At 37.9% G+C, this 72,089-nt stretch overlaps 6 protein-coding genes, 1 long non-coding RNA gene and 1 other non-coding gene across 11 annotated transcripts in view; 6 read left to right on the top strand and 2 right to left on the bottom strand.

Moving 5' to 3' along the window:
- The window catches only part of LOC112168996 (TMV resistance protein N), a 5,735-nt gene extending 4,137 nt beyond the window's left edge, over positions 1-1,598 (top strand). For 3 of the 4 annotated variants that reach the window (XM_040509190.1, XM_040509189.1, XM_040509188.1), the window contains exons 5-6: positions 1-534; positions 637-1,597. The exon at positions 1-534 is cut by the window's left edge. In XM_040509190.1, the coding sequence (XP_040365124.1) occupies positions 1-534; positions 637-1,287 (1,185 nt within the window). In that variant the 3' untranslated portion in view covers positions 1,288-1,597. Of the gene's footprint in view, positions 535-636 lie in introns of all 4 variants that reach the window. The other variant, XM_024305935.2, reaches the window with a different exon arrangement.
- Positions 1,599-2,776: 1,178 nt separating this feature from the next.
- On the top strand, positions 2,777-4,786 carry LOC112171036 (TMV resistance protein N-like). Its single transcript, XM_024308279.1, has 3 exons — positions 2,777-2,862; positions 3,724-4,196; positions 4,293-4,786. The coding sequence occupies exons 1-3, from the start codon at positions 2,777-2,779 to the stop codon at positions 4,784-4,786; spliced, it is 1,053 nt and encodes a 350-aa protein (XP_024164047.1).
- Positions 4,787-23,868: 19,082 nt separating this feature from the next.
- LOC112171035 lies at positions 23,869-26,115 on the bottom strand. Its single transcript, XM_024308278.1, has 5 exons — positions 26,078-26,115; positions 25,337-25,973; positions 24,996-25,209; positions 24,105-24,392; positions 23,869-23,981 (listed from the first exon to the last, which is right to left on the bottom strand). The coding sequence occupies exons 1-5, from the start codon at positions 26,113-26,115 to the stop codon at positions 23,869-23,871; spliced, it is 1,290 nt and encodes a 429-aa protein (XP_024164046.1).
- A 7,122-nt stretch (positions 26,116-33,237) lies between these two features.
- Positions 33,238-33,311, top strand: TRNAE-CUC. The gene has a single exon. It is a non-coding gene; the product is annotated as a tRNA-Glu (tRNA).
- A 4,004-nt stretch (positions 33,312-37,315) lies between these two features.
- On the top strand, positions 37,316-39,159 carry LOC112171034 (disease resistance protein RPV1-like). The gene is made up of 4 exons (XM_024308277.1): positions 37,316-37,497; positions 38,001-38,244; positions 38,683-38,861; positions 38,955-39,159. Exons 1-4 carry the CDS (start codon positions 37,316-37,318, stop codon positions 39,157-39,159), a joined length of 810 nt encoding a protein of 269 aa, XP_024164045.1.
- A 10,903-nt stretch (positions 39,160-50,062) lies between these two features.
- On the top strand, positions 50,063-52,191 carry LOC112171032 (cyclic nucleotide-gated ion channel 1). The gene is made up of 5 exons (XM_024308276.1): positions 50,063-50,283; positions 50,384-50,498; positions 50,601-50,880; positions 51,327-51,793; positions 52,177-52,191. The coding sequence occupies exons 1-5, from the start codon at positions 50,063-50,065 to the stop codon at positions 52,189-52,191; spliced, it is 1,098 nt and encodes a 365-aa protein (XP_024164044.1).
- Positions 52,192-56,907: 4,716 nt separating this feature from the next.
- LOC121049698 lies at positions 56,908-58,826 on the bottom strand. Its single transcript, XR_005801089.1, has 3 exons — positions 58,550-58,826; positions 58,047-58,111; positions 56,908-57,100 (listed from the first exon to the last, which is right to left on the bottom strand). It is a non-coding gene; the product is annotated as an uncharacterized LOC121049698 (long non-coding RNA).
- Positions 58,827-68,226: 9,400 nt separating this feature from the next.
- On the top strand, positions 68,227-68,798 carry LOC112171031 (serine/threonine-protein phosphatase 7 long form homolog). The gene is made up of 2 exons (XM_024308275.1): positions 68,227-68,232; positions 68,370-68,798. Exons 1-2 carry the CDS (start codon positions 68,227-68,229, stop codon positions 68,796-68,798), a joined length of 435 nt encoding a protein of 144 aa, XP_024164043.1.
- The last annotated feature ends 3,291 nt before the right edge of the window (positions 68,799-72,089 follow it).

Below are 72,089 nucleotides of genomic sequence, written 5' to 3'. Positions count from 1 at the left end.
TGTCAAAACCTCACGAGTCTTCCTAGCAGTATTTATGAGTTGCAACATCTTGATCATCTTGGTCTTAACCACTCTCCGAAACTGATCACTCTTCCAAGTAAGGCAACCTCAGAAGTTTCATCTAGTGCAGAATCACTTCCTTTGGCGCTCACCTATTTATCTTTTGAAGGGTGCAATTTATTATCAGACATTGATTTATCTGTTGGTCTTCATTGCGTGTCCACGCTAAAGAATCTTGATTTATCAGAAAGCAGTTTTGTTAGTCTTCCCAAGGGCATTAGCAAATTTGTCAACTTGAAGTCACTTAAATTGTGCGGTTGCAAGAGGCTTCGAGCGATTTTAGAACTTCCACCATTTACAAGGTTCATAGAAGTGGCTGATTGCATATCATTGGAAGCATTTTCACTGTTGTCAGAGATACTGGAGAATAAAGACACACAACTTGTTTATAAGATGGACTTGTCTAATTGTCATAGACTTATTGATAATTTGGGCTTGGACGTGGCAAAAATCGCAAATGTATTACTGAATGAGGTGTTTCTCTGCTCTCCTCTCTCTGTCTCACCCACTATCTACATCTTATTGTTAATAGGATGGCGCATGATATAATTACCTTTACCATGTTTTATGTTACAGGTGGAGTACTCTTTGTTTGAGGTTTTACTTCCAGGAAATAAAGTTCCACAGTGGTTTAACTATCATAAGGATATCTGCGTTGTTGTTGATGAAGATCAAAGGGATCCAATATGCGAAATATTGATTGAAATCCCTCAACATTTCATATCATTGGCTGAAGGATTGACTCTATGTGCTGTTTTTGAAATCACAGAAAAGTTTAGTGGTTATTGTAATTTTGGCACGATGGTTGAGATTAATGAACTTTCCGTGAAATTTTATGATGATTGTGTTTTCCAATCAAGGGAGGTAGAGTCAGCTCATGTGTGGCTAAAGTATATTCCATTTGATCTTGACATCAAGTCGAAGTTGAATGCAGAGAGGCCATCAATGCCTTGTATGTTTCGAGTTGTCTTTCACCAAAAGCTTGGCAAAGGGTTGCTGTATAAAAGCTGCGGGGTTTACCTGGCTGGTATGCCACGGGATGGTGGCGATCAAGATGAAGATGATGATAATGATCGTCATCATGAGCAAGAGCAATCAATTTCCTTGTCCATTGAAGCAACAAATCATCCAAATGACAGCCGCAATTATGAAGATGAAGATGATGACGAGTTGTGTAGCTGCTTTATCTGGACGCGCTTCTTGACCTGCTGCTCCCCAGAAAGTTAGGAAAACTATACTCATGGACAGTCGGGGTTTCAGCACCAGAAGGTTAAATATGGTCTGTTGGATTAATATCCTTTGATAATGGTGCATTGTTTCCAGTAATGTTGGCCGAGAACAAGATGAGAAACATTTCAAATTCCTTGATGAATACACAGGCACTCCCACCCTGAGACACTGCTTGAAATGGTGCAGGGTGTTGTTTAGGGTGAGTTGTCAAGTACTCAAGTCAAATAAATGTAACATGTTCTGACATGATTATATTTGTGGTATGCAATTTATAGAAAACTCACTCATCAGTTTTTGATAGATCTGTTTAGCTTTTTTCTTTTTCCTCTCTTTTTTGCGATAAGAAGTCATTGCTGTCCTTGCACCTCACACAGGGAAGCACTTGCCTGCATGCACCGATGGTTTTATTTACAAACTTGTTCTGATTAAAGATCCCCATGCATGCATGTGCTTTGCATCAGGGGTTTTTAGGGGTGAGGGTAGACCTGTAAATGGACTGGATTTTAATCTAGACCCGCTCCAAATCCATGGCTATTGGACGGGTTTGGATCGAAAATTTTGATCCGTTGATCCGTTAATAATCCGAATCCGTTAACCCGTTTATTTAACGGATCAAATACGGATTTAGGTCGATCCGATCCGTTAATGATCCGGCCTGTTTTCGTAATAATAAAATATTATTTTATATTAATATATTATTATTTAAAAAATATATATATAAAATATAAAATATGAAGAATTTCTAATACAATTTTTTTGCAGAAATCTAAGGAACAGTTCATCACCCAAGATTCCAAGAAACATTAAGAATTGTGATAATGTAATTCTACTTTGATGATACTTTTCATGTTGTTTTAATATTTTATTAATATTTTATGAGTTATCATGATATAAATTTAATATTACTATTTAAAATTTTAAAACTTTAAAATATTTGAAATTATAAACGGGTCGGATTAGCGGATCGGGTATCCGTTAATCCGACGGATATGGATTTGGATCGAATTTTTTTTTAAGTAAACGGGTTTGGATTTAGGTTGATCCGATCCAAATCCGGTCCATTTACAGGTCTAGATGAGAGGTGAATGGTTTGTGTCGGGATGTTCAATGTGCACTGAACCTCCAAATGCAAATGTTCTACCATGAGCAGTGAATGGTAGGTGTCGGCATGTTCAACATTAGCTGTGCTATATTCCAATATTCATACTTTTTGAGGTTGTTCAGTCATTTGCCAATATAATATTGCAAGCAAACTATTTGGCTTCTACGAAACAAAGGTGCCTCTTCTGCTTTCATCTTACATCCATGGACACACGACATCTTTCTCTGAGCGGTGAGGAATGATATTTCATCCAGTGGCTTTGAGCGGTGAGGAATGATATTTCATCCAGTGGCTTAAATAAGACCGAAAAACCACATCAGAGACTCAACGTGGTGCTTGGATGAACTCGTTAAGGTTTATCATTGCAATGGATCAAAGGAACAAATGGTGAGGCCAATTTCCTACAAGGTGGATTCTGCAGAGACACGATACCAGAAAGGCAGTTATGGACTTATGGTGAAGCATGAAAGGTGAGAAGAGGAAGGGAATCACTTACAATATCCTCAAATTTGTCTGGCTGGCACTACAAAGGAGGGGGAGTAAGCATTTTTCTAACAATGTTATGTTTCTCTCCGTGACACTAGTAACAAACCAATGCAAATAAAGACTGGCAAAAGCTTAGTAAGTTCATAGATGCAATACACGTACTTGTTACCTACAGAACAAGAAAGGGCCAACAACTTGGACAAGAAAACAAACCAGGCGTCCAAGACTCCAGGGTTAAAAATATCTCAGGACTAACTCTTACGGAGCCCACCAGCTGAGATTAGCATAAAGTTGATTTAGCTAACCTGATTTTTTGAAAGGTTAACTAACCTGATTTAAATAATGTGATCGTCGTCAGATTATAACAAAACAAAAAGTACAGGACAAGAAAATGGGGCCAAATAAGAGATTATAACAAAACAAAGAGTACAGGAAATGGGGCGAAATAAGATTGCAACATCTATGAAGACTTGACGTTGGACGAAAAGTTCTTCATGAATCCAAGTACCATTTCCAATTCCCAAAGTTTGAAGAATTCTCCAACTAAATGGTAAAATTACATGATACCTAATCAAATAATATAGGTTATAAATTATAATGTTATATGAACTTTCAAGCTTGGGAAATATTGTGTTACAGTTTAGTTACAACAGTAAAAGCACTTAATTATGATAGTTACAATACTAAAACCACTTATTATGAAAGGGGTTTCAAATGTTACGACCTAAATGGCTGGTTATATTTTGCGTACTTCAAATTTCCCTCGTCATCTCAATGCTTTTGTTTTTGTTCTTCAAGCAAGTTTTGATCTCCAACGGTAGTTAAATGTGCTATTAAACTGATAGGTACGAGTACAGATTTATGAACAACCTTGTTGAGGAGATCTCAGTTCAGCTGCTAAACCAAACGTATTTGAATGTGGCCAAGTATCCTGTTGGAATTGAGTCTCGTGTACAAGATATTTATCAGCTGTTAAGTATTGGCACAACTGGCCGCTGTGTAGCAGGATTGCAGGAATATGGGGAGCTGCTGGAATTGGAAAAACGACAATTGCGAAAGCTGTTTATAATTCAATTGGCCAAAGGTTTCAAGGTAGATGTTTCTTGGAAAATGTTGGAGAGAAGTCACTGTCAAATGAAGGCCTACTCCATCTACAAGAGACTACTTTCTGAGACTCTAGGAGGCACAAACCTGAAGGTCAACAATGTTCATAAAGGGATGAATTTTATAAAACAAAGGTTGAGCCATAAAAGGGTTCTCTTGATTCTTGATGATGTGCATGAACTGGATTGGTCGAGCAACTTAGCTGGAGCTACAGGTTTGTTTGGTGATGGCAGTAGAATCATCATAACCACAAAAGATAAGGGTTGCTAACTCGTAATGGAATTAAGTTGATAGATGAAGTCAACATTAGATTACCACCAAGCTCTTGAACTCTTCAGTTGGCATGTCTTTGATACTAATGAACCTCCCGTAGAATATGTTGCACTCGCAAGGCGTGCAATAGACTATGTTGAATGCCTTCCACTAGCTCTGAAAGTTTTTGGTACTTACTTGGGTAATCTAGACACCATAGACCGTTGGCAAACTATATTAGATAGTTACAAAAGTGCTCCTTATGAGATTAAAAAACCATTCAGAATATGTTATGATGCATTGGAAGAAGAGGAGAAGCAAGTTTTTCTTGATATTGCATGTTTCTTCAACGGTAAGGAAAATGACTTTCTGAAAGAACTAATAAAAGATGATGAGCTCGATTTTCCTGAGGATTATATTGAAGTATTGATACAAAAGGCTTTCATTAGTCTTGATCATCATAATAGGATTTGGATGCATAATTTGCTCGAACAGATGGGTAAACAGATAGCTCGACAAGAACCGCTCACAGAGCCTGGAGAACATGCATAGCAGACTATGGTTTCATACGGATGTGTATCGCGTTCTTACAGAAAATACAATGAGTACCTAGACTATATATTTCTGCATGCAATTCAACAAGGAAAAGGTTATTGACATACTTTCTTATTAAAATACTGTAGATCGAAAAAAGGATCTTTTTTTTTTCAAAACAGTTACATTAGTTCAAGTTTGTTGTAAATATTTGTGGATAACCATGCAAATAGTTGTTGAGTAATCTTTGCCAATCACTACTGATTAGTGATTGATATATAGGTTATAATTGTAGGAGTGATTGAATTGTAATTAAGCATTACTTTTTTGTGTACACCATGTAGTACTATATAAGGCTCCCCATGGTGAGATGAATAACACATATTCTATTCTCTACGTTTAAACTCACTCTCTCTCTCTCTCTCTCTCAAATTCTTTCACTATTGTTTTACAACACGTTATCAGCACAAATAGTTCTACCATTGAGACCAGGGGCGGAACCAGGATTTGAAACCGGGGGGGTGTCCAGATATAAAACATGAGATATAAAGAATAATAATGTTAATTTTAGGAAATCCGACGCACATTATTAAATTTCATAATAATAAAACAATTGAACAAATTAGACATCGATGATAATTTATTACAAAATATCTAAACCTAAGCAACATTTTCTATACTTCTTATTATAAATTGAGTAATTAATACACATTAAGTATTGTTAGTTTTAAATTATTTCTTTATTTTTTTCTCTACTTGTTGCTGCCATTGATTGAGGGGGGGAGGGGGGTCCAGTATTGAATTAAGGCAAGTCTTATATAGTTTTATGAGGCATATGTAGTTAATTAAGTGAAGATTAGATAAATGGGGGGTCCGGACCCCTTCATGATATAAGGTAGTTCCGCCCCTGATTGAGACAAGATTGAGGATCGTTAACCAAATCTGTAAGATTGTGAATCGCCAACAAAAGAAGGATGATCGTTCAACTTGCTATTCCAAATCACTATCTTGCATGTGAAAGATTCATCTATTCTGCATCGAGTAATGTTTTCTAAATTCTAATTTTAGATCATGTTTTTCAAGCCTTGATTATATGAACAAATCTCCTATGATGCATGAACCCCCAAATTTTTATTAATTTATTTGGTTGATACATATATATCTGTCATATAAATTTGTTCATGTTTTGAGATTGAACAAGGAAAATATGACATCACAAATCATCGGAGCAGCCGGTAGCCGCCGGAATTAGCCACTGCCACCTGCCTGGTAGTGCAGACATGAAGGTGCATGGATCAGCAGCTTCAAGCTCACTATCATGTCTTTCCTGACATCCAAACTCAGGAGCATGCATGCATTCTAGAAGTAACGTGCGTAACCATTAAGGTATGACTATTAATTTGGTTGTTTATACCAGACATTACAGCTATACAATAATCGTCAAAATTATGTCCATTATAATTCATTATGCTAGAAGCATTATGGGCTGAATTATTGCATGAATTATGATAGAAGAATTATGGGCTTAATTTTTTGTTACACAAATTTGAATTATGCCATTATAATTCCTTATGCTAGAAGCATTAGAGCATCTCCAATAGTATTTGCTATAAACATAGCTAAACATTGCTAAAAGTTAAATATAGCTATCCAATTTGAGAGTTGTCCTCCAGCAAGGATAGTTATTCTTGAGTTAATTTAAAATTAAAAAAAAAAGATAACTAAAACAACAGCTACCTACAACGTCTGTTCTATAAAAAAAAAGATGTATATTCATGTTCAATCATCTTCCATCTTCAACTTCACTTTCAATACAGATAATTTCTTTCTTTAACTATGACTCGTTTTTTACATGATATGATGATGAACGACGAATCCTCTGATGACAAGGATGAAGCAATTATGCTTGCTCTTGTTGAACAATCAATGAAGGAAGACAAATCCCGCCGCCGACGCGGTTCTGTTGAAGGTAATTCTCATCTGCTATTTGAATGCCTCCCGTCTAGTATATCTATCAATAATTGATTATATTCTATCATACATATAGTATATCTATCAATAATTGATTATATTCTATCAATTGAATATGTATGATCTGGTATTTGATTAATTCGATTCCTTAGTTGGTTCCCAATGCATCCCACATGACTACCCCACACTTCCCAAAGAATCAATGCAACTTTCCATTTAGTTTAGCGGTGGGATTGAGTGGTGGTGATTGAGGAACGGAGAGAGGACCATGATTGTAATATATAACAACAAATGTGGTTTTGAGCTGATCTCATGATTTAAACAGATAACAATAGAGCAAAACATTCATTCCATAAGATGATAAGCAAACACGAGACTATCTGTTGTGATTGGCTGAGATGTGTGAGTTCGCTAACGTGCGCTGACCTTTTACATATTCAAACACAATCAGAACAAACACAATTACACACACACCACCTAACTTCTCAATTCCAAACAAACAAACACTGTAACATAACTTCAGTAAGATGAGTTCAATTTAATAATCCTTATGAATGCAAGATTTATTTTTCAATCAATTGACAACATAACAGAACATCTAGCACGTGTAACATAAGATAGAGGAATCAGATAAGATAAAGTCTTACCAGTCTATGAAGAACTGAGATCTCTAATGGCAGATATCGCCAATTGTTCAGATGCCCTTCGAAAACTACACGCAAAATTTACAAATTCATAATTCATCTTAAATAGAGAAAGAGAGAACTCAAGAGCCCAAAAATTAGAACGTTGGAACTCAAAAATTGGAACGTTGGAACTGAAGAATTGGAACGTTGAAGATTTTACGTGAAGTTATTTTCTCTCTCCTCTCTAGCTATATTTAGCTAGAGTTTTTAGCTAAGCCTAAATTTAACTTTTAAATAGGTATTCTGTAGGAGATAAAACTTATCCCAAAATTTGTTAAATTTCAAATTTTTTTTAAAATATGTATTCTGTTAGAGATGCCCTTATAAGCTTTTATTAAGCAATTATTACATAAACGTTATGCCTAAAGCATTTACCCAATTTATTACCTATATGAAATGCCATAAGCATTAATGGAATTTGAACCCATTTCCTTAGGTACATAACTGCTGCATTAATTTATTTATGTTATGATTTAATAACATATATTGAGTTTAGTTATGTTATAATTGTGAATATTAAATGAGGCTGAGTCAGAAGCTCAGATCAAGCCCAAAGTCAACAACAACAGACCCAAGACAGAAGCTCAGGCCCAAGCTACAAGGCCAGAACAGAAGCTTGCCACGTGTTGCCATGACAAAGGTTATGAATCTTCTCAAACTAGGCTTATCCAGTTGGATGTGATGTCTAGATAAGGTTCAGATGAGGCTGTGTACTTAAGTGAGTCTCGCTCCACCTAAACCTCATCCTTCCTTACTTGGTCGTATTCAATTGGAGTTATCGAAAGGGTTGAGTAATAACTTTTCATTCCTTGGCAGACCAACCTGAGCCCTGCATGCCCACTCTCCCTCCGCATGACCTAACAGCCCGGCAGGCCTCACATACTCTTTGACTAGTGCATGAAAGCCTAGGTCACGAGCTCGCATACTAAGCCCTGTAGGCTTCACTATCAAGTACACTCTTTCTTTGGTCCAGTAGAACCAAAATAAAAGGAAAAATGATTTGATATTGTAAATAGATTCACCATATCTAATATGTGTAATTAATTGCCAGAAGTATTTATTCACATAATTTTGTGATAATTAATCTGTTATATTACTAGCATGCAATTAACATCTCAATTGATTTGTGATTTCCATTTTTCCAATTTGTGAGATATTATTACAATTTGCTCTATTCAATATCATTATGTTAATTGTCTAAATTTTCGCACTAGAATATATGTGTAAAAAATGCAGGTACCTAATGAACTAGATGTTCTAAATGAACCAGTAGTTCATACATATATCGAACTTGTAGTTTCAATAATGCCATTTAAGAAACTTGAAGTTTCCTTCATAAATTCACCACACATGATAAAACCAGTAAATTTTACATGTCTAATCCAATTTTTTATACCATGTTATAGAACCTGAAGTTCTTATTAGTTGCTTATGGACGATATTACCCAAAACACTAAGATTATTTGTTCATTTCCTGTAAGAAATATCAAATCTCAACAAGCTTGACTTTGGTGCGTTGGAGGTTTCCAGAAGAAACTATCTAAAGTTGCCACTAGAATTAGCATGATCTTTGCTATCAATGTGGAGGAATTGACTACTGGTCTCGAAGCACACGTTGTAAATGAGTATCACGCCAGTTGCGGAACTCGAGACTAACTTTATCGAAGGATCAATCCCTATGGAAACCACACTAGAGATTATGGACTTCCAGGCAAGATGGTCTCGCAAATGTTCAGGGATATTCAATAATCCTTAACTCATCGCACTTGCATCCCCTTCTGAATAAGGATTAATGACACACTATGCCAAGCTTACTAGTTAGGAATATTTACAACTAGACCATCATATGCAAAGACTAGTACATACGTACACCACCATTTTTCCGCACAGAAGGCAAGAGAAATTTGTGGACATATCCAACCACCATGCAGACCAGTTAAATATTAATGGTTTTGGTTGATGTATCGACAAAGTGATCACATGTTACACTATTGTCCACAAGAAAACGCTGCTTTTGCTAAACTCTCACCCAGATCACGAAATTTAGGGTTTACCACTCGGATTATCCCATAAAGTCCATAAGACTTGATAATGCCAAAGAGTTTACATCGAAGTCTTTCGATGATTATTGAATATCCCTTGGGATTGATGCTGAACATATAGTTCCCTATATTCACACCCAAGATGATCTCGCAAATAGAATCTTGGTAATGCGCACCAAGCTTCTAATTTCTGCATGGGGCTATGCAATCTTGCATGCAGCTATGTTAGTCCCATTGAGGCTCACTGCTACCCAAGCTTACTCTACGTTACAACTGGTGACTGGGTACGAACTTGATGTTTCGCTTTTACGCGCATTTGGGTATGCAGTCCTTGTGCCAATTGTGCCGTCACAACGCACAAAATTGGGTCCTCAACAAAGAATGGGCATACATGTCGATTATGAGTCTCATCCATTATGTGCTCTTTAGAGCTCTTGACAAGCGATCTCTTTACCGCTAGATTTGTTGATTGTCACTTTGATGAGACAATCTTCCCGCCTTTAGGGGGAGATAAGAACGTCACCGTTCCTGAACATTGTGAATTAACATGAAATGCCCCCACTATGTCTCATCATAGTCCCTGAACCCCACGAAAATACTGAAGTGAGGATAATTCTAGATCTATAGAGTATATAATACAATATGCCAGACACTTTCTCTGATCTAGCTAAAGTGACGAGATCATATATACATGCTGCAAATGTGCCTGCAAGGATAGACGTCCATGTAGGATGTGTCGTCCCAGATGGACGAGGTACGACCATGGCGGCTAACCAGTCATATGTTCCTACCCAGAAGCGAGGTAGACCATTAGGTTCAAAGGATTCTTATCCCCAGAAGAGGGTAAACTTGGCACAAACGAATCCTCTTGACATCGCAATCTCAAACCAATTCATCTCACGAGATAAATCCAGATTATGGGTGCGTCCTAGAAGAGACCATGTTGGGGGACGCTCCAACATTTGAACCCACTCCCAAGAATAGAGAAGTCTCGGTAAATTTAGTGAGGTTTGGAATTGGAATGAGATTATCATCGATGATATGTTTGTATTTACGGTGGCCACCGAAACTATAAAGCGATGACCTCGAACCTTACTCTGTTGATGAATGTCAAAGAGATGACTGGCTAAAAAGGAAATAAGCAATGCAGCTCGAATTAGATTCCTTGACAAAGAGAAAGGTGTTTGGGCCTGTTGTTGCTACACCTCCCCTTGTTCAACATGTAGGATTTAAATGGGTATTTGTAAGGAAGCGTAATGAGAAAAACAAGATTGTGATACACAAAGCTCGTCTACTGGCGCAAGAATTTTCTCAACGCCCTGTGATTGATTACGAGGAGACGTATTCTCCCGTAATGGACGTCATAACGTTCCGTTACCTTATCAGTTTGGTAGTTTTCGAAAAACTGAATATGCAGCTTATGAATGTGGTCATAGCTTATCTCTATGGGGATCACGATACAGAGATATACATAAAAGTTCCTGAAGGACTTAATATACCTGATGCAAATAGTTCTAGACCACGAAACACGTTTTCCATTGGTTTTGAGGCGTTCACTTTATAGATTGAAACAATCTAGACATATGTGGTATAACCGTCTAAGTGAATATTTGATCGGGATGGGATATATGAATAATAAACTATGCCAATGCGTGTTTATTAAGGAAACAAATTTGGAATTGTGGCGATCTATGTCAATGACATGAATTTGATTGATATTCCTGAAGAGATCAAGGAAACCACAAACCACCTGAAGTCAGAATTTGAGATGAAAGGCCTTGGGAGAACAAATTATTGTCTCGACCTGGAGCCCGAGCACAGTGCAGATGAAATTTTGGTCCATCAACCAAATTAAATCCAGAATATGTTAAGACGCTTTAATAAGGATAAAAGCAAGCACACCCATGGTCGTCCGAAGTTTAGAGAGAATCGTATCATCTTGCAGATGATAACGAAGAGTTATTGGTGCTAGAAGTCCCATATCTAAGTGCAATAGGCACTTTATTGTACTTGGCTCAATCCCTTAGGCAGGACATCTCATTCGATGTGAACTTGTTAGCTAGATATAGCTCTACTCCAACACGCCGCCACTGGAATGACATAAAAGACATTTTTCGCTACCTTAGAGGTACGACAGACATGGGCTCATTCTATCCCTATGCATCAAGGAATAGATCAAACCCCCTTGATCCTAGGAATGATGCTCGCCTTATTGGATATGCTTATACAGACTATCTATTAGACCCGCACAAGGCGCATTCTCAAACTGGTTATGTCTTTACCATTGGGAATACTGCAATTTCTTGGAGTTCTACGAAACAGACCTTTGTTGCTACCTCTTTGAATCATGCTGGCATTCTAGCCCTTCACGAAGCAGTATGTGAATGTATATGGTTGGGAGCCATCACAAAAGCATGTTCGAAGCACATGTGGACTGCATTCCACCATTGATGAACCGACCATTATCTACGAGGATAATGCTGCTTACATCAAGCAGATAAAGATGAGTTTCATCAAAAGAGACAACACCAAACAGATTGCACTGAAGTTCTCCTTCAATCAACAACAACAAGAGCATCAGAAGATTGAAGTTAAGCAGATTTGATTTGAAGACAATCATGCATACCTCTTCACCAAGTCACTACCAAAGTCTACATTCCATAAGTATGTCCAAGGTATTGGTCTACATAAACTATCTGAATTACCTAACATGTAATTTTCAGGGGGAGTATCCTGAAGCATACCCACTTGACCATTGTGTACTCTTTTTGTCCTTCGTCCAGGGTTATTTTGTCCCATTGGGTTTTGTTACCTGGAAAGGTTTTAACGAGGCACATCTTTGGCATGGTTACCCCACTTACTGCACCCTGAAGATGCTTTGATTCGACATATACACATTGGCTCATCTTTTCCCTTTGACCACGGGTTTCTCCCACTGGGTTTACCAGGCAAGGTTTTGATGCAGCAACTCTAATGCTGCCCTCTCGTAGAAATACTACCTACTTATGAACCCGATGAGAAGACTTCATATCTCTGAAGTTCTGATACGACTACTCCATACTCATGAGCGTTGTGCTCTTTTTCTCCTTCGACCAGGGTTGTTTTTTTCCCACAGGTTTTTTTTTACTTGGCAAGGTTTTTGATGAGACAACTTAGAAGCGCACAGCTTAGGCAACACTATTGACATGACATATCCAAGGGGGAGTGTTGTAAATATTTGTGGATAACCATGCAAATAGTTGTTGAGTAATCTTTGCCAATCACTACTGATTAGTGATTGATAGGTTGTAATTGTAGGAGTGATTGAATTGTAATTAAGCATTACCTTTTTGTGTACACCATGTAGTACTATATAAGGCTCCTCATGGTGAGATGAATAACACATATTCTATTCTCTACGTCTAAACTCTCTCTCTCTCAAATTCTTTCACCATTGTTTTACAACAAAGTTATTCATTTTATATAAGATTTATTTTATTAAAGTAAAATTACTTTTTTCTTACCAGGGCCGGAACAAGTAAAATCAAAGGCATCTTGGTGAAGTTTCCTAAACTAGTTGAGATACTATTGAGTGCTAAAAGCTTCTCAAGGATGAGTAGTCTTAAATATTTTATAAACTGTAATGCATCCCTTTCTGGATATTGTGGTTATCTCCAGTGGCGGAGCCAGAATTTCATATCGACTGGGGCACTTAGAAATTTTAGAGAAAAAAAAAAGAATTTAAAATATATACTAAAACTTTAATAAAAAATAAAAAATTAGATAAAATTATGGTAAGATTAATATTTTTTAAAATTACATATTTTATTAATAAACTTTATTGCTTTAGATATCAGACAATTTTTTCATTATGAAGACATAATTTATATTTTAACTTTAAAATTATAAGAAAAATTGTGTTAATGTTCTTAAAAAGAAAGGAAAACAAAAATTGAAAAGCAACCTTCCCACCATGTATGATTCGAACCTGGGACCAATTGCACAATTCATGGACAACTTCCCACTGCGTCAATTTGGCTAATAGTAAAAGTTGCAAACTCTCACTAACTTATTAAAGTTTTCATATACAGAGACTTTTAAAAAAAATATAAAAATCAGTGGGGCACGGGACCCAGTGGGTCCCCATGTGGCTTCGTCCCTGGTTGTCTCCCCAATTGCTTAAAGTTGATAGACTGGGGTTGGTGTCAGTTGAAATCTTCTCCATCCAACTTTCATCCAAAGGAACTTATTGTGCTTAATATGCCTCACAGTCACATCACACAACTGGGGATCGAAAGGACTAATGAAGGTACTTTAAATTATTTTCATCCATTATTATTTGTTTTGTGCAGTGTTCATGTTTGTAAATTCCCTGAATGCCTGTCATTTGATCCTTTTTTTTTTTTTTTCTTTTTTTTTTCACAGTGTTTGACAAAGGTGACATCTCTAAACTTTGAACGCTGTAAATTCCTAAAAACTATCTCTAACTTTTCTGGGCTGTCAAACATGAAGTCTTTGAATCTACGCTACTGTACAAACTTTCTGGAAGTTGATCCTTCTGTTGGATTTCTTGAAAAACTTGTGAGGTTGAATCTTGAGGGATGTAATAACCTTGAGATGTTTCCAAATAGAGTTGGCTGGAAAAGTCTGGAAAGTATTTCTCTTAACTACTGCAAAAATCTGAAGAAATTCCCTGAAATTGTGGAGAAGATGGAATCCTTAAGATTTGTATATATGGAAGCCAGTGGAATAGTGATGCCCCGGAAATTCGTATTTATTTTTCGATGATTTTCCGGAATTAATTTTATTTTTATTGGACGGTTTTGTGGCTCGTGGATGGAGCGGAAGTGTTTCGGACGAATTTCTATTCGGAAAGTGTGACTTTAGGGATGGCGCAAAGGTTGACTTTTTATTCGTTGGGATTCTCCAAAAACTTCCTTCATGAAAGTTGTAGAGTGCGTCGATACGAGTTCGTGGACATATGGAACGAGAGAATCGGAGTTCGTATGAGAAAGTTATGGCCATTGGAAGGAATTTCCATTTTGGTATAAATAGAAGTTTCCCGAAGGAGAAACTTACTATTTTCATAAGTTTCCTTTTCTGGAAAACCATTTCCTTTCTCTCTCTTCTCTCTCGGCTGCACCTTCAGAATCGAAATTATCCGGCTGACCCGACCCTACTTTTTCGGCGAACTGCGGCGGTCTCCGGCGACGAAACTTTCCAGATCAGTTCGTCTCCTCCGTCTGGTCGTCCCTGTGGTGTCCTCTAGCACCGATTCTCGGTTTAGGGTTTAGGACCCGGTCGGAAATCCTTGTTCCGACGTCGGCGAGGCTTCAAGTCTTCTTGGTTGAGCTCAGAGCAGCCTCGTTGGTCGATCCTTGGTGGTTGTTTGGATCGATTCACGTGAAACTTCAATCAACTCGGATTGGATTACTGTTCACGGCTTGTGAGGTAGTTTTGGACCCTTTCTGCTTGTTTTCTGACTTCTAGCTAGTTAGGAAAGTTCACAAGCATGCTTAGATGAAGAACTTTGATGTTGGGAGTTTTGTGAAATATTGAGTTTTGGCCGGCGGCGGTGCGCCACCGTCTGTGGCGGCGTTCCGGCTGTGTTCCGGCCACTTAAGGAACTGTTTTTGGTATTATATATGTTCTACTCGTTGATACGAGCGTTTCGATATATAATATGCAAATTTTGGAGTTCGTATGGAATTGTTATGATTTTTGCAGTTTCATACCGATCGATTTATTCGATCCTTGAGGATTCGAGCGTCTGATCGACTTGTGGTTTGGTCACATCGATCGTGGACGTATTCCGGAGACTTTGGGAGGTCTCGGATGTGGTTTTGCCTCGATTGGCGCCACTTTGGGGATTTTAGTTCAAAACAGGGGTTTCGAACTTAAATCAAATGTGAATCATCACTAAGTTGGAACCGTATGTGATTAGGTACTTGACGAAGTATTCTGGACGGTTATTTTGTGGATTGCAGCTTGGTGCTTTATTGAAGACGCAGCGGGAGTTCGAGGTGAGTAATCTCACGAAGTTCATTCACGAACGGGTTGACCTTATTGTTTTGAGAGTTATTTAGTTAATTGCAAACTATAGTTGGTATTAGTGGCCTTCCTGAGTGAATGACCACTTATATATATATTTACGTGGAATATGTATATTCTTGTGGGTTGATGAGTGAATTGAAGCAATAGGTATTGATAGGTTTCATTCTATTGTTTTGGGGCTTGACTTTTCGGGAAACATTTTGTGGGAATTGGGAATTTCTATTGTTTTGAAAAGTGTCAAGATTTGGTGTGAGTTGCTTTGATGTGATTTGAACGTTTTGATCTAACGACCGGGGGTCGGAAGATCTGAGAGTCACAGGTTGTGATTTCTCCTTTCAGTTTAATTTAAGGTTTTGATCTGATGACCGGGGAGGTCTGATGATTGGAGGTCACAGGGTGACATCTCCTTTTGTGTGAGTTGAGTAACTTTTGGGTCCTGAGTGACCATTTTGAAAGGTTTTGATCTGACGACCGGGGAGGTCTGAGGATTTGGGGTTGCTGGGAGTGACCTCAGGCATATATATCGGGACTTCACGCCTTTGGCCGGGTTTGTGGATACGATCAGTTAGAACTCTAGTCTGTTGCCATAGTACATCATGGGGGGTAGCGGGGAGCTATCTAATGCTCATGAGTACGTGTTTTTAAAAGGGAGTTTCGGGGATTCTTTCTTTTAAATGTCTTGGGAGGACTTGTTTATCATATTTAATTGTCAGAGTTTCAATTATTATGATTTTGTCACGGGGTGACTTGTGTTGATTTGGAAATGTGTTTTTAAAAGGGAGTTTCAGGGATTCTTTCTTTTAAATGTCCTGGGAGGACTTGTTTATCATATTTAATTGTCAGAGTTTCAATTATTATGATTTTGTCACGGGGTGACTTGTGTTGATTTGGGAATGTGTTTTTAAAAGTGAGTTTCAGGGATTCTTTCCTTTAATTGTCCTGGGAGGACTTGTGTATCATATTTAATTGTCAGAGTTTCAATTTATATGATTTGGTCACGGTGTGACCTTTATTGTGATTTTTGGGAAATGCATATTGAATTGCCAGAGTTTTCAATTAATATGGCTTTGTCACGGGGTGACTTGTATTCATGTCTTTTGGGAAAAGAATGTGCTGTTTTGGGAAAACAGGGTGTGTGTTTCTTTTACGAGTTGATGGGTTTCCTCGTTAGGTGAGTTGTGCATATGTGGTTTTGAGTTACTCATACGGGCTTGCAAAAGCTTACTGGGTTTGTTGTGTGGCAACCCGGTGCACCATTCAAACGGTGTAGGGGTTAATCCTGCAGGTTAGGATAATCGTGCTGAAGCTGAGGTAGCGCCTTTGCAGCTTTACGGTAGGAAGCCATTTTTGTGACTTCACCGTTGTTTGGACTTCCGTTGTATAGTTAACTCTGAGGAGCATTTACGTTTTATCTTGTTGTTGACAATTTAATTCGTAAGCTTGTATAATATATAACTCTTTGGAGCAAGTGTATATTAACTTTGAGGGTTCAGGGCATCAATATGTGTGTAAGTTTAAGGGAAAAAGAATTCAGGTATTTTGTATTGATGACTGAACGTTCACGCATGTATAATTATGAGATTATATATATCGATTTTCATATGTGTAAAATCAGGGGCGTGATAGGAATAGTAGAATTGCCTTCATCGATTGGATTTCTATCTGAACTATGCATTTTATTTGAAAATAGATGTGAAGCCCTTAAAAATCTGCCCTGCAGTATTTATGAGTTCCAACATCTGTTGTGTCTTGGTCTTGATCGTTGCCCAAAACTTGTTACACTTCCTAATAAGTCAAACCCTGAAGTTTCAGTGAGTAATATGTAGGATCACTTCCTTTGGAGCTTCAAACTAACTCAAACACTTCACATAGCTCCAGCCTTCCAAAGCTAGAGGGTTTACGCTTCGAAGGATGCAACTTATTCAACTTTGATTTCCTGGATAATCTTGAGTGCTTCTCCACATTAGATAGCCTCAATTTATCAGGAAGTAGTTTTGTCACTCTTCCTATGTGCATTAGCAAATTTGTTAACTTGGCAATACTTGAGTTATATCGTTGCAAGAATCTTCGAGTAATTGTAGAACTTCCACCAAATATAAATGTATATCAGTTGTTGATTGCATATCACTGAAAGTATTTTCCCTATTGTCGAAAATATTGGAACATAAGGACATATATTGCATTCATAAGATGGACTTGTCCAATTGCTCCAGATTATTTGACAATCTGGGCTTAGGCGTGGGGAAGATGGCAAATGTGTTGGTGAATTAGGTCTCTCTCTCTCTCTTTCTCACTTTCTCAAATTATTTCTCTACATACATCTATTTACATGTAGTTTAGACATTTGTAATACTATGTTTCAGGTAGGAAACTCTTGGTTTGAAACTCTATTTCCAGGAAATGAAGTTCTGAAGTGGTTCAACTGTCGTAAGGATGTATGTGTGCCTGTTGGTGATAGTGAAACGGATCAGTTGTTTTGTGAACTAGTAGTTGAAGTCCCACACAATTTGAAATGGGAGGACACAAGAATGGTTTTATGTGTTGTTTTTGAAAGTACAGAAGAATTTGTTAGTGATTGTTGTTTTCTTAGAGACAAATTTACAATCAATGGACATTCCATAGGTCTAAACAGTAGTGAATTTTCCTATGCATCAAGAGAGGAAGAGTCACCTCATGTGTGGCTAAAGTATATATCATTACCTGGTTTCTTGAGGACAAAGTTGGATAGACAGAGTCCATCGATGCCTTATATGTGTCGAATTATCCTCCGCCGCTTAGGAACATGATTGCGCATTAAAAGCTGCGATGTCCACTTGGCCTATGTATCACATGGTGATGATGATGACACTACTACAAAAACTGAATATGTGGACACCTCATTAAAAGATACGATGACGCAATTTAAAAAAAATGTCCTTATAAGTGATTAAGGACGTTTGAGAAACACGGGGCCTTTGTTTTAAAGTTGGCATTATTCTAAAACCACGGCCGCTTCACTAAAAGTGAAAACTTTTCTCCTTTGCCTTCCCAACACAGCCTCAACGCGATAAACGTTAGTCTTTCTCCAGTACCCTAGTAAGATAGAACGCGCCTCACGCGCGAGGAAAAAACAGAGAGATTGAGAGCGCTCTCTCCCGGCCGATAGTTGGCGGTGCCCCTGCTGCTACGTTCCGGTCCGGGAGGGGATGATTATAGAGGCTAGCGGCGTGGCTCTGGGGCAGCGGTCTAGCTCAGGGATGGGTATTGGCAGTTGCTGCTTGGATCGGGGTGGAGTTACCAGATCTGGGTCTGTTCTTCGTCGATCGTGGGTGGGAGTTGGTTTAGTCTTCCGGCGTGTTGCGATTTGCCAGCGGGGTTCGATTTGCTGGTTGCTGAGGGTGTCTCAGCTTTGGACGGTGGAGTGGCAGTGGCCGGATTCTCGATCTCTTAGAGGTGTCGAGCCCAGTGGGTCTCCGATTCTTCTCGGGTTTCGATCTGGGATGCCGGCCATCTTCTGGTGTGGTTGGCTTTGTCTTGTGTTGGTGCGGTGGCGTTGGGATACACAGCCTCAACGCAAACACAAAATCCGTTCTCCATAGCTGAAATCTCGTCTTCTCATCACCACCTAGAACCCATACCAGGTTCACATCAGTAGATCTTTCGCTATCGCTCATGGGTCAGTAAGGGTTTCGAAGACCACTCGGAGATGGAACCTCTCTGTCTCTCCTGACCATTCTTATCTTTACCCAAGCCTCAATTGGTGAAAAATCAAAAACCCTAACTTTCAATTGGGATAATATCTACCAGGCATGATTCGCCTCTTGGTTTTTATTTATTGTCTTATTTCCTTAATACTCAATTTGATTGGCTTGATCTTTATCATGAGCAAATTAATGGCTCGTGTTTGAAGTGGTTCTGAGTTTAGAGATCGATTTCAGAGGTTGATTTTCCAGAGTCTGGCTTTAACTCAGAGGGGTAAGTATTTAATTCAAATTGAGATTCAAGACATGCTTGCATCTGTGTTATTTGGAATTGTTGTTTAAATTTACAAACTCTAATTAGTTTTAATCTCTATAGAGAAAGACTTGGAAGATTCTCCTTTTTCAGTTTTGGCTTCGAACTTAAATGAAGAAGTTACAAAGTTCATAAGAAGGTCCTAACTGGATCTATGGAAGAGGTAAAGTCCTTTTATCTTCTGCAAGTTAGCCAAGATCTCTCATTTTGTCCATTTATGCTTTTCTTAGTATTTGAACAAGTGTAGGTGACTGTTTTCTTTCTTCAGTATGTTGATTTGTGTTTCTGAAATGAGTTCTCTTTCTTGAGTATGTTGTTTTATATTTTATGTTTTAAGGAGCTCGAAATAGGGTAACACATCCGAGCAGAAGCTTCATTGTTTTTCTCAAGTCTCTAATTTGAGAGGTACCCATTTTGTGCATCACAACAATTTCTTATATCAGCTAGAAGGATTCTGATCTGGGGTTTGTATAGTTCTCTAGCTTCTGTCAGGTGCCGAAAGTCTACTGATTTTGTGAGATTCATCAAAAAATTGACCAAGAGCGGCAAGAATCAGAAGATTCAAAGTATAGCAGCTAGGTGGGTCCTCACTGTCATTTATATTTTTATCATGTTGATTTGTTCTTACATCTGTATAGTTTGTTTTTTCCTCTTGTTTATTTGAGATGTCTTGTACGCACTCCACTCTTTGTGCACTTGGGTATCATATATTGTTAAGAAGAGGTAATCTCTCTGAACCAAAAAAAGAAGAAGAGGTAATTAATTTCAATGGTTTGGATGCAGAATCTAAATAAGATTGGGATTTGTTTGTGTAGGATGATGATGGTTGCTAGAAATTTCTTGATGTAAGCAACTTCACTTTTTGTGGGATATGGTTTTTGTTTTCTATTTCCTTGTATATACTACCTTATTTTGTTTTTTTTTTATCTGCAGGTGGCAGGGTTGCTTCATTTCTTTTGAGGTTGCTGCATTGGCTTTGAGGTATATTCTGTATTGACCTTTTGAAACTTTTTGTTCCATTTTGGTGAAAATAGCTTGAATCAATGTGGTAGGCAACGTTCACTATGTTGACGAATGATATATTTATACATCTTTATGTTCGTGCTGAAGTTTGAATGGACTTGTGAACACAATAGGGGTAATCTAATTAAGATCATGTACCATATTTTCAGTTTCAATATTTTCTTATAATTCTCTGTTATTTGAGTGATAATGTAAGGATGCTGAGTTCATTTGTTGATTTTTGGGTATGTAAATTACAGGGAATAAAAGATCTAAAGCTTGATAGAAACATAAAGACACACACGGCCCTTCTTCATTAATGAGGTAAATTTCGTCTAGTTTTTTCTTGATTTATTGGCACTTGTACAAGTTTATGATTTCCAATATTGGTGGGTTTTTTTGCCTAAATTTCTGTGAGAAAAGTTGGAACACTTATATGTGTTGATACTACTTCTAAGTTTTAAATACTAGGCAAACATATGTTCGCTGTTACTATTATTTACCACTCTTTTATTGGTTTTGCAGTTAAAAGTAAAAGACATTCATGGACCCTCATGATGAATATGATCTGATTGAACTTGTAAAGTTGTTATTAGATTGGATTGTAATTTCTAGTTTAGTGAACTTATGTAAATGAATGTGCTCATATTTTAGCTATTAATTTATAATAGTTTGTAATCATTTATGTAAATATGTATATTTTGTATTTTTTTTTTGTGTCATGGAAAACATACAATGACGTTTTTTCTACATCCTTATAGATTTGAGAGGATGTTTTTATGAGATACAAGGACGTTTTCTTAGCGTCCTTATAGATATCAGATGACGTTTTTTTGAGTTATAAGGACGTTTTTCTAGTGTCCTTGAAAATATTAGAAGACGTTTTTTTTATAGAAACAATGACGCTTTTACAGTGTCCTTGTAGACATTTAAGGACGTTTTTCTAACGTCTTAAAAGATGACTTACAATGACTCCTTGATAGATGACGTTTTTTTTAAGCGTCATCTAAAGTTTTTTAGGACGTTTTTCGAACGTCCTTAAATGCATTTTCTGTAGTAGTGTGATAAACTGGAAAATGAAAATGATGAAGAGTTCTATAGCTGCCATTCTTCTGATGCAAATGATGATGCAGGTAAAGAAAGTTAAGGTGTAGAGCATTTAAAATGTCTAACCTATTGTTTTGGTTATGTTTTTTGAAAAAAAAAAAAAAAAGAAGCTTCAATAGTACTATTGGAAAAATATATTGCAAGCAATAGGAGTTGTCAATTTTGTATAATCATATATAGTCGATCATCTATTTCAATCTGATAATGGATTAAATACTGTTTACTCCCTATACTTATAGGATTTCATCGTTTCAGTCCTTGACCTTCAAATTTCACCTAAAAAGTCCCTGAACTCTCAATTTCCTCCCAATTGGTCCCTACAGTCAAAATTTTCTATTAAAGTTGCTGAAAATGTCTATTATGCCCTCACTTACTTTTTTTATTTATTTATTTTTTCTCTCTCTTTTATTTCTTTTTTTCATTTCACCTCTTGAAGGTCTGTGGATTGGAACCATCTTGATGAGGAGATGAAAAGAAGGAGGCGAGAGAGCCGGAAGAAGAAGTGGTAAAAAGAAAAAAAAAGAAAAAACAAAAAAAAGGGGAAGATAAATTTTTTTTTTTTTTTTAAGTAATTGAGGGTATAATGGACTTTTTAGGGGAAGATAACGGAGTTTTTGATGAATGTTTGAAGGCAGGGACCTATTGAGAGAAAATTGAGAGTTCAAGGACTTTTTAGGTGAAATTTGAAGGTCAGAGATTGAAACGATGAAACCCTATAAGTATAGGGAGTAAGCAGTATTTAACCCTTTGATAATTGTAGGATTAATTTCAGTTTACCCCCTTGAAGTTTGGGGGTGTCATCATGTCACCCCATGTACTCTCAATTTTGAATTTTTACCCCCCAAGCTTTTCAATATTCATCTTCCGTGTCCAATCTATGAATCTCCGTCCAATTTGGACGTTAAATCCTACTGTTGAGGGTTGAAATGGTCATTTTCAGACAAATTTGGCTCCAAAATTTGAAAATTGTGGCACTTGATTAATCTATTACATATACAAAGATTTGCCTCTAAAATTTAAAAATTTGTCAGCTAAATTCCAGTACTACACATCTGGTAATTACTAAAAATCTACAAAATATGTGAAAGAACAAATGGAAGCATATTTAGGGAAATTCTAGTACTTAAAACCTGGTAAGTACAAATGGGAAGCATATATGTGAAAGAACAAATCTGCAATCACACACATACAAACATATATTTAAAAGGATGGTCTTCATATATTTCATAGGATAAACTGGAGCATACATTGTCTTCAACATTAGAATCCTAATGGATAAACATCAGTACTTTACATCCATGAAACCAAAAAAAAAAAAAAAGTTGCTTTGGGTTTTAGCTCTAATCATCTTGCCAAAAAATTAGAGCTAGCAACCAAGAGACATTGCTCAAGGTTGCGCAAAAGACAGCAACATAAACAAACCTAATATGATAAAGTTCAGGGCATGCTAACAAGACAACACACAATACTAAAGCTCTAATGTTTTCCATCCTTTTGTCTGATTCTGGTAGATGACATAGTAGGCGTTGCTTGCTTAAATGATGAAGGCTTAGGGGGAGGGTTTGACCTTGTTGGAGCAGAAGTTGTAGCTCTTGACAATGCTGGAGCAGAAGTTGTCGAAGTTGTTGCAGGTCTACCCTTTGATCCTCTTGACACATTTGATCATCTTGTTGCTGTTGTCTGCTATGCCTTCTTTTCATCTCTTTTTTCTATAAGCTAGAAGATATACTAATACACATAAACCAAGTGTCCGAAAGGATTGGTTACAAACCGAAAGAAAAAAATAGACCAAAAGCACAATCCATCTGAATTGAACTTAACCTTCAGCCTTTCTGCCTTTAGTTGTACCTTCTTCCTCAACTCATTTTTACCCACTGGTCCCTTGCTCTTAGTGTTGGTCTACAGCACATACATACACACATACTAACGCAGACCAAAATACACATAAATATACACATCAATAACCACAATTCACAATTTCAGAATGTTTAAAGTTCATACATGAGTTTCAGTTTTGGATGCATCCAACTTTCTCTTCTTGCTACTGTTTGTTGAGGTCTTATCCTTGGGTGGCAAGTGTCTATGACAGGTCTTTACATTATGACCAAGTTGTTGAAAGTTGCTGCACTTAAGAGACCTTTGAACTCTGCCAAGCTTGATTCCACCTTTGGCTGCCTCCTTCTCAGCTGCATCATTCATCCTCTTTATCCTTGGTCTCCTTGGTTGCCTTGTGTACTGTGGGGGAAGGATTGGGGGTTCTGCACTCTTAGACCACAAATATTACAGGTTTAATTGTGTTGGCATAAATGGCCATGTATGTCTTCTTCAAGTAGCACTGATCCACATACTCTTCATGGGCATGTCTCATGTAATATATTGCTGAAACAATATGTTTACATGGGATGCCAGTTAAATCCCATCTTCTGCATGCACACGTGTGGGCCTCAAGGTTCACCACATACTTGCTGCCTCATATGCTTGCAACTTTAATTTGTGGCCCACCTGATCCACTAGGTATGCAATCAGTTGCAGCCTTGACCTTATTTTTCTCCAATATCTCCCTAGGTTTGGGGCAGATTGTATCTTCATGTTTCAGCATCTTATCCCTCATAACTTGGATTCTCCTCATCAGCTTGACCCTTATTTCTTCAAAACAGCTCACAATTGGCTTCTTTCTAGCTGGTACAATGAATGCATTGAAGCTCTCGGACAAATTATTCAAGAGGATGTCACACTTCAGATGTGTTCCAAAATGTGCCCTAGACCAGTGCTTGGCAGGCCTATCAGGATCTACAAACAAGATAAAGATCGTTATGTACAATTTGTGGAACATTTAAAAACTGATTAAACTGAAGTAAACATAAAATAAGCACAACTTCATTTACGCATTAGCCATTCCCATACTGAAGGATCCAGTTGGTTTATCAGGACCATTTCCTTGATAAAAAAAGTTCTCTGTGGTTGCCTTTGCACAAGCCTATAGCTGATCCTTCATCACCTTTCTAGGAAATAATTTGTTGAAGTTTGTCCACAGGTGTCTAACACAAAATCTCAGGTCTGCAAGTGGCATCACTTCAGCAAAAGTAGGTAACAACCCCTTCTGCTTATCACTAATGAAGGTCCAACCAGCTCCTTCATTCCTTAAGTTCTGATCCTTGGCTAACAGGTCCAAAAACCAAGTCCAGCTGTCAGTATTCTCTAACTCTACCATGGCATAGGCCAACATCCAGGTAGTGTTATTTGCATCTAACCCCACAGTTGTAAGTAGCTGACCTCCATAGCAGCTCTTCAAATGGCACCCATCTAGGCCAAGTATTGACCGGCATCCAGCTCTAAATCCGATCTTAAGTGCTCCTAAACAAATATACATCCACTTGAATACAGGTAGCTAGCCTTCATTGAAGTCACACTTAATGTCAATGGTGGTATTTAGATCTGCTCTTCTGAGCTCATCCCCATAGTCCCTTATTCTTGCATATTGTTCCTTGATATCAGCTTCTAAAAGGGCCAAGGTTGCCTTTTTTGTTCTGTAAGCCTGCTGGTTTGACACTCTTACTTTCACCCTAGCTGACATTGCTTGTGCAAGAGCCTCTGTAAGACAAGCAAACTAATATCAAAATCCAAATATTTATACCAGGTTAGTCACAAATGTTAAAATGAACCAAAATCATACCTATTGACCAATCGGGGTTGAGCTTAATCTACTAAGCATACTTCTCTGTCAAGTATGGTACCCTAATCATGCTGTTGTCATTCACTCTAGCACAAGTGTGTGCAGGATTATAGGTCTTGATATGCAAAGTATTGACATGTTGCATCTTAGATGCATACAGCTCGAAGGGGAAATTTTGATCTTTGCAAATCACCTTTATCCTATCCCTATCACTTTTCACAAACAATGCTTCCCACCATTTTTGAATTGCTCTTTCTCTTACTGCAGCTCTCAAAATCTTTGTGGTTGCAAACTTCATACCTACGCAGAATTGAGGGTTATGCATATCAGTTTTGGGGTTGAACTCAGGGAACCCATCTCCATCTTCTTCCCCATCAGACCCTACCTCATTCCCAATACACTCCTCATCAGACTCAACAACTCCATGCATTGTCTCATTATCAAAATCATCTACATCTGCCTCATTCTCAACACCTGCAGAGGAGGACCCTTGACCAACTCCTCCTATCCACTGACCAACTTCATTAAACTCAACATCCATGTCACCTAACCAATCATCATCCAAACCATATTCATCATAATCTTCATTGTCAAACCTGGGAACATAGTCCTGATCCTCTGAACTGTTCTCATACAATAAGTCTTCATCATCAGTTTCATAATCTGCTTCTTGCTCTACATCAGTAGGGACTGTTGACCTGCATGATAGAGCTTAACCGTAAAATAATATGGTTGATCTGCATATCAAAATCAATGTTTAATCGATACATGCAGAGAGCAAAAAAATCAAGAACAATAAAACCAGGCCTCAAACAATGCAGCTGAGTACGAGGCACTCATAGCTGGCATCTAGTTGGCAAAGGAATTAGGAGTCACGAGACTGGAAATCTTTAGCGATTCCCAACTAGTAGTAAACCAGGTCTGTGGCGATTTCCAAGGCAAAGAACCACTTTTATCTCACTACCAATCACTCACCAAAGCTCTACTCAAGCAATGCCTCACCAACCATACAATTACTCTGATCCCCTGAGCACAAAACACGAAGGCAGATATTGTCGCCTTGTTGGCGACATCGCCACCAAACACCGATATCGGGAACCTCAAGATGGAAATCCTAGAAAAGCCTAGTATCGACAAGCCATTCTCGGAAATATTCCTTACGGAGAGCCAGCGCCCACCCTCATGGATTGACCCATTTATCGATTACCTCTCCAAGGGAATCGAACCACCGGATAGGACCATCACCACCAGGCTCCGCAGAAGGGCAACATTATATACGGTCCGAGAAGGCAAGTTATATAAGAAAGGAAGATCATTCCCCCTGTTGAAGTACATCTCCCTCGAGGAGGGGCAGCGAGTTCTGTTATTGCTACACAGCGGGGTCTGTGGAAACCACGCAAGGGAAAGAAACCTCGCGTTCAAGGCACTGCGCACAGGATACTACTGGCCCACAATTGAACAAGATGCAAATTTTATCGCTAGCGCCTGCCTCAAGTGCCATCAGTTCGCCAACTCCCCTCGCGCACCATCGGTACTGCTCTCAATCATTATCGCCCCTTGGGCATGCTGCCAGTGGGGGCAAGATTTCTTTGGCAAATTCCCCACTGCACCAGGACAGTTCAAATTCACCATTGTAGCCGTGGATTACAACACCAAATGGGTCGAGGCCGAGGCTCTAACCACGATCACTGTCGCCAAAGTCATCAACTTCCTATGGAAGAACATTTATTGCCGATTCGAAATCCCTGAAACAATCATCACAAATAACGGGGAACAGTTTGATAACGATACACCCAGGGAGTTCGTCGACCAATATGGCACAAGGATCCGATACGCCTCCCCTGCACACCCATAGACAAATGGCCAGGTTGAAGCAATCAACAAGATCATCAAGCAGAACTTGAAGAAGCGACTGGATGATGCTAAGGGCTTATGGGCAGAGAAATTACCCGAGGTCCTGTGGGCGATCAGAACGACCCCCACGAAAGCCAATGGCAAGTCTCCCTTCTGCATGTCGTTCGGCACTGAGGCAGTAATCCTGGTCGAACAGGAAGAGCAAAGCGATAGAGTGGCATGCTTCGACGCACTCACCAACTTGAAAGGGTTGAACCTCGAATCTGACCTCTTGGAAGAGCGCCGCGAGCGAGTCCACCTCCTCAATATCAACAACAAGCAGCGTATCGCCCGATACTACAATGCAAGGGTCATGCCTCGCCTCCTCTCTGTCGGGGATTGGGTGATGAAGGAAACAATGCCAACTCCAATGGGGCTGAAAGCCACATGGGAAGGGCCATACAAGATTACCGAGGCCGGGGGACCCCCTACCTTCTACCTGAGAGGTGTTGACGGTATTACTCTCCCGCATCCATGGAACACCCAACACCTCTGCTACTATCCCAAGTAGAGAGCGACACCCAGACTTTGCAATCTCCACCTCACTATCGCCCCTCTCCATGACAATGTGAACACCACAACTTTCATTTTAATTCAATGTATTTTGCAGCTGCCTTCGTGCAGTGATGAATGAGATGCCATTGGCAACGAATGAAATGCTCCTACATTTTTCATACTTTACTTATCAATCGTACTAAGGAATGTTAACGATCATCGTCATCCGACCCTTAAATGGTCATGTTTCCCATATCACTATCGCCATGGGCCCTACGTCGGCCACCACAATGATCATACCCAACAGGCATGGGCACGCTGTATAGCAATCCCAACTTATTGCCTACATGTTATTTCTAATGCACATGCGATATCGCTTACGGTCGGTTCTATTGATACAGCACGACGCTGTCCCTCGCAAACCCTTATGCTGCCAATTGCGATCAAATGAATGAATGTTCAACTAATGAATGTCTTTCATTGATATGCAATACATTGCCACAAATGAATGAATGTGCTCAACAAAATGAATATATGGCATCGACACGCGACACATCGCTTTAAACGAACAAACGTTTATCAATGATAATGAATGTCAACGATACGCGACACATCACATTAAATGAATGCTTTATCAATGAATGTCAACGATACGCGACACACCGCATTAGATGGACACCTTTATCAATGACTGTCATCGATACGCGACACATCACGATAAAGAAATGAATGAATGAATGTCAATGATACACGATACATCTCCACGAACAACTGAATGTTTTCCAACGATGGTCAACGATACACGACACATCGTGCTAAGAAAGTACAAATGCGCTATTACCAAGTGGTAAAACATCAATGATATACGATACAATGCAGTCTACGAAAGCACAACGAATGCCAAAGATTATTGAATAAGTTTATTGAATTAAATATATTCGAACATAACCACATTTCCATAATCCAAAATAATTGAAAACACAAATCACCAAAATCCGAAGATTGAAATATCATTCATTAAGATGAAATAGATATGGGATAAAGGGCCAATCATACTCATGTCTTCGAGTTTCTAATCCTCAGTATGTGCAGTAACTGCCTGAAAATCCATGATCTCTATTGTGGAATTGATAGAAAATGACCCTTCAATAAAGTTGGTATTTCGAGTTCCGCGACTGGCATAATACTCATCTACTACTTCGGCTATCGCACAGCAGGTGCGGGACCAGCAGTTAATTCCTCCACATCGATAACAAAGATCATGCAAATTATGGTGGTGGCGGGTTGGACCAGTGTTCCTTTCCACTTGGGCTTGTTGGACAAGGGTACTATAACATGGGGCCATGCGCTTTAAGTCTGGGCCTTGGCTATGCGGCTCATAGTCATATCTCCATTTTTTTTTTCACGACCACAGTTTCTCCTTTTGTGATTAGGTTCACGATGAGTAACATCATTTGCTTCAAGCAAAAGTGCTGCTTAGGTACCGATGCTTGGCTTGATCATTCCTCAAATTCCTCAACAAGAGGTTGTTGTTCATTTCAGTGAGCAACAAGATAGTGATCAATTCTAAGAATTAGTAAAGTGTCTCTCTTTGTATTGTTTTGGGCAGATGGGCAGATGGGCTTGTTCAATATCTTGCTAATCATGTCTTGCTTCAGGGAAGAAAGCATGCCAACTTTAGATAATTTCTTCCGGAAATTTTCAATTGCTAAAATTTGACATTAAATCGTGGATGTTACTCAACCCTTTCGATAACTCCAGTTGAATACGACCAGGTAAGGAGGGATGAGGTTTAGGTGGAGCGAGGCTCACTTAAGTACACAGCCCCATCCGAACCTTACCTAGACATTGCATCCAACTGGGTGAGCCTAGTTAGAAAAGATTCATAACATTTCATGACTTAATGTGAAAATATATGTATAACTAATGGGAACTTCAGGTTCTATAACATGGCTTGAGAAATCGGATTAAACATGTAAAATCTTCTGGTTTTATCATTTATGGTGAATTTATGTAGGAAACTTCAAGTTCCTTCTATGGCTTTATCAAAACTACAGGTTCGATATTTATGTATAAACTTCTGGTTCATTAATTACCTGCATTTTCTACACATATATTCTAGTGCGAAAATTTAAACAAGTAGCCAAAACAATTATGAACAAGACAAGTTGGAATAATATTTCACAATTGCATAAAAAGAATTCATAAATTAAATGTCACAATTGGAATAAATGGTGTTGGCACCGAATATATATAAAATATGGTTAGTAAATACCAATGTGCTTAAATAGTGCAGCGGGAAGGTGAGTGTGCCATGCTTGGGTTCAAATCCCAGCAAAAGCGAATTTCATTTTTGCCTTTCATTTTGTTCTTCTAGATCAAAGAAGAACATGGCTCTACAGTAGGGTCTGCTGGGCTCTGCTAGGGCCTAAAGAAGGGTGAGGCTTCAGCTTCATGGAACCAAAGAGAAATCGAGCCTACTGGGCTCGACTTGGGTTGCTTGAAGCTATAGGTGCGCCTGATGAAGCGACACGTGGCGCTCTACATTGTAAATATTTATGTGGCTATTCATGTAATACCAATTAGTGTTACATGAATGGCCACATAAATATTTACAACAAAAATTTAGACACAAACCCGTAGCTGTTATAAACTAGAGAATTAGAGAGAGATAGAATAGAGAAACAAAGTGTGGGAGAAGGTAGAAGTGTGTATTTCATTCTCATTAGACCCCTTTATATAGGAGTATTGTTTACATCATAAGGACATAACTAATGAGTATTTACAGTGGACAACCACATTTATATAATATTTATAACACTCCCCCTTGGATGTCCACCACTAAATGATATGGTGTTGGACGCGTTTAATGTTGCCTCGTCAAAAACCTTGCCAGGTAACAAAAACCCAGTGGGATAAAAACAACCCTGGTCGAAGGAGAAAAAGAGTACAACGCGCATATGTCCTAGGTAGCATAATTTTGAATGCTTCCCCTGATGAGAATCTCCCCCTGATTGTTGCAAGCTTCAATCATGTATATAATAAAATACATGCACCATGTATATTAGATATGGTGTGTCAATCACATAGGTGAGACTATGTGTGCTTTGCATAAAGGGGACTCATCATGAATTGCAAATCCTGCAAAAGTTAGGGTATTACCAATAAAACTATGATGTTCTTAATGAATCTTACCTGACATGATAAGAGTAGAACCATTTTCATTTTCTCAAATTATAGATAAAGATATTAGTTAAAGAATAACAATATAAAGGAACAACAACTGACACATTTACCTTTATCCGAGCATTGAAATTCAAGTATGGCATACTCAGCCATAAATATCAATTAGTGTAATTGATAATTTCATATAGGCTCAATATGAGCTCTACATAAATTCATAACTTCACGAAAGTTAGAATATGTTGCAACATTGTGAGCATGATTCGAATTCGATTTCTTAGTCTTGTCATTGTACTCATTGAGGCAATAAGTCACTTTGACCATAATTGAATGAGTATATATGAGCTTTAGACCTTTGATTCCATGAGTGAGCTTTAAGCTCATTCATTCATGGACTTGCCTTTGGCAATATGAATCGGTCAAGGATTTGATTAAGCAATATGCTTATAATGACACATAGGATTTGGGGATTTGCTTTTAGCAATTTTCCTTTAAGATCTTCATATTAACCAACACAACATGCCATAAGTCTCTCGTCAATATAACACTGTACTTATAGAAAAGTTGTGGCTTGGAGAAGAATGATAAGCCCATGTCTCTATAAAGAGACTTGTGTCATAGTGATTTCAATTCACTTTAGTACACCCTTTGTAATTTTTAGGGTAGATAAAGTCCAAGTATATCATCACGTTTACAATATTTAAATTCATTGGAATTGCTTCTTTCCAATTTGGCCAATAGTATAATTTGTCGATACAATGAAACGTGGTAGTATACAGCCCTTGATGATATTTAGTAGCTACAACAGATGAGATATCATCAATGATCATCAATTAAAGATCTATCACACATTCAAAATATATGCATGCATCAGCTATAATAAGCTTTGTTGATATCAGGTACCCTTGCCTCTTTTAGGGCATTTGTTGTCTCTCAAGGACAAATTAATTAAAGAATGTGGATCTTTGTATAACCTCATGAAGAGCGTTATAGGGTTTGTATAATCTTCCCTTATAAGGAGCTTGAAACATTGGACTTGGTGGATATAGGATATATTCCACATAAATTCGCGCCGTTACATTAGTCTTTCCTCCCCCTAACGGTGGGAAGACTATATATATCAGATTTGACCACACAAAATATGTGTTCATAAATATTGGATTGAAAATCCAATGGTGGGTGGCAAGCCCAAACCAATTTTTAGGTCAAGAAGATAATGAATTGAGATTTTTTCTCAAAATTAAAATGAGATATGGTAGATAAAATCTCACACCAATTCACTTTTTTTTTTTTTTTATGAACGATATTTCTCCCCCTAATGGCGGGAGGATTGTCTCATTATAGTGACAACTCGCAACTATGCGATAAATTATAATGCCCTTATTAGGAAGGTATGCAACTGTTGTTGTATTATACAACAATGTAAAGTATGTATATAGATGAGTCTACATGACATAGTAGATAAAATAAAGACACATTGGTCACGCCAAAATAATTTTTATTTGGCTCAATGAAATTTTTAATTCATGATATAGTATACAGTAGTATACTCATAGTTGATTAATACAACATAAAGTAGGTGGAAATTTCATCACCAATATATGCAGTAGTAATTCCATATATGTAACATAATATGAGCTCAATTGGAGTCGGCCATCAATCAAGATCTGCAGCTCTTGAGATGATTGTTACCTTAGCTTTTGGAAGCATCAATTGTGAAAAATTATCAACAATTGCAATGGATCATGTCCAGAGTTGCATTATATGCATGCAAGACAACTGTGTTTGTCATTATATTTATCATGAACATTCATGGTTCAAAATGAATTTATTAATGAACACGTGGTTCATATTATTGTTTGACACTGAAAACAAATGTCAAAATTATATACTCAAATTTGAGTCTGGGACAGTAGTCCATATGTGTATAAGCATATACTCCAATAATAATAGATTTAGGGACCATAGCCCTCATACTCAAAACATTTGATTTAAGTCTTCACAATTAGAAGCATGTTCTAAAAATGGAGTGAGCAGAGGTTCACATGTACTCATAAAGAGAAGGGACAAAGGTCCTGACATAATTGGAGATCAAGAAACAAGATGTTTCAATCTATTTGATTGTATAACAATCAGTGGAGGAATTTTAAATCCTCATGTAATTGAAACAAGAAACATGAGTGACAATTTTATATCAAATTATCAGATAAGATAATAAGAGGAAATTAAATTAAAGTTGTCAAACTCATGAAAATACATACCTCGATTCTGTTGAAAATATAATTGATATCAATTGGTGAGTAACAGAATATTCCAAAATAGAGACAGATTCATTTAGAGTCATTAATTGAAACATGCATTAATATAACATTATAACAAAATAATCGAAAATCCGTTGTAGTGTAGTTGGTTAGGATATTTGGTTCTCACCCAAAAAGACCTGGGTTCAAGTCCCAGCGATGGAAATATAATTTTGTTATTTTTTTCACAAACGACATAATCATATGAGATAGATATAATCATAAGTAATAAATGTTTATTATGATTGCATAAAATAAATAACTATGGTAAGTATCGAATAATGGTAATAGAATGATAATAAAATGAGTTATTAATAACAATAACTACAAGATAATGGCAATTAAAAATATTATCATGATAATTGTAACTCTTGCAACAAATTCTCATGACAAATTCGGTTATGAAAGAATTGTAATAAAGGTAATTTAAACATAATAAATGTGATTAAACAGATAAAGATAAGGAAAGGTAATTATGTTTAATCGGTGGCAAAACATAGGCTTAAAATGACTAAATAAAATAAATAGAGACAAAAAAAAGGCCTAAACATAGGCTTAAAATTTATCGGTGTCAAGAAAATTGCCGCTAATCATGTAATCGATATGTTTTCCATTGTCCACAAAAAAATCAGGACTTTGAGCTTGTTATCTTCACTGACAGATTCTCCACATAATTTTAGTTGGGAGGTAATCATATGTTTAGCGGAATTGAAAATCAGTGACAGATTTAAAGTTCTGAAGGCGCAAAATGCGTTCATTCATATTGTGCTCCAGATAGAACAATGGTTTTCTAGTGAGCAAATTGATCAGCCAATGATTGCCAAATCTCAAGTAGATCTTTCACCGTAAGGTAATCATCTTTTAGGATTTTATCAAGATGATAACACAAGAAAATCATAGGTTTGGCGGGATTTTGCATAGATGACTTATTGTCAACTTTGATGGCATTAATTTCCAAGGTTTTTAGCCATAAGGTGAATTTCAGCATCAAATAATTTTTGCCAGAAATTTTAAGAGGATCAAAATCCAATTTTGTTAGATGCGTCATCTTTCTACAAAGAGAAAAGATGAGATATATCAGGATCCATAATTATTAGAACAGTATGTTCTATGAAAAATTTATATACGAAACAAAGGTTTCGAAGAGTTCATAAATATGAACAATGGATCTCATAAGGAACACACGAGCAAAACATTCGTGTGATGTCTATAGAACCATAGGTTCTAAGACTACTCGGTCAGAGGATTCGAGTTTTGAGCAATGGAACATATAGTTCTCATTGTCGTATATGAAATATAAATTTTCAACAATTATATTATATAAAAGACACATACAAATATATGTAAATGATCGCATAAAGAAAATTGATATTTATCAAGGAGAGAAAGAAGAAAAACTCATAGATCATTAGCCTTGGTCATAAGCAATTCTGTTGCACCATAAGGCTTGCGGATCATCATGGAGTTCAAAGAAGAAGAAGAAGAAAAATAAGAGCAAATTCGTGCTGATAACGTGTTATAAACTAGAGAATTAGAGAGAGATAGAATAGAGAAACAAAGTGTGGGAGAAGGTAGAAGTGTGTATTTCATTCTCATTAGACCCCTTTATATAGGAGTATTGTTTACATCATAAGGACATAACTAATGAGTATTTACAGTGGACAACCACATTTATATAATATTTATAACAGTAGCAAACTTGCCGATTTTTTTAATTTTCGGTCTTTTTTGCTCGCTCTTGCTCAAGAATGCTCCCCTAACCCATCTTCTCGATCACACAGTATCGTGTCCATGAATTTTCCATGCTCTTGCAGTACTCATGTGCCATATAAAATTGCAAACAAACTCTTAGGGCAACTCCAACAATAGGGTGCCATAATAGTTTTCTTCCCATTATGGCTTCTAGAAACAGTGAAGGAGCCTTTTATGCTTTCGTCCAACATTCATGGACCTAAGACGGGCCACATGGCTTTCTAATTTTGTCAACGTAAGGATTATCACGCAGCTTTGCTCGGAAACTAGGACTTAAATATGTGTTATAATTCACTGAGGGTCAAGTAGGAATGGCCATTTCCTATTGTGATTTGGGATTTAAAACCTCTTCTTTAGCCTGGAGCCGCAAAGCGAGTAGGGATTTTTGGGGTGAGAACTATAAGGGTGTGTTAGATATTGTTTTTTAAACAACCTAAAAGTGATTTTAAATTTGGACTCTTTACCATTTACTGAATTTAGGCCCAACAAATGACCACTTACTCTACTGAAAGAGCTTACCTAATTTAAAGGTAAAAAGACAAGTTTGCCATCCGAATAATTAAAAAGTCATTAGAGACTTTGCCGGACTCCCGTCACCGGCGGCCGGATTCCTGTCACCGACGGCCGGATTCCTGTCACAAGCCTCTAGAATCCAGTCATTGAGGCCGGACTCCGGTCACCTGTCGCCAAAATCTATTCATCGGCCAGAGGTTCCCAAAGATGTCGCCGAAAACTTTTATTAGCCTCCAATAAAACTCAATAAATTTTTATCGGGGGACAATAAAACGTTTATTGAGGGGCAATAAAAAATTTATTGGGAGAAAATAAAACCGGACGTCGGAGTTCGGTCACCGGTCCAGAGGTTCCTAAAGAGGTCGTCAGACACTTTTATTACCTCTCAATAAAACCCAATAAATTTTTATTGGGGGGGCAGTAAAAAGTTTATTGGGTATTATTAGGGGGCAATAAAACTAGACTCCTGACTCCAATGAACGGTCGCCGGAGTCCCGTGAGTTCTCTCTCTAAGTGACCAAGAGAGAGATGGAAAAATTGTCCCAAAAATAAACAAAAAATAATAAAAAAAAATACTTAATTAGGTATTAGGGCATATATACACTCCTTTATACGAGGAAGCACTTGATAAATGCTTCTCAAAACCGAGACAATTTTTTGTAAATTCTTTTATTTATAACTAATTTTTCTAATATTTAAAATCGTTTTTGAGTCTCTGAAAAAGCGAATCCAATTTCCAACACCCTAGTCATTCAGCCAACAACCAAGAAGTCTTCGCAAAAAAAAAAAAAAAAATCAACTAATGGGATTAGATGGGATAGGACAGGTTTATCTAATATAACGAGACATATCCCAAACCACTGCAAGTGATCTAGTGATTTTTGTCTAGTTAGGTGTACTCCCCAACTTAGGTTTGAATCCCGAAGCTGTCAAAGTGGCCAGGCACTGTGCTGCAATAGGCACTGTGCTGCAATGCACAGTTGGAGCATTTCACATACGCTGAAGAGGTTTATCTTGGGTCTAGGAAGCCTTTGGGTTCCCTTGACAAAGTCAAAAAAAAAAAAAAATGAGACATATCCCATGCTTGGCATCACCCAGACTCTATTAACTGAGATTATGGAGTCCCGAAAACAGACTCAACCGGTCAACCTCTTGTTTCAGAGTGACACCAAAAAGCATCGGACTGTGGAAGCCCATTCTTCACTTCAGCCTCGCCTCGTCGTTTTTACCTCCTTACCTGCAATTCAGCTCCGTCTGGATCGTTTGGGTTTTCAGTTTCTTCTCATCTTCTCATCGATTCCTTATTTCTCTGTAGAAGGGTTTTTGGTTCTTTGATTGTGCAGTTTCCTTCTCTCTCTCCGATTTCAGGGAGGTACCAAATGCTTTGTGGGCTTGAATAGTCGGGCTAACACGCTTCGGCTAAGGACGGGTTGCTAAACACCAGAAATTGTCCTCCGGTTGCTTCGGAATTTCCCCAATCAAGTTGTTTCTACTAAGATCAGCAGAAGTTAGGGAGGAGCAGTGAGAAATTGTGTTGGGAATTCTATCTGGACACATTCCAAACAAACTATATGGCTTCTATGAACAACCAAGGAGCCTCCTCTTTTTCTGCTACTTCCGATTTCGTCTCTTTTTCATGGTCATACGATGTCTTCCTGAGTTTTTGTGGTGAGGATACACGCTATGGTTTTACAGGCCATTTTCATAGTGCTCTGCTTGGAAAGAGAATCAACACCTTCATAGACAACGATCTTGCAAAAGGAGACGAAATAGCATAGTCGCTTCTCAAAGTAATAGAAGAGTCAAGGATCTCCGTCATTGTATTCTCTGAAAACTATGCATCATCCAAGTGGTGCTTGGATGAACTGGTTCACATTCATCACTGCAATGAATCAAAGCAACAAATGGTGAGGCCAATTTTCTACAAGGTGGATCCTGCTGATGTAAGATACCAGAAAGGCAATTATGGTGAAGCATTGGCTAAGCATGAAAGGAGATTCCCAGATAACTTGGAAAAGGTGGGAAGATGGAGGAGAGCACTTACAAGATCAGCAAATTTGTCTGGTTGGCATTACAAGGAGCAAGAGTGAGTATATTTCTCATTTATGTAGTACTGGTTATTTTCATTTTGTTATATACTGGTTATCTAGTTCATAGATCGAAAATCCCAAAAACCTCCAAAAAACCCAAATCATACATCAACAGATTTGATCAAACCAAAATCCAACTAATTACATAAATTTCAGGAAGAGAGAAGGCACAATGTATAAAAGAGTGCAACTGGAAATTGTAGGTAGAAATTAGTGGATACTGTCATTTAGATCCTGTACCTTATTCTTTGTTACATTTAGAGGGATTGAACCGAAATAGAAAGTAGTAACAAAACTGAAATTCAAGCAGAAACCAACTTAAAGTATCTTTAGAAAACATTTAGCTTTCCTCCCACAGGTTCTTGAGTATATTATTGTAGAGAGATTAGAGAGATGACATAAGGTAGTTTCTGTTTATACATATATTTTATTTGTGTCTTTGTTCTTATATACTTGCATTCTCGAGTCATATATTCTTCATTTTCTGTTTAACTCGTAGATATGAATCCACATTTATCGACAACATAGTTGAGGAGATCTCACTCCAACTACTCAATCAGACATATTTGGATGTGGCTGAGTATCCTATCGGAATAGATTCTCGTGTCCAGGATATTGATAAACTTTTAAGTGTTAGTGGAAATAGTCGTTGCATAATTGGGATATGGGGATCTCCTGGATTGGAAAGACGACAATTGCCAAAGCTGTTTATACCTCAATTGCACATAGATTTGACGGCAGATGTCTTTTGGAAAATGTTGGAGAAAAGTCAGAGTCACCTGAAGGCCTAGTTCAACTACTAGAGACTCTCCTTGTTGAGATTCTAGGGGGCCCAAACTGGAAGTTAACTAGTGTTGATAAAGGAATCAATGTTATAAAGCAAAGGTTGAGAAATAAAAGGGTCCTCATAGTTCTAGATGACTTGAATAAATTGGATTGGCTAAGCAAATTAGCAGGAGCTACAGGTTTGTTTGGTGAGGGAAGTAGAGTCATTTTAACTACATGATATAAGGGTTTGCTAACTCGTCATGGAATTAAGTTAGTATACGAAGTCAAGAAGTTAGATCACCAACAAGCACTTCAGCTTTTCAGTTGGCATGCCTTTGGGAAAAATGAACATGAACAATTAGGCCTTCGCTAAGTTGCTCACGCACTTTGATCGGGAGATCGCTTGACTGTAGGGGGAGCTAAATGCCGAGAGGGAGCGGGCACGTGAGATTCAGGGTGTGTTAGATTGCGGCCAAGTGGATTGTGAGGAGATGAGGCGGGTGATTGACGATGGGATCGCAAGAAGGATGGAATTGGAGCGATCACTTGCAGTGGAGGAATCTCAGCGGCGGGAGGCCAAGGATGCTGACCGGTAAGTTATAGCGGCTGAAGTTGGTTTGAAAGCCCTGGAGGAGGTTAGGGCCTAGGTCCGCACTGCTGAAGAGCGTTTGGAAGAGTTGGAGAGGCAGGTCCAGGATCGCAATGCCAAGTTGGAGCTTCGTGGCGCGACCTCGGAAAGTTTGGCTCCATATCCCGATCGCGTGGTTGAGTTGGAAGGTCAACTTGGTACTTTGGGAAGAGAGGTTGACCGCTTGAGGGTCATTAAGTGCCAAGCTGGCGAGAGGGATGTAGAGCTGGAGCGATTAAGGAAGGAGGTGGATGAGGAGTGATCTCGGGCTACTCTGTTCATTGATGATTGTATTCGCTTGTGTGCCGCTGCCGAGACGCATGTTGACAAGCTCCACAAAGCCAAGAGTGATGGCGTGGCAAGGGCTGTGAATCATTATCTTCTGTTGTCCAATTTCCAAGATAAGATAAATAAGGCCTTCTCGTATGGGGCTTTGCATTCAATTCGTAACGGTATCGCCGCTGGTTGGATTGATTAGGGCAAGATGGTCTGCGATATGCAGGCGAAGAAGGCGGCGAGATCACAAGCCAGCGCTGCCAGTGGTGGTCGCGGGGGAAGGATTGTGATTCAAGAGCCATTAGCTGCCGTGGAGCGTGGTGCGAGCCAAGTCAGCGATCGCGAGGCTGGGAGTGCTTGCACGGGTGAACAGGGGGATGCTTCTGTCGGGATGTCGAGATCGAGTCGCAGGGCGAGAATGTGGGGGACCGAGACGTGGCAGGGGAGCAGGTGAACAGTGCCAAGGGCGAGACATAGCTTATCTTTTTGTTTTTATTTGTTTGTTTTTCTTTTTTTTGTTGGCGATAGGCCTGCTGACGTGTATATACCTTGGATTTTGTTGGAACATTGGTCAGTTGACTTGTTTCCGAAATTCTCTCTTTCTTGCATTGGGAATACAAGAAATTTATTGGGAAGTGTCGTTTCGTTGGGCGATAGTCCCGCATGCGTTAAATGTATTTACTCTTTGCTACTTTCGATATGTTCATATTGCAGGTCATCAAAGCGGTGTGATCGTTAGTCATCTGGGGGTGGTTTATGGCGGTGACTTAGGTGAGTGTGGGGTGGATCACATTCTCAACATGACATTCTCCTTGTTTTTCATTGTGCTTCTGCTCTTGAAATCCTTTCTCCCATTTGTCATTTTTCTTTTCCAGAATTCTGGGCTTTATAGCTTAATCTCATGCCTGGGTTATAGGCTTTATAGCTTAATCTCAGTCGGGCTTGGCTCCGTCATCACTTAGGGGGTTGAGCGATCGGTGTTCCTGCGGAACTGAGTCTCCGTCTAAGTGAGAGACCTAAGGGCACCGATTGCTGGCGGTGCGGCGGGGCTACAACGGTGGAGATCGGCCAGCGATGGGGCAGAGAGTGACACCGGCCCCCAGTCTTTCCCACCACAATTTGACTAGCCCGTCAATCCCGATGGCAGTAATCTTCTTCTGGAGCTCCTCATATTCCAAAGAATCAGACTTGGTTGGAGGGGTGACGAGGATAGGCATATGTATCTCATTCGTGTGCTGGGATGTATATCGCATTTGTATGCTAGGATGTGTATTGCAGTTGTATGCTTGGATGTATATCGCAGTTGTATGCTAGGATGTATATCGCATTTGTATGGAGTAAAGATTGGTGTATCACTATTGGCTGCAAAGCCTTTGTAATAAATTTCCTTTGTATATCATTCTTGATCGATGGATCTATCGCCTTTCATTACATTACTCGCTATTGTTGGGGTTGTATTTTTAAACGTTGGGATTTGCTTTTGGTTGTTGACATGTATCGTTATGCATTCCTTGCTGTAGTAATACTGTACCGTTAGCATTTGATATTGGTTTGTGTTCCCTCTCCCCGTCCCAAAAAGACATTAGTGTTTTGGAAGGTTTTGCTGATGCTCGGTATCTCTCTGACCCACACAAAGGTCATTCCCAAACTGGTTAAGTGTTCACCATGTGTAAGACCGCGATATTTTGGAGGTTTATAGAACAAACCCTAATTACTATATCTTCGAACAATGCAGAGATTATTGCTCTTCATGATATGGTTAGTGAATGTATATGGATTTGATCCATAATTATGCATGTTCGAACAATTGTGGTTTGAAGTCTACCACAGATGAGCCTACAAGCATTTAGGATAATGCTGCTTGTTTTGAATAAATGAAGCAAGGCTACATCAAAAGCAACAACACCTAGTATAGTCAGCAACAACAGACTCTCCTCAAGATCAAAGTGAACTAGGTTCGATCTGAGGACAGGGTGGCAGACTTGCTCACTAAGTCATTGCCTAAATTCCACTTTTGAGAAACATGTTGGTAGTATCTTTTGTGGAAGTTATCCGAACTCCCATGACCGTTGTTATTAGGAGGAGATGCAGACATTATGGGGAGATGTATTTGTATGGTCTCAAAATGTGAAGGGTGTGTTGTGCTCTTTTTCCCCTTCGATAGAGGTTATTTTTGTCCCATAGGGTTTTTGTTACTCAGCAAGGTTTTTAATGAGGCAACGAGAGGAGCATCATGTTTGGGCGACACAAGGGGGAGTGTTCAAGTAAATCCGGAGTATGTGTCTGGCCCAAACTCTAGGTTACTTGACCTAGTTATAATAGGGTTTTGAATTAAAGATATTCTCGGAGATATTCATAGATATCCAATTAATTGTACGATTATCTTTCCTTGTACAACTCTAATTCTATGTCTTGTAATCCTCTATATAAAGAGGCCTCTATTATTAATGAAAGTACAACTCAATTATCTCCCAATTCAATTTTCCTTAAACATGAATAAATTTTTTGTTGTAGGTTATGTAAATTTATTAGAATTAGGCTACTTTTTCTGCCTTATTCTTAGGAAGAAAAGTTTGATGAGAGGCTACTTGTTCTCCCTTATTCTTGGTATCATACACTGGGTTCACCCGTGTTAGGACCCACAACCCATTTTCATGGTCAGTGTTGTTCTATAGGCCGTGTATATCTAGTCTTACCATATGAGCGGAAACCCACATTTAGTTTGACATTATGAGTCTTTTTTTTTAAGGGAGGTTCTAGTTGGACCTCTAAATTTGATATTTGGACCCCTCCTACTTATTAAACCTCCAATTAAGGGAGGTTCTAGTTGGACCTCTAAATTTGATATTTGGACCCCTCCTACTTATTAAACCTCCAATTCACTTTTTTGAATACTTAAAACACTAAGTACACCTCCTTAATTTTACCAAAACACCCTTAAACAATTAAATCTGTATCTTCAACAATTTGTTTTTTCTTTCTTATCTCTATCAATTCATTCATGATGAATTTTGTGAGTAAGTTGAGTACATTTTTTGTATACTTTCAGTGACAGAATCAGAAAGTAATTTTTGAAGGATCTGAACAAGTAGACAATTACAAAGATTTTTCTATTAATCCAGATCATAGTTTTTTTTGTTTTTTTTTTTTGTTGCAATATGGATGGTTCTAGAAAAAACTTTGATTCTCAAATAAATAATATATTTATACATCGATTAAATTTAATTAAAAACTTGGATCTTAATTAGTAATAACTGCACCAAAATATTCAATAAATTTAGTTTAAGGAAATTTCAAATTCAGATTGTTTTGAATTTACTTTTGTATTAAATAATGAGGCAATGTATATAAATTAATTATCTTTACTTAATTGTTTTAGGTAAATTATAAAGTTCTATAGGTAATTGTTAATGTTTGATCCGTGGGGATCTAATTAACGATAAATAAAGAGAGAGAAGAGAGACACAAGAAGTATAGTGGTTCGTCTCCTGCCTTAGCGGAAGACTACGTCCACTTGAAAGCTTAACTATTTGTGTTGAGCCGCAAGGATTGCATGAGATGTAATGGGATGGAGTTTATGTGGGAGGAGAGTTCCTTTTATATGTGAAGGAAGCCATCTCCTTTACATTTTCTTAGATGTGGGATGTAGAAATCACTATTTTAGTCTAGAAAGCATGTTTGTGAAGGCAACTTGGAAAGGCCGGGAAGCCAGGGAAGGTGGCTTCCCGGCGACGTATTTGCCACTTCCGGATACCGTAGCGTAGCTTGAACATAGGGCTACGGGATGCATGTCTCTGTTGGGCCTCACCATGGCTTGTGGGTGTCCCAAAAAGGGGGTTACTTATGCTTGGTGATGTAGCAAATCCTCTATGCATAGTGAGAGGTATCTACAGTATATGAGATCGACATGAATATACGAGATCATGATTGAATATACGAGATCGACATGAATCATGATTGACAAAACTGCAAAACTTAAAAACGACGTAGGATCGTATCTGACGCCTTCAGCAATCAGCAGCCTAGGCCTGACGTACCACAGAAGTTAGCGCACCGTGCGCTTAGTCGTGGATGGAAAGTTTAATTAGTTCCTCAGTTTCAGGGTCGTCTTATTACATATAAGTGCCAAGTTGCAACGAACAGAACATTAAACATGCTATATATATAGTTAACATGCAATCAATCGTCAGTTCCTCAATATTAGGGTTGACGAAACCAATCCTCAGTTTATATATGGTCGTCTTACTAATCATTAAGTGTGCCAATCCTAAGCTGTTTCTTATACGTACAGCATGTGACATTAACTGGCTGTACTGACTTTCTTCACCTTTGCAAGGGTGTTCCCACTTCCCACTGATTTATTAGAAGAAAATGACTTGAGAAATTAAAGAGAAGACCAATCCCCTAAGTTGTATTCTGTTTTTCTCATCCAAAAAAAAAGACCGTTAATTTATTATGTTCTTTATTCTAGTTTGTAAAAGTATCGCGAATTCTTATAATACTTCTTATTTGTCTGAAGTTTGCCTGAGTACTTCTTGCTTAAAAATACTCATGAATGGTGACAAACTTGGTACTTCAAGAATTCGCGATAGTTTTACACCATTTTGGACGGAGTTGCTCTAACCCATTATCAGACAAGACGACAAGTTTGACAATATACTGGAGCTGTTGTTGCATCCGATGTATATGAAGCAATCGATTATTAGGCGCAGATCCACATATAATTAAATTTAATGTATTAATTTATGCAAAAGAAAATTAAATATAAATATTAGATGACTTTACAAAATGTTATAGATATAATTATATGAACATAAAATAAAGAATTGTAATTTGATAAATGGATCATGAACCACAACCTGAATGATCACTCAATCTAAGCCTAAGTCTTCTGCGCTTCTCTCATGTGGTATTCTCTTATGGGACAAGAAAACTATATTACCTATATCAGAGAGTACAGGGACCTAAGCATTATATAGAGGCTTAGATATTCTGTATCCTCCCAGAAAAGAAACATAATCATATTCCAATTAAACCTCTATTGATACATATCCATTTTGATTGACTAAATTAATATCCAAGTCATATAGATTTCCTACACTTTTTTTTTTTTGAGAATGGAGCCAGTAGGCGAAAATATATTCATCGAAAGCCAGAATAGGCCATTACATACCCTTCCGCTGCCATTAACAGTCAAGAAGATAGTAGTAGTACCCACAACGGTACATAGAAACATAGACCCACTCATTGTATAATCAATACATAGACATAGCGGGATCCCCCTTTGGTACTACGCCGGAGGCGCTAGAAAGATCTGCCCCTCCCAACCTAACTCTTAACTAATAAATCTAATTGCCTAGAGACCGCAATTGGTGTACAACTAGATCCATTGAGAATTAAGTTGACAAGACCAGACCAAATGCAAAAAAACTAGATGCACAAAGGTGCCTAGACTGTCCCTGAAAGCGGAACAATAATAAAATTTAGACAAAAACTAGATAAAGCATAAATGGGCTTAGGGCAAAACCCCAGCCTAACTTAGAAACCCGGGCCGCCCTAAGAGAAGTAGGACCAAACTCAAGGCCCAGCAAGGAATATGGACCCAAGCCCAGACCACGTCACCACCACGCTTACAGACGCCTCTACAGCACTAGTACTTTTCCATCGCCGACAAGCCCCGCCACGAAACCAGAATCACCAGTTCCGCCACGAGCCGCGCCGCCCACGAGAAAAACTAGAAACGCCTAAACTCCACGTAGCCCGTACCGACGTCGAGCTCTGCCTCAAGCCCCACGCATCCCCACCGCCGTCGAGTTCAACCCCGAGCTCCACGAAGCCCGCACCGCTGGATCAGGAAATCCACCATGAGCGCGCCCAGACACTCGAGCCCCAGACCGGATCTGCACAGGAACGACATCAAAACGCCCAGAAACACTGGCCAAGACTCACCGCCAATCATCCTGCCAAAAACCTCAAGCCTACCCCTTTCTCTTCAGACCAAAAGCCCTGGGAAATACAGTACCCGTCCGGCAGCCAGCAACAGGAACAGCGAGGCAAAGCCGACGCTATCCATGGCCGCCGCCGGACAGGAAATTTGGAGGAGTTGGGTCGCTCTTGCGGCACTAGGGCATAGAGAGAGTTTTTAGGTTTTTTTGTTTTAGCTGTACATAGATTTCCTACACTTTATTTATTCAGAATCCACATAAATAAAGTCTTTAGGAGTTAGATTCTCAATAATTCTCTAATTACTTATTCTGCAAATAATAACAAGTTGTTATACCGAACATGAACTTAGGATATATAGTCCAAATATTCTTACAAACAGATTGTTGGAAATTGGGTGGTTCTAGTTGAACCTCCAAATTTGCTATTTGGACCTCCCATACTTAGTACACCTCTAATTTACTTTTTAGAATACTTGAAAAGCTAAGTAGACCTCCTTATTTTTACCAAAACGCCCTTGAACATGAGATACAACAATCTTTTATTCTACTTTTTATCTACATCTTCAACCACGAGAAGAAAAATGAATCAAAATCACATGATATTGCTCTCTTATGAGTAGGTCTCTCCTCCACCAAAATAAATCAGATGGTTGGTTCTCGATCTTGATATGTTATTGGAACCCCTTTGAATTTGCTAAAAGATGGATTTCAAGGGTTTTGGATTGGAAGATTGAGTAATAACTATATCATAATATTTAATTAATTTAGTTTAAGAAAATTCCAAATCAGATTATTTTGATTTTTTTTTTTTTTTTTGAATTTACCTTTGTAATAAATGATGGGTCATGTATATAAATTATTATTTTTACTTAATTATTTTAAGTAAATTATAAAACTATATGGCAATATAAGGAAATATCGGGAAAAAAAATTAATTGAATATATTTGGTTGGAGGATGTAAGAAGAGTATTTATTTACTTACTTAATTTTTCATTTTTCTCTCTTTTTCCTTATTTGTCTTTTCATATAAGTTGAAAAAAAATTAGAAGTCCAAATATCAAATTTGGAGGTCCAACTAGAACCACCCATGGAAATTTTATGATTTAAAATTAAAATATATATTATTTATTTCTTTATTTATTTTGGGGGTTATTTTCATTTTGTGTTTATTACTCTATTTATGGTTTAACGGTTTTATGTTTTAAATATATGATTATTATTTGACCGTTATATGGTTTATGAGGCTAATTATGGTTATGGCAAGTATGACCTATATAAGGGTGCATGGCTAGAGTACGTTGGAAGGCATATGGTTGGAAGGCATGTGTAGTTGGACATATTGTCGGATATGAAATATCAAGATGGTCGGATAAATATGAGGGATATCATGAGAAGAAAAGGCACTCCACCATCATGCAACCACTCTAGCACAACACCCTAGCTATCTAAAGTCCTCTTCCATATTATACATATATCTATTTTAAATATATACCGTTTTAAGTGCATGGGTGATTAAGGTTCAATAAGGCTTCTTAGCTGCACGACGGAGCTCAAAGAGTTGTTGTATTTTGGGGGAAGTTCGTCATTCAACCCTGTGTAGTAGGAAACAAATCTTCTCTTATAACAGTGCGCTTGCACGCCTCGACTCGATAAGTTTTCTTATATAAAACCTATATATTATATTATTTTCTTACTTTATTTCATTTTCTTATCTATAACTCAATTTTTATTTTCCAATATATAATTATGGTCATGGCAAGTATGACCTATATAAGGGTGCATGGCTAGAGTACGTTGGAAGGCATATGGTTGGAAGGCATGTGTAGTTGGACATATTGTCGGATATGAAATATCAAGATGGTCGGATAAATATGAGGGATATCGTGAGAAGAAAAGGCACTCCACCATCATGCAACCACTCTAGCACAACACCCTAGCTATCTAAAGTCCTCTTCCATATTATACATATATCTATTTTAAATATATACCGTTTTGAGTGCATGGGTGATTAAGGTTCAATAAGGCTTCTTAGCTGCACGACGGAGCTCAAAGAGTTGTTGTATTTTGGGGGAAGTTCGTCATTCAACCTTGTGTAGTAGGAAACGAATCTTCTCTTATAACAGTGCGCTTGCACGCCTCGACTCGATAAGTTTTCTTATATAAAACCTATATATTATATTATTTTCTTACTTTATTTCATTTTCTTATCTATAACTCAATTTTTATTTTCCATTATATTTTTATATTATTTTATTTTAATTTTACAGGAATTCCATCCCATATTTTTTACAACACAAATCTTTTGAATGCCCATCATGTTGATTGCAATTGAAAGTGATAAAGGGAAATACTAATAGACAATTAGCTTGGACAGATGTTATTATGTTAAGGATGCAAAAAAAGTGAAAGCTAGGGCTTTTCTATATATTGATTTTTCAGATATTCGAGATAACATACTGTAGTATAAAGTGAAGCTGTCTCTTCTCTACGAATTCTGAGCGAGATTACGATTGAGGCCAGCGCATGGTGGTGAATTTACTGAAGGTTCTGCTTGGATGGTACTGCACATAGCTAAACATTTTCTCCCAATCATCTGTTAACATCTGAAAGAAGAAACGGATGTGAATGATAAAGGCAGGGGGTTAATACGGCTGGTTTTCTTTCCTCACCGTCCGGCCTCCTCCGTCACGGATGTGACGTATTTATCACCCGTCATGTCATCGACCGTTGACCACGTCATCACAGAAGGTAGCGCATTGCGTGGCAAGTGGCAATAACTCGTATTTTTTCATATAAGGAGAGATGAGTTGGCAACGGTGTGAGAACCGAGAATCAGCAACACAGCAAATTAATTAATTAATTGATCACTAGCAACTAGAGAGCCCATCACTTAATATAGTTTGTCGTCTTCCTTTCAAAAAAAAAAAAAAACCCATTGTCCCAAACCCAGCAGAGGTGAACATTAATTAAGGAGGACATTCACTAAACCTACTTAATGTCAACTTTCTTTTTTGTCCTTATTATTATTAACGGAAAAGAAGACCAAGAAGCTTAACAACTTTACACTAAAGAAATTTTTTTTACACTATTATAAAAGGAGGATGAGTGAATTATCCTGAATATCAAGCATATGGAAAGTCATAAGAGCTAGCTAGCTCCGTGATCTCTCTCTCTCTCGCGCTCTCTTCATGTGCCGTGATTGAATAATCTCTGCTAGTTTAACAAGCTTCATCGATCTCTACGGCCTTGAGTCTGTCTCTTGAAAATGATTAACCCTGTGGATAGTGTATCTATTGATTTACGGTTAGTTACTTCCTTTAACTATATATTAAGGCCTTACTCTTTAGCCAGCAGGTTTGGTTCGCGGAATTACTCCCCCCCCCCCCCCCCCCTTCTTTCCTTATATTTTTTTACTCACAAGACATTATTTTATTGCATTATTTACAAATTTTTTAACAACTTTCTTGATAACTTTTCTTAAGTTACCAAACATTAGAATGAAAAGTTCTTGAAAAATTTCATTTCCCTTCCCATAGGAAAGACAAAGGAATTATTTTTCTTTCCGTGAACCAAACGAGGTCTTTATGTGTGTGTGTGTGTGTGTGTGTGTGTAGATACACACGTATACTATATGTGTGTGTGTGTTGTTGGATTTGTATTTGCACACGCTGTACTACCTTGAATTAGGTCTATTACAAAGACATGCATTTTCCCTTATAAAGTGTTGATAGAGGTTCCAAATTTGATTTCAAAGAATAACAACAATATATGTTTTGCGTTACATAGCTTAGCTATAGTTGGATGTCGAGATACTACTCAGCAGGCTGTTTCTGCAAAAGAGAAATCTGAAATCATTGATTCTAGTTTTAAATTAATAAGATGAGCGTGTGTGTGTACTGTTTTGTTGTGTTCTTTCAGTATTCTCGATCCGAAATTAGCAAAGGAAGAAGATGGAGAACATAAAAGAAGGACATCAGTGGGCGAAAAGCTCAATGCACGTCATCACAAGGCAAAGCATTGGTGGAATACATTCTTTCTCATATCATCTGCATTTGCGGTCTTCAACGATCCTATCTTTTGTTACCTGAATGCCATTGACAATGAAAATAAGTGCATCACTACGGACAACTCTTTGGCCAGAAACTATATTTGCTCTCGAACAGTCACAGATGTTTTCTACCTAATCGACTTTCTTATCTCTAAGTGTGGATGTTGTTGTTGTTGTTGTTGTTGTGGTGGTGGTGGTAGAAGGAAGAGATCATGTCGGTCTTGCTTTCCTAACCTATTATCCACCCTATCTGGCATCTACGTTTTTCTTCCCATTGCGCAGGTACGTATACAAGCACAGCCTTACCATCCTGTCAATTTTTTACCCTTTATCAAGAATCAACAAAATCGTTGGTAATCAAATAGTAAATTCCAGTGACATATTTCAGATCAGGACAGATCGATATGTTATACTATTTAATATTTGTTACACCACAAGAAAATTTTAATGTTGGCGATGTATATGTGTCCAGATCCTCGTGACCCGCATGAAAGACCACCAAGATCCGAATTCTAGTAACTTTCTTTTTCTCACTTCCCTCCAATATACTTTACGGATTTATTATATCTACGGATCGTTAGAGCGGCGTCCTATCATAGACATAACCCGGGCTGAAAGATGGCTTAGACCTATATTGGGTTTTGTTCCCTTTATCCTTGCTTCGCATGTAAGTTCTCATGGAGTCTTAATTAGAGATTCCCATTATATTTATGTTCTTATTTTGTTCTATGTAATCTGATTAATAATTTTGTTGGGGATCCTGTAGCTATTTGGAGCCTTCTGGTACCTTCTAGCCACTCAAAGACAGATTCAGTGTTGGGTTTCAACGCGTAATCAAATCAATCCTATTGTCGGTCCCAATAAAACAGTCATTTATATAACGAGTTCAAGTTCTATGGGATATGTGGCCTGTGGCACTCAACATAACCTCACATATCCTCCTGAGTATAATATCTCGCTCTGGGATGACTTATGCCCGGTCAATAAAGACGCTGATCCAAAGATCTTTGATTTTGGTATATATTTGTACCCTCTTCAATCTGATGTGGCCAGTTCATCAAATCATCTCTTAGAAAGGGTTTTCCAATCTTTCTGGTGGGCCTTACGAAATCTGAGGTTAGCATATACACGACTGCACACATCATTTGTTTTTTCAATTTTCTTTTTTCAGACAAGATATAGATTGACTCTTTGTCTTTCGGTTTTCTTTTTTCAGTTCTTTTGGTTCAAACCTAACCAGCAGTATGGATATGTTAGAAATTTTCTTCTCTATTTTGATATCTATAAGTGGCATGGCGCTGTTTTTAGTATATCTCAATGCAAGAGTGCAGGTTTGTGTTGGACATTCTTAATACATATACATTATATTTCAAGTTTACTGAACTTCATATCATAATAAACTATTTTTATGTTGTGGAAACACATATACACAGGAGTCCCAAGAAAGATCAAATAAGCTTTTGCTGCAAGAGAAAAAACAATTAATGAAACCAGATATTGATTTGTGGTTATCAAAAAACAACCTCTCTAAGGATATGGAAACAGCTGTGACCAAAAAGAAAAAGAAAAATTTGAAGACATTGATCATGGAAAACATTCACAAACTTGAAGAAAACAGTGATCTTGATGTGCAAAATTTCCTCTCTGTTCTTCCGATAAAAGATAAACAAACCATCATGTGCGTTCTTTTCTTAGCCGCACTGAAAAAGGCAAGTATTTCCTCTTCTCTATCTCAACTCACAAAGTGTGTATGAGTACTTGTAATATGTATTATTTTTTTGTGGTTATTCTTACTTAATATATGAAAAATTCTATAGTGCATACATGTATGTCATACACATATTTACATATGTAACAATAAATTTGTTGCCATTGTAGTAACGTGAGTTTTTTTTTGTGTAATCTTAGTTCTATTAGAGGTAATTACTACACTGACATCCTCATTACAAGTTTGTGAACGAATTTGTTTTCAAAATTGTAACTTGGTTCAATTATACGTAAATAATATAAAAGAAATGTGGTAAATACGTTGTTCATGTAGTAAATTTGGTTCAATTAAATTATAATATTATTTCGGTTAGATGTAAAATGCGTGTATGATAGACAGCATAATATACATTATATACAATCCCCTTAATATATTTAATTAATATTTGCAGTGCCAGTGCTTCAAACCATCGATGAAAAGGTGTTAAAAGAAATTTGTCAGCATCTTGTGCCAGTGACCTACGCTGAAGATAACTATATTGTTCAAGAGGGGAAGCCACTCGGGAAGATGCTCTTATTCACTCAAGGCAGCGCAGTCACTTACTCCCATGGCGGAACTAGCAGTGGTTCTTCAAGCAACAAGTGGCTTAAAAAGGGAGACTTTTATGGCGATGAACTCTTAAATTGGGCGTTCAAATCTCCTTCATATCCTGATTTACCCATCTCGAATAGAAATGTCATCGCACAAGAAAAAGTTGAAGCATTTGCTATTAGAGCCAGCGACTTAAAGAGTATTTTCTTTAAATTCTGGTGGTTTTTTAGCAGAGAGGTACATGCTTCTCAATTGGAGCAATGGGAGCATCTGGCAGCTTCTTCCATACAGGCAACCTGGCGCAATCGTCAAGCAAGGATCCGTTTGGTAACTTCTTACATACAACCCACAAGCTGGCTTCGTCGTCGTGCGAAGAGTACAAGCCCAACTAATTGGAACAGATTAATTTACGACAAGTGCAAAGATTACCTTCCTCCGTTGAAGTCCAATAAATGTTTTCTTATGAATAAGTTAGTTCTCTTGTTTAATAAATCTGTGTAAGTTTAACTATTTGTACAATGAATTCGAGATATTATCATATACCCATTCTATTTTAGTTCTTTATTGGATGTCCATACAACTTATTTTACTGTGTTGGTTGAGTTTTCTTTGTCAGATGATGCGCAAAATTATCAACTAACTTAAAAGGATACTGTAAGAAATATCCAAATAGTTAATAGTTAATGCTTAAATTTCTCTATATATCACAGCAATATGATGAATGACTGATGACATAAAAATTGAGCTCATGACTCAAAATTTATGACGCTTAAAAGGAGAAAATATTGGGACAGCTACGTGGACAAAAACTCCATTCCAGATTCACGTGGGAATCCAGGGCGTCACAACCTCAAGCTCAAGGTGTAAATAAATTCTTGGGTTGATGAATTCAACCTTAGTAAATGACCCCCACAAATCGTCTAGGACCACCTAGAAGTCAACATATGCAAGGGGCAATAAGTCCAAAACAAAGTCCAAGAAGGCCCAACTCTAGTGATCGAACAACTCAAAACAAGAGGTCCAAAGACTTTTTATGGAGGTGTTAGGCTCTATAAGACCTGAGTGAGATCAAAGCTAAACCATAGGCCCAGAAGACCCCCGTCAAGCCGCTAGCTCTAGTGGGCACTCTTAAGTTCTGCCACTGCCGCTAGCTCTTTTGAGCGTCTCTCTCTAAAACCTAGAGAGAGAAAACAGATCTGAGAAAACCCATCTCCCTCCCCCTTCTCTTTGCCCAGATCTTGATCCCTTCGGTTCTAGATCGAAGGCTTGAGAGTTGGGGGCGGGCTCTCTCGTTTTAGCCTCTCTTTTTCTCAGTTCCTCTGTCTTTCATCATTTTCTCTTGCTTCTCTCACACCCCTGTGGTGAATTACACCCATCTTGTGGTGATTTTGCTGGCTTATGTCTAGTTATAGAGGACTTTGTTCCTCCTTTCTTTGCCTATCAACCCAAAAAAATTTCAGATCAAAAAAACTTCATGATTCCCCTCACCCATCACCTCACACCAGCTCCCCTCCATCTACCAAAGACCTTCTCCATGAAGGATTTCATGGCTACCTCTTAAAAGTGTGAGTCACTTACTGTATGGACTATAGGTGCTCACGCATGGGTGTTTCACCCCCCATTCTCCGCTGGATTTTTTCTTTGCTATTGGCTTTTGTCCCATCTCGGTGGCTGTCTTTACTTCCCAGTTTGAGTCTCTCTGATGGAGAATAGTGTGTGTGTGTGTGTGGTATTGGTTCCTTTCTCTCATCCCCTTTAATTTTGGTTTTGATTGGATTTGCTCTGCCACTGCCACTGGATACCACCGATCAGTTGTGGCTCTATCCAAGTATTCTATAGCTGTAGGAAAGAGAGAGAAGCATGTGGTAGTCAGGAGCATACTTGAGGTGGCGTCTAGCGTGAATTTCGAGTTTTTTTTCCTTTGTCATTTTCAAATAAAATTACACCTTTATAAGTGTATATGAATTTTTTTTTTTTTTAGGCAAATGTTATAAATAGTCCATGTGGTTTTGGGTCATCTTTATTTTGGTTCATGTGGTTTTAAAATGTTTAATTCTAATCCTGCAATTTTTGAATCTAATTAATCGTGGTCCAATAGTTGACTTTCATCAATAAACGAAGCATGTGTGAATCATGTGGTGGGTAAATTTGTCTTTTTCCATATTAGAAGCACAAGGCAAGTTTTCTATCTTGCCAAAATGTCTTGAACTCTCAAGAACACCAAAAAGTCTTTAGACTCGGGTTTGAAAATTAAAACTTTTTCTCCACCTATTCAAATAAATTTAGTTAATAAATCTTGATGGCTCTGTCAAGCATGATTGAGAGAGCAAAAGTTAACATGATGTTTGACATAAAGTTCAAGGTGCTAGACTGAAATTATATGTGCATGGGTTATGAAACTTATGAATTACAATGAACTCATGAACCACGAAAAAAGTTGCATAGGAGTCGCAAGAAAGATCATATAAGTTTATATTAAAAGAGAAGACATAGATGAGGAAACCATATATAGATTTGTGGTTTTCTAACAACACTAGTACAAAAGTGGGCTTCAGCCACTATCTTTTATACACCCATTGAATACTGATGAAACCTTTCACACAGTCGTCGTGAGCTATGGCTTATTGGTTATCTACAATAACTGATATCATGGAGGTCACAGGTTCAAATCTCACTATGGGTCAGTTGTACAGTAAAACCTCTATAAATGAATGATATTGGGACTGGTACGCCTGAATTAAGCGCACAAAATTACCCTGCAAAAGACAATTGTTAGTATAGGATAAGCAGGGATCGTTCAGTCCGGGGATTGAGGGTACTTTCGCAAATTGCACTAATTGAACAAAACTATCAAAAACTAAAGAAAGAAAAGAGAAATAAAGTTGACACAAAAACTAAATGAAAGGGGGTTTAGGTTTTGAAAATGCAAGCAATAATAAAGGAAAGAAAATGTTGCAATTTTTAGGGATTCTAAATCAGATGTATGGACGTTGAGAACTTCGTAATCCACCTCTAGTTATGATCAGAGAAAGACAATTTAACCTAATCTTCAATTACAAAGGCATGTGAATGAAACCAATCAAGAACTTTAGGATCGCCGCTAAAGCCTTATTTTTCCCAAAATTACTTAGAACCGTGAACGCACTGCATCCTAAGCTTGCTTATATGCAATCAAGGTGTAGAACGCTACCCTATCAAATTAACTCATTAAGCACACATAAACACATTAAGCTCTTTGGAAAGATTGATTTTAGAGTACAAAACTAGTGAGGAACGCCATCCTAGCATGTATTCTATTTGTTTGATTTCACCTAACATGTAGGCTTTACTACTTTAGTGTTTTAAGACCGTGAACGCACTGCACCTTAAAACTAGCTCCAAATTACATGCTCATATTTTAGGTGATCAATCTAAGACATAAACATATAAAAGATTTTATAAAACAAAATCAAACAAAGCATTCACAAAACCTTGTAATCGAAAAAGAGATTCAAAAGCTAAAAATCCATCACATAACTAGGATTTCATACTAGTTCTCAACAAGAAAATTACTCACTCATAGTTTGGAAATCCAAAAAAATATACATATTGAATTCGAAAAGTACAAAAGGAATAAACCGTAGAGGGTAGTAGATATCACGATCTCACTTTGATTATTCTTCAAGAAAGCTTGAGGCGTCTTCAAAGTAGGAGTACAACAAGATGATGGAAGATGGAGGCTACGGCTTCTCCTTGGAGTAGGGATCTCATGAGCTATGATGAGGGGAGAGTATGGAGGCGTGGTTTCTGATTTAGGGCAGTGGATGGTGTGTATATGTGATGGAAGAGATGTGTGAGAGAATGAGAAGAGAGGAAGTGATAACTAAGGAAAATGGAGAGGAAATGGTGAGACAAGGAGATGAAATGGATCAAGGAATGTGTGTGTTAGAATGAGAGGAGAAGATGTTTATATAGGGAAGAAAAAGAAGAGTGAACTGATGAGTGGAAGAAAAATAATGAAAGTGGAGTATGAAAGTGATTTGTAAAATATGGAAAAGATAGAGAAATGATGAAATGAAAGCAAAGCATGAAGGTGCAGAAACATGGAAGTGATGATGGTCTATTAAAGAGATTGTAGTAGAAAAATATATCCAAGAAAAGCATTAGCTTTCTTCATGTGGGTAGGAAACATGAACATGTGAATATTAAGCTGGTTTTAGGTCAGTTTCTGCCCCTTTATTCCTTCAATTATTTCTCCAACAAGACTTCAGAATGAGCCTTCGACTTCTTCATATGAAATTATCCACCATGAGTGTAGATTACTGTGGCAAAATTTCAGAATTTATTTCCATGTAGTTGGGCCGGAAATGCTGCTGGACCTCTTACAGGTCCAGTTTTCCAGTTTTGCTTCTGCAGAAAATTGGACTGATTGTTTGAAGGCCTTCCACTCAAAACTAGCTCTGGCACTCTTCATAAGAAATGATCCTTGGGCTTTCTAGATTGAATCTGGAAATTTTCAACTCATTTGAAGTTCGGATGGTTAGTCTGCCACCCCTCATTTCTTGTTTAGCTCGCTTTCTCATTGGCTCAATTTCTCCAAGACACGCTTTGTCAGGCCAAAATGCTCATTTTGGGTCCAAACAGCTCATTTCATCATCATCTACTCCAATGTACCTAAAAAAATAGAAATTGAGTTAAAAATCGATTCGTTAAGGAATTAACTAAGCAAAATGTGAGGAATTAACTATTAAAATACCACATTAAAATGCTCCTATCAGGGACTACATAAAAATTATTAATTTAGAGGGGTTAATATATTATCGATGGATGAATAATTTATTCAAATTCATCGATAAATGAATATTTATAATTTCGGAGAGTTTTATGTTATTTCTAGTTGAATTATATAACATAGTCTAATTTGATTAGGTTTTCTATCAAAGATAATCATAATCCAGATGTTAATCATGCTATACCAAATGTTTCTTCGAATGAGACATTTCAAGCGGTGAAAACTTTGAATAACTACATGCTACAAAATGAAAAATAATTTTTTTTATCTAGTACATGCATAAGGATGAAGTTCAATTCAGTTAATACACAAGAAAAAAGTAAAGGATTAAAGGATATTTTGAGAATTAGTTAAATTGAGAAAACATAAATTGTTAAAATTTCTTTAATTATTATGCATTTTGAATTTTTATAAACTATTTCTTTTATGTATTTCATCAATTATTAATATTTTTACAATATTTTGTTCGTTTATTTCATCATTTATTAATTATTACTCTATATATTCACTAGGTCCTTAAGGATGTCTAATATGCATTTTGCGAGGTTCTTAGTAATATACATTGGTTCCTAGTGAGAACAGGAGAAGTATATTATTTAATCGAGGTTATTAATTTTGAACATTCATTTATTGAGGTTTTACTGTATGTAAGACCCATTATTGTATGTGATACATGGTTGACAATTGCTTTACCATGGTGGCCGTCTAGGCGGTTTAGGCGGCATTAGGCATAAGTTACATGGTCTAATTAAGTAAGAAAAAAAAAGTACGAACGGAAACAAATCCTACAAGTTGAGATGGATGACGGCGGATAAGGAGAATGCCTCAACGTGGTGCGGTCCGACCTCAGCAAAATCTACTACCTGGGCAAAACGGAAATCCAAAGAGCCCCGAGAAAAACATAGAAAATGTGAGACAAGCTCAGTGAGAGGACAAAAATAATTTAATATTTAAAACCACTTTAATAAATCTTATTTTCTTAAACCCATTTCTCTTTTGTAAACTTTTGGCATGCAATTAACCACTTACCGTAAAAAGACAAGTTCAAAGATTATAAATCACAAATACTTTCACATACCAAGTTATAAAGTAAACTTGTAACAAAATAAGCACTTTGCTTTAAAAAGGACCCACAAGAAAACTAAACGTATAATTGGAGAATAAACTCGATACTTGCTTGCAAAGGTGACTCAGTCCAAAGGCATTTCGCATAACTTTCAAAACTAAAAAGCATTACAAAACTTGTACCCAAAAATTGGTCATACACCTACAATGATCTAAATCAAAATAGGCAGAGCATGGCGGACAACAGGTCATGCACCCATGTTGAGCGAACTCAACATGAGCAGAGTGGGGGAGGGGGAAGAACTGGTCGTACACCTGTGCGCATCAGGCAAAGCAGGGGAGCTGGTCATACACTTGTGCGTCCGCCGGTACACAAGTAGAGCATGAGGGTATACGTGCACATAACCGGAAAACTGATGAAGTAACGTTGTATCTTGCTGGGGTTGGGTACTAGTAAGGTAAGTTGAAATCCAATTTACTTTGCCAAAATAGAAGGTTCTTTCTTTTCATACACGTAACAACATTTAAAACTTCGTATCTAATAGGCCATTTAAAAGGTTCTTTCTTTCCCAAAAATAAGCAATTTACTTCAAACATAAATTATAAAATTGCATAATGACCACAACAATTAATTTACGAAAAATCACAATAAACTTCTTGAATATTAAATAGATAATTATAGAAATCAAATATCAAAGAATCGAAGTAATTGCATGCATTTCTTTAAAACAAAGTCCAACTCACAATGAACGGTGACTAGATGTGTCCCGTCTCGGAAATGTCCTCAGAACCTTGCTCAACCGGATTACCTAGTCAATAATAATTTATGAATAAATTAAGCTCAATACAGAAAAACTAAGTAAAGAAACGTGAATGCATCCTAGAAAATGGTATCCTCTCCTCGACGTAAAGTCACCCAAATCTTCCTATCATCAAATAATCAACTTAAGTCTCTTCTACTAGCTTCTCTCCAACCCCAACACCTCCAAAAATAATTTCCCCAATTTATTCTCAACACAAAATCTCAATTTCTCATCCAAAATGCAACAACTTTACTTGATCTAATACTAACACATCCTAGAAGCATAACAAATCTCAAAAGAACTAAAAATGGCCATGAAAGGCCGCCGGAGGAGGCAGAGCCGCGGTGGCTCATGGTGGCCAGAATTTAAATTTCCAAAATCCTCAAATATATATGCAATACTATACACAAAAGAGAGCCCAAGAGGTAGTGAACAACTTTATACCTTGGGGTTTCTCCAAATTCTCAATGGTTTGGCCGGAATTTGAAAAATAGTCAGAAAACCACTCAATCTTCTCTCCTTCGATTCGTCGCGCACACTTGATGATAGGTCTTGAAACATATATCAATAGAAAGCCCATGAAGAGAGGAAAAGAATGATGTAAGATTTGTGATCGGATTTGGCCGGAATCGGCACCGGCGACGGAAAATATGGACGGTGGTGGTTTCTCTCTCTCTCTCTCTCTCTCTCTCTCTCTCTCTCTCTCTCTCTCTCTCTCTCTCTCTCTCTCTCTCTCTCTCTCTCTCCCCCTTTCTGTTTTTCACGTGAAAAATGGATTGGCGGGGGGAGAGGATCTGATCTAATTAAAATAGGGGTGAGGCGAAATGACCAAAATACCCCTCACATTAAAATACTTATAACTTTTTCTTTACAACTCTATTTAACGAACCGTTTGCGCCTACACTCTCGTATTATCGTGCTCTATTTTTCCATGCTAAGAGAATAATTTTTGGAAACTGAAAAAAAATAATTTCCTATTAGGGAGGCTAATTTAACAATATGATGACTTGAAATATCTAAATGCAATGCAAATAAGTTAAGGGATAGTATTCCGGGTACGAGGTGTTACAACCTACCCCCTTAAAAAAATTTTGTCCTCAAGATTTAGTACCTGGACATCAGAAGAGGTGGGGGTATTGAGCCCGCATTTGCTCCTCAGGTTCCCAAGTGGCTTCTTCCACTACATGGTTCCTCCATAATACTTTCACCAAAGGGATGGTCTTAGTACGAAGTACTTGATCCCTTCGATCCAAGATCTCCACCGGCTGCTCCTCATAAGTCAAATCCTCCTCTAACTGAATTGGTTGTGATTCCATAACATGAGAAGGGTCCGCTATATACTTCCAAAGCATGGACACATGGAAAACATCATGGATCCTAGAAAGGTCTGGAGGTAACTCTAAGCGATAAGCTACAGGACCAACTTCCTCTGTAATCTTATAAGGACCAATGAAACGAGGGCTCAACTTTCCCTGCTTTCTGAACCGCACGATTCCTTTCCAAGGAGACAACTTCAAGAGGACTTGATCACCCACACTAAACTTCAGATCCCTACTTCTAACATCTCAGTAACTCTTTTGCTTAATTTGAGCTGTCTTAAGTCTCTCTCTAATAAGATGGATTTTGTCCGTAGTCATTTGTACATACTCAGGTCCCAAAAGTCTTCTCTCACAAACCTCATTCCAACACACTGGGGTCCTACACTGTTTCCCATACAAAGCTTCATAAGGAGCCATTCCAATACTTGTGTGGTAGCTGTTATTGTAAGCAAACTCCATTAAGGGAAAATGAACATCCCAACTTCCCTTGAATTGGAGAACACACGATCTCAGCATGTCCTCCAATGTTTGAATAGTCCTCTCAGATTGTCCATCTGTTTGTGGGTGAAATGTGGTACTAAACTTTGACTTATTCCCCAAAGCATCCCGCAAACTCTCCCAAAATCTAGAGGTGAACCGAGGATCCCTATCTGATACAATACTTACATGAGCACCATGCAAGCAAACAATCTCATCAACAAACAACTTCACCAGTTTTTCTAGAGAGTCAGTCTTTATGATTGGCAAGAAATGTGCAGATTTAGTGAGTCGGTCAACAATCACCCAAATTCCATCATGACCACTCTGAGTACGAGGAAGCTTGAACAAGAAGTCCACGGTAATATGTTCCCACTTTCATTCGGGTATTGGCAATGGCTGCAAGAGACCAACAGGTTATTGACGTTAAGCTTTGACTTGTTGGCACACTAAACACTTGCTAACAAAATCCCAATTTCCCTCTTCATACCTGACCACCAATAATGCTCCTTGAATGTATGGTACATCTTGGTACTTCCTAGGTGCATAGCATAAGCCGTACTATGAGCTTCCTCAAGAATCTCTCTCTTTAGTACTGTTGGAGACATCATTGAGTATGAAAGTGTGTGCAAATTTGTGTATGATGTTCCCTACTCCCAAGTGTAGGAGGTCAAGTTTCAATATAGGGAAGTGAAGAGTATCGTACCCAAAGGATTGGGAGAAACTCAAACCTAGCTAGATTCCCGCAAAAGCCTAGAAAAACATGCAATCTAACTTTTTACAAGTTCACAACCTTAGCTCTTTGGAAGCTAAATATTGCAAGGATGGTATTAACAATTATGGTAGTAAATGGCGTGGTTGATTTTAGTTTTACGATAAACTAAGTTTCACAAAAATTAAACTAAGCTAATAAAAATGTGGAGACTAAATCAATGAGAGGAGTAGAGACTTAGGCATCACACCTAACCTTACTCATGCACAAAATGTAACCCATATTTGATGTAATAACATGCTTTGACAAATTTCCCCTTAGTGCTATGGTGAAGCTACCAAGAAACCAACTAATCATGCAACTCAACAAACTTTGGTGAAGCTAAGTTAAATTACACAACCTTAATCCCATTTATATTTCATTAAAACACAAGTGGGCTATAAACCGCAAGCCTAACACCCCCTTAGAGCAATTAAACTCACGGTTTATGCATTAAGTTTAAAGTAAGAAATTCAAGCAACTTAACAATTCTCGTAGGAATCATTCAGCCACCACCTAAAGGCTACTCATGCTCATGAATTCAAGAAGTGGTCAAGTTCAAGTTTCTGATTCATTAGTTTCCTAAACATGCTTTCTAGGTGACTAAGCTAGCAAACACATTTAGTAAGCATTAAAGTTTAGAAGCCCATAGATTCAAAACATGCATAAACATCAAAACACATGAAAATTTACATTATTTGCACATAAGTCTAGCCCTAGCCTCAAATCCAACTACTCACAACACATGTTATTACAAGTACAAGCCATAAACATCAAACTAAAGAGAGAAGGAAGGGAAAAGGAAGAACTACCCACGGGTTTGACTCTTGGTGGAGTCAAACCAAGATGTCAAAGATCCCACCTAGCTCTCTAGATGTAAAATGATGAGAGAATTGCTTCAAGGTATGGGATTTTCGGTTTTTACAACCCAAAACACCATACACATCCACAAACTCAAGAACAAGCAAAAACAAAGGCTTGGATATGTGAAAGCAAGTGTTGTGATTGATTTAGAGTGTGTAGTAACTTTGGTTTTGGTGAAACCCAAGTGCCTACACACCTATTTCTCACACAAACTTAAGCAACTATGAACTCGAACTCAAAACTAGAGAGAAACTATGCTAGAACTAGAGAAAAAGGAGATTTTGGTGTTGTAAAATGAGAGAGTAGAAGGGTGAACGGTTTTGGGGAGAGAGAATGGGCTATTTAAAGGCCAAGGCAATTCAAATCAAAGGTGGAGATCAAAAGGAATCAATGGTGAGATGTGATTGACAAATGTGTAAGCACAAAATGTGGATCTAGTTTTTGACTCCACATAGAAATGACCTAGAAAGCCCATAGATATTTTGGTGGAGAAGAAAAAGTAAGGGTAGAAGGGTAATTGTGTGAGGGAACAAGGTAATAAATAGGAGACAAAGGTGTAAGGTGTAAGAATGAGATCATTTGTCATCTTGCAAATTTTGAATTTCAAAATAACCTAGACCTAAAGTCTTCCCATCCAAAGTCTCTAACCCTAGTCAGCTCTTCCTTGTCCTCCACAACTGTTCTTGGTCGGCCAACTCGGCCGGAAATGTCCGGAATCCGGCGTTGACCACCGTTGACCCATTTTTTGTCCGTTTGTGCACTTTCGTCTCCCTTCTTCCTTCAATTGAATCTCCACCGAGAGTTCGGAATTGGCCTTTGACTTCTTCATAAAAATGTTCTTCCATGAGTGCAGATCATCTAAGTAAAATTTCAGAGCTTAGTTCGCCGTGGTTTGGCCGGAAATGCTGCCGGAATCCGTACAGGTCCGGTTTTGCAGTTTTTGTCTTTTAGTCGGAAAATTTTGCCGATCTTTTGAAGGCTTTCCACTCCGAACTAGCTCTTGAACTCTCATAAGAAATGATCCTTAGGATGTCTAAAATGGATCTGGAAAGTTTCAACTCATTTGAAGTTCATTTGGTCAGTCTGCCACTTCTCCTTCTTTGCCTAGCTCGATTTCTCCTAGCCGGAGTAGGAAAATGTGCTAAAGTTGACTTTTTAGTGCATTTCCAAGCTTCTCCATCATTTCCTAGCATGACAAGGAAAACATAATAAATATATATAAATAAACACAAAAGTTAAGCAAAAGTACAAGATTAGGGGAATAATTAGTAGGTAATTATGGACCTAACAAGTACATGATCATTTGGAACACACAATCTAGTACCCATAACCAAAGCTCCATCATCTCTAATTGTATAGTCCACCCTTGCACCATTACTCGCTTCTTCCCTTAGCTTCATTAGTAAAGGATCATGTTGTTGTACTTCTCTCACTTGATCAATAAACATAGGCCTTACTTGGAAGCTAGCTAATAACACACCCGATTGATTCACTGAAAGGCTAACTCCTGACGTCCTCAACTCAACTAAAAGAGGCAAGTGATGCACCTGCATATTCGCCAAGGAACCAGATGCTGTTGCCCTCCTGCTAAGAGCGTCAGCAACAACATTAGCTTTTCCAAGATGGTACTCAATGGTGCAATCATAGTCTTTAATAAATTCCATCCATCTCCTTTGTCTCAAATTCAATTCTTTTTGGGTGAAAATATATTTGAGGCTTTTGTGATCGGTGAAAATCTGACAAGTGGCCCCATATAGATAATGCCTCCAAATCTTTAGTACAAAGACCACTGCAGCAAGCTCTAAATTGTGGGTAGGATAGTTTAATTCATGTGTCTTGAATTGCCTAGAAGCATAAGACACCACCTTACCATGTTGTATCAATACACAACCCAAACCTCGTAGAGAAGCATCACTATAAATGACAAACTCACCACTATCATCGGGAAGGGTCAACACTGGAGTAGAAGTTAAACGTTTGCTAAGCTCTTGACAGCTTTGCTCACACTCCTCTGACCACATAAATCTAAGCCTTTCCTAGTTAAGCGAGTGAGAGGTCCTGCTATTCTAGAAAATCCATCAACAAAGCGACGATAATATCTAGCAAGGCCTAGGAAACTCCTAACCTCCGTAACACTAGTGGGCCTCTCCCACCTAACCACTGCTTCAACTTTCTGTGGATCAACAAGGACTCCATCCGCTGAGATCACATGCCCTAAGAATGCTACCTTATCCAACCAAAACTCACACTTACTAAACTTGGCATACAACTTCTTTTCCCTCAAGATCTGTAATACCCTTGTCAAGTGTTCTGCATGCTCCCTTTCACTCCTAGAATAGACCAATATGTCATCAATAAAGACGATGACAAATCGATCCAAGAATGGGCGGAACACCAGATTCATGAGGTCCATGAAGGCTACGGGTGCATTAGTCAACCCAAATGGCATGACTAAAAACTCGTAATGTCCATATCGAGTCCTAAAAGCTGTCTTAGGTACATCATCTCCTCTAATTCGCAATTGATGGTAACCGGACCTCAAGTCAATTTTAGAAAAGCATTTAGCACCCTTTAACTGATCAAACAAATCATCAATATGGGGTAAAGGGTACTTGTTGTGTACTGTAACCCGATTAAGCTGCCTATAATCAATACATAATCTCATGGTGCCATCCTTCTTCTTCACAAACAAAACTGGTGCACCCCATGGTGAAACACTAGGTCAAATAAAACCCTTATCTACCAATTCTTGCAATTGAATCTTCAACTCCTTGAACTCCGCAGGGGCAATCCTATATGGTGCCTGAGATATAGGACATGTACCAGGAAGTAACTCAATGGAGAAATCTATCTCCCTCACTGGGGGTAATCCTGGTAACTCATCAGGGAACACTTCCTTAAAGTCCCTCACTACCTCCACATCTTCTAACTTCACCTCCCTAACTCGAGTATCAACAATATGTGCCAAGTATGCAGGACATCCTTTCTTAATCAATCGCTTGGCTGATATAGCTGATATCATACAAGATGGAAGAATTCTCCGCTCCCCACAAAACACTACTTCGGGTTTACCCGGGCTCCTGAATGCTACTTATTCCTTGCGGAAACAGTCAACAGAAGCTCGGTGAGTAGCTAACCAATCCATGCCAAGTATAACGTCAATGTCATGAATATCTAAGGGAATCAGATCTGCTTCCAATACTTGATCCCCTACTTTGACAGCACAATTTCTGAACACATGCCTCACCTTAATAACATGTCCAGTAGGTATGGCTATGTCCATCTCACTATCATGGACCGACAACTTTTTATTCCCAAGTAAAGAGAAACTACGTGATATGAATGAATGTGTAGCTCCTGGGTCTATGAAAGTATAAGCATCATGACCAAAAATAGATAACATACCCATAATCACATCTGGTGTAGCTCAAGCCTCCTGTTGTGTCATAGCAAAGACCCTCGCCTGAGTACGAGGTAGTCCTAGCTGACCCCTCTGCTGGCTACCTCATCTGCCCGCTGCACTAGACTGTGCCGCACTACTAGAACTAGTCCCTCCAGTATGAGTAATCCTCTGCTCTCCGGTAGGTACCCCAACACTCTGACTCTGAGATGCCACTGAACTCGATGCCATACTACCCCCTGAAGTAGCTGGGGACAATCCCTCATGATATGCTCTATCTGACCACAACGGTAGCAACCTGACCTCCCCGACTGACAAGGACCAAAATGATATCTCCTACAAGTCTGGCATTGTGGGTGTAGAGCTCTACCCGACCTATCAGTCCTCTGAATACCTGAGGAGGTGGGAAACCTCACTGAACTACCAACTGAATGCTGAGCTGAACCCTGACTCTATCTAGCTCCATGACTACCAGAACTACCTCCATAACTGAAACCACTAGATCGGCTGTCACTAGAAGAGGATCCAGAGGTAGAACCACCTCTCTTGGATGGACCCTAGCTAGGGCCACCCATACCAGTAAACTGACAGCGCCTATCCACATGTGCATGTCCCTCATCAATGCTCCTCTCAACCCTCATAGCCGCCTGAACTAGTGTCACAAACCGAGTATGCCCAATCGCATTCACAACAGATCGAATCTCCTCTCTCAAACCATCCTCAAACCTGCGACACTTATCCTCCTCATTAGCTACCAACAATGGAGCATACCTGGACAACTCAATGAATCTCTGCTCACACTGTGCTACTGTCATAGTACCCTGAACCAACTTCAGAAACTCTGCTAGCTTAGTATCACGGAAAGATAGGGGGTAAAAATGCTCATAAAATGCAAGCCTAAAATCTGCCCAAGATATAGCCACCTGGCCCACATATCGCTGTCGCTCCAACTCCCACCAATGATAAGCATTTTCTTCAAGCAAAAATACAATCAAAACATAATTTTGATAATGAACTGTCAAAGTCAAAGGTAGCCTGGTAGGAGTAGGACACAATGTCGAGATTACCATAGAATTTCCTTCTCCTTGCAGTAGAAACCTATCTTTCCACCTAACAATGTGATAATGCAGAATGAAAGAAAGTAGTTCAGATGCAACGTACTAACAATTTAGAGGTAATGTGTAGGACATATATTGTGTGAATCTAAAGAACTTCCTGTACAGCGGTTACAAACATTTAAATTTGAAGATTAAGCTTATGTTAGGAAAGTTGATATATTATCTTAGAATGAGAGGATTAAACCTTAGCTGCTTAGCACCTGATGACCTTCACCTTCATGAGTTAGAGACTCATTCTTGTAGCATAACATTACCATGTAGCTTTTCGTGTCAACAGGATTGAGAAAGGAATGTCCTTCCAATATAAGTTGAGGATCATTTGTAATGCCGATGACCAACATACATCATCTTGATTGCAGCTATATACAAATTAAGGTATCATTGGCCCTCACCCTTAAACAGAAGACAATTGAAATCACAATAAAGTGAAAACAGTTACAGACTAAAACAATGACCCTTGGTAGCATTTGTTCTATTCAAATTCGAAATGGCCGGTTGTCTACCAATTTCATGCACTAACTTTGTAATCATTTGCACTACCCAATTTACAATTTTCAAAAGTTCTATAGGGTACCACTATCACATATTCACGTTAGAAACTTGATGCCAGGATATGCATGTTTTTTTCACCCAATTTTCTGATATTAACTCTTTGCAGAACCTTGTGTGTGTGTGTGTGTATATATATATTATATATATATATATATATATATATTTTTTTTTTTTTTCTCCACAATTATAGCTGCTTTGGTATTTAATGTTTTTCAACTTTACCTGATAGACATTATTATTATTTATTTTGTAGTATGGTTAGAGGTTCTAAACACCACATTGCCCCATAACCTCAAAGACAAAAAGAAAATTTTGTTCTCAACCTTCTCAGTCAGTAGTGGATGATGGTATACTAGAGGCTAGGGTTGATACTGGGGAAGAACAAGCTTCTGAACCATTTACAGATGCAAATGACCTCTAAGTGGTCCATTTCCGGGAGGTCGTCATGATCCATCGGTATTGAAGAGCTTTAAAAGTCATGTAGCAGCTGCTATATGGTTTAATAAGGTATGATTGGTTGCTTAATTTGTTCTTACAATAACATTTCATTATATGACAACAGCAAAACTATGCAACTTGAAATTTTTTTTTTTTCTTTGGTCTTGCCATTTCTGGATAAATGAGATTAAGATTCTGATTCATCATATACGCAACCTATACTGAGCATACTTGGACACCATTTATAGTTATATCATTAAACATCATTACTCTGCTTTCAGTTTTTTTTTTTCCTCCTTTTTTTCTCAAGAAACTTCAATTATATATTGAGGCATTTTATTTCTTTATGTTCGTGTTCTTTTTTAAGAGTCCAATTCATGTATCACAGAAGTTTTTATTCTTTTTTTTTTCAGGAAAGTGATCCGTTGAAACTTCAGAACCATTCATATAAGCTCACACAATGGGTATTTGATGAACATGTTACTAACCATAAGTTTTGGAGTTACATTGATGGGTCTAAGTTGAGGCCATTAGTTAACTGTTCATATTTAATTAGTAATAGAGTTGTTGTGTCAGCCTTTCGTGAGAGGTGGCAGCCTGAGATGAATACATTTCACTTACCCTTTGGTGAAATGACAATTACATTGGATGATATTTTTAACATTTTAGGTATTCCAATTCAGGGTGATTCCATATCTGTACCTGAGGGTGTGCGGTTAGACAAAACTTATTATGCATTGTACTGTCATCTACACTAGGAGTTACTATAGATGAGGCAAAGAATGAAATGAGTCGATATTGTGGAAATGGGGTAACACTAGAGTGGTTGAGATTAAGATTTTAGAGTGTTTTAGATGATAGTTCTCTTGAATTTATTGAGTTCGCAGCAAGAGGATTCTTGCTATATATATTAGGTTGCACACTTTTTGTGGACAAGACTGGGAATAGGATAAATGTGATTTACCTACATTTTTTATGGGATCTTAATAGGGTTGGTCGGTATGCCTGGGGAGCTGCAGGGTTATCATTTTTATATCGACAGTTAGGACTTGCATCTAGAGTTGGTTGTAGGTAAATTGGGGGTTATTTGACATTGCTTGAGGCTTGGATATATGAGCACTTCCGGAATGTAGTTTCCCCTCATCTTCGTGTTGAATATTCAGAGAATGAGCCATGAGTGAATCGTTGAGAACCTCGAAAAGATGCAGGTTTGTCACTAGTTTACGTGCAAGCTCTTCGCCAATAGCTTGATCATATGCAGGCACACGAGGTATGTTGACATTTCTATATTGACAGTTAGAATATTGCTCTTTTTTTTATACCTAATTTATTTTTATTTTCTCAGGTCATATGGGATCCATATCGTGGTCATAGGGATGCTCATCCATTATTGGAAATCACATTTTACACAGGAATGCTTAAGTGTTTAGATATTGTGGAACCATATTATCCTGATAGGGTTATAAGACAATTTGGTCGAGTTCAAACAATTCCTTGCAACCCTTACACCCCATCTCGTGTTCGACGAGTTTCTGATTCCAAATCGTACAAAGTTGTGTATGAGTACTTTGATGGATTGTGGCAAAGATGGCGAGATCACGTGTTAGCAGATGCCAACCGAAGCACTCCAGTTAAGTTTTCATATGACTGCACTCCAGAATACTTATCGTGGTACCAAAAGATCACACATCCCTATGTTCAACACCCTGATCGGGTGTCTGCTGCAGTTGATTCAAATGAGGAAAATCATCCATTACAGGTATATATTTCTTAAGGTTTAATTTAATTATTTGTCTAGCACTACTAACTTACAAATTTTTAATACTTGCTTGATGCAGCGTATACCACGGGCATTGTGTATCACTCAATCTATTGTTGATGTTGGCCGAGATGATGATATAAGACAACCAGTGAAGCTATATGAGGCAATTGAAAGCATCCAACATATACTATTAGGTGACCAAGTGCAAAATACACGCACATATCAACGTCGGCGGCGTGTACAAAATAATGAATAGATTTAATTGTATTTGAAATTTTTTTCATACATTATTGTCAACTATGATTGACTTGTAGTAGAAATTATTTTGTTCTTTTCCTTTTTAATTGTTCTATATGGATCATAACATAAACTAAAAGCATGCAGGAGCATTTACAGACTCGTTTTTTTAATTCAATCATCAATCCAATTAATAATAGAAACACCTATGTCTTTGAAAAGAGTAACAGTTAAGAACCTAAACTAGCTCAAGAGACATAACGAGCAATTCATAAACAAACTAATCACTATCAAGATGATAAACTTTTTCATTGTCTGAATAATTTGGATAAAAAATATCTCTGCCATTATGAAGACGATCACTATAGGGAGCTAACCATCCATTTGCACGAGGTAGAGAGTATTTAAACCAACAATTGATAACAGGTGGCATAGGATGCAATGGCCTCAAATGAACCTAATAAGACAAGAGAAAAAGATTACCAATTCGTTACAATTATAAGACAAATACAGTATAAAAAAATGCATTTTAGCAACATGTATAGAATACCTGGACAAAGTGACATCTTTTGACAAAACCAATTGAAATTTCCCGACGATCAACTATAGGAAGTGGGATACTATTCATTGGTAAGAAGGTAAAACAAGACATCAAAGGCAAACCAAAATGCATCAGCACAACGTTGTAACAATTTGCGACAATGTATCCCATATTTGGTATTAAGAACCAATGTTCTTTAGGCGGAAAGTCATTAAAATAATCTAATCTCCTCTCCACCTCCTCCAGCTGCTCAGCATATCGGAATAGTAATTGATATGCATGCTTATTCCGATGAAACTCTTGCAACGTACAACTCCTTGCGTACACGGCGCCAATTATTCTCACCATATCCCATAAACTCAGCTATAGCTCTAAAACCACAATTACCATCATCCTTTACATCATTGGCTCCTAAGAAAAATAGACACATTTCTTGAGGAAACCAGTCATTATACTCCTGTGTCAATTCAGATGGATTGATATCTTGACGTAGATTCAACTATAGAATACAAAATTTAGGTGAGTATTGCTAAACAATTAGTGAAACAAATCTACCATTATAAGCAATAAAAAAAAATGAAATATTACTAAATCTACAAACCTGCAACTTAGCTTTTTTTGCAGTTACCCTAGTCTATTTTGCCAATTTTGGTGCTCACTTCTCTGACTTCCTTGGTGGTGTTCTTAAACCCATAATATTGCCAGTGGGAATTAGTGAAGGACTGATATGTTCTCCCACTTTGGATGATCGTTTCTTTGTCTTCATGGTTGTCTCACTAGTACTAGAAGTTCCAAGTGTTAATTTTGCTGATTGAATATTACCTTTTGCCTCTTTTGGTCGTCTCCTATTTGGTCTCTTCAATGCAGCTTTCATTATAACGCTCCCGACACCTGGTGTTTGTGAATGACTATCTTGACCTAACAATGCAATCTCAAAAAAGAAGATAACATACGACGAGTAAAGGCTTCTTCTTTAGTTGGACGTCCTTTTGTGTTGATCTTCGCTTGTGGTTCTGTAAGCAGGGTACATCCTGGATTCATAATTTCCTCTAACTTTCTCTTTACCTGTCTCTTGGTGTTATCGTCCCTTTCATGTAACCAGGTCATGAATCTTTCCTCTAGTGAGTTCAATGGAATATCTATAGGGTCATTACTTTGTGGGGAATGAAACAAATCTAATTTCCTCCAATGACGATGAACACAATCGAGTGGAATAGGGCTGCCATTCTCCTTATAAATGGCCGTCTCATGTGCACATGGCAACCCATGTGTTTTTCTCAAAGTACAACCACATGCATTCTCATTAGTTCCAATAACATCGATTCTGTCATACTCTCCCAAAGTATAATATAGGGTAGCATGTGATACAAAACCCACTATTACCTTAAACTCATTCTTCATGAAGTCATGTCGGACAAATATAAGACTTTTCTCAAATGAAGTCTTTACTTCTATGTGTTCAACACCAATAAGGCGTGAATCTTTTTCCATGATGTATCAAAGTTGTACAGACTAGACATCAAATGTCGCTTCAATTTTGAATGAGCACTTTCCACCCTAGTTAAAAGTACACATGAACAGTATATGAAAATTCAAGTAAATTATATGAAACAATACGTAGTTTATTAACAAATAAAAAATATCAATTGAAAATTACCTGTTTGAAGTCATCATTCCAAAATGCATATAATTGTTCGTCCATGCTTCAACAAATCTTCCTTATATTCATTCAACTAAATCCCTTTCACATAGGTTAGTACTTCATCATATTTTTTGTAGTCTCTCTCGAACTCATGTAAATGTCTTTCATAGTCAGGTATCGTATCTGAAAAGACCAATGTGTTCCATGCCTGCATCAACTTTTTAAACTTCACTTGGTTATCAACAAGCTTTTTGCATTTTCCCAACACTGCCCTATTAATATGCCATCTACACAATAAATGTTGAGCAGCAAGGAACACTCGACAAATGGCATTCATGAGTGCTAGCTCTCTATCAGTAACAATCACACTTGGAAGACAGTCTTCATTCATCACACTCTTCAATCTAGATAAAGCCCAAACGTAATTTTCCTCTTTCTCAGCACGGATGTATGCAAATGCAGCATGGAATGTTAATTCTGTAGATATCACCTCACAATCTCTAACAATGGATATCGAAATTTATTTGTCTTGTATGTGGCATCCATTATTAAAACATAAGGAAATGCACGTAGCAGATTTACACTATCAGGATGAGTCTAGAACAAGTCACTCACAATGTTCTCTATGCCGTAACTCCTATGCCACTCTACATAATTGTATTTCTGCAAATTGTTTAGCAATATTTGCATCTCTGACCTACCAGCTTTTTCAACCACCCTTTGAATATGTCGAGCATTGTAGATTGTCTTCATAGTGCTTGAATTGAGTGGGTCATTTTGCTTGAAAGTGTATAATATTTCTTTTGGACTTACCAAGTTCTTTGACTATCAACCAACAAATTATTTTCTTCCTTGGTTAATCGCCCCAGATAGGAATGCCCTT

The sequence above is a fragment of the Rosa chinensis genome, chromosome 6 (assembly GCF_002994745.2).
Source record: "Rosa chinensis cultivar Old Blush chromosome 6, RchiOBHm-V2, whole genome shotgun sequence".
NCBI lineage: Eukaryota > Viridiplantae > Streptophyta > Magnoliopsida > Rosales > Rosaceae > Rosa > Rosa chinensis.
The sequence above is the reverse complement of the archived record's forward strand: the minus strand, read 5'-3'. Positions and strand labels throughout refer to the sequence as shown.

Excerpts from the sequence above, each read along its gene's own strand:
- LOC112171036 (XM_024308279.1), top strand. The coding sequence starts at position 2,777 with ATGGTGAGGCCAATTTCCTACAAGGTGGATTCTGCAGAGACACGATAC. Across the intron at positions 2,863-3,723 it reads CTTATGGTGAAGCATGAAAG|GTACGAGTACAGATTTATGA; the intron begins GTGAGAAGAGGA and ends TTAAACTGATAG. Across the intron at positions 4,197-4,292 it reads CAACTTAGCTGGAGCTACAG|ATTACCACCAAGCTCTTGAA; the intron begins GTTTGTTTGGTG and ends AGTCAACATTAG.
- LOC112171035 (XM_024308278.1), bottom strand. The coding sequence starts at position 26,115 with ATGAGTGCCTCGTACTCAGCTGCATTGTTTGAGGCCTG. Across the intron at positions 25,210-25,336 it reads ATGACAACAGCATGATTAGG|TTTGCTTGTCTTACAGAGGC; the intron begins GTACCATACTTG and ends TTTTGATATTAG. Across the intron at positions 23,982-24,104 it reads TTGCATACCTAGTGGATCAG|CAATATATTACATGAGACAT; the intron begins GTGGGCCACAAA and ends ATATTGTTTCAG.
- LOC112171034 (XM_024308277.1), top strand. The coding sequence starts at position 37,316 with ATGGTGAGGCCAATTTTCTACAAGGTGGATCCTGCTGATGTAAGATAC. Across the intron at positions 38,245-38,682 it reads ACATAGATTTGACGGCAGAT|GGGGAGCTAAATGCCGAGAG; the intron begins GTCTTTTGGAAA and ends GCTTGACTGTAG. Across the intron at positions 38,862-38,954 it reads GAGGCCAAGGATGCTGACCG|GCAGGTCCAGGATCGCAATG; the intron begins GTAAGTTATAGC and ends AGAGTTGGAGAG.
- LOC112171032 (XM_024308276.1), top strand. The coding sequence starts at position 50,063 with ATGGGATATGTGGCCTGTGGCACTCAACATAACCTCACATATCCTCCT. Across the intron at positions 50,284-50,383 it reads TGGGCCTTACGAAATCTGAG|TTCTTTTGGTTCAAACCTAA; the intron begins GTTAGCATATAC and ends TTCTTTTTTCAG. Across the intron at positions 50,881-51,326 it reads AGCCGCACTGAAAAAGGCAA|TGCCAGTGCTTCAAACCATC; the intron begins GTATTTCCTCTT and ends TAATATTTGCAG.